Here is a 72,089-nt window from a genome sequence, read left to right on the forward strand (position 1 = left end):
CTCTTTGGGTATGAATCTCACAACTTTATAGTTTGCGATGTCTGCAAACCATGGTAATTCCTGAATGGCAAAGAGTTGCTCATTCGGAAAGGTTTCAGAGATCTCAGTAGGAGGGAGGGACGCCCCTGCTACTGGTTCTATCCGGGACAGGTGATCTGCTACCTGGTTCTCTGTCCCTTTTCTGTCTCTTATTTCTATATCAAACTCTTGCAGAACCAACACCCATCTAATGAGTCTGGGTTTTGAATCTTGCTTTGTGAGGAGATATTTTAGAGCAGCATGGTTAGTGTACACAATCACTTTTGACCCCACTAAATAAGATCTGAACTTGTCAATGGCATAAACCACTACAAGTAACTCCTTTTCTGTGGTTGTGTAATTCTTCTGCGCATCATTTAAAACACGGCTAGCGTAATAAATGACATACAGAAGCTTGTTATGCCTCTGTCCCAATACTGCACCAATGGCATGATCACTGGCATCACACATTAGTTCAAATGGTAATGTCAAGTCTGGTGCAGAAATGACTGGTGCTGTGACCAGCTTAGCTTTCAGAGTTTCAAACGCCTGGAAACACTCCGTGTCAAAGACAAATGGTATGTTAGCAGCTAGCAAATTGCTCAGAGGTTTTGCTATTTTTGAAAAATCCTTTATAAACCTCCTATAGAATCCTGCATGCCCCAGAAAGCTTCTGATTGTCCTAACATTGGTAGGTGGTGGTAATTTTTCAATAACCTCTACCTTAGCTTGATCCACTTCTATTCCCTTGTTCGAAATTTTGTGCCCAAGGATAATTCCTTCAGTCACCATAAAGTGACATTTTTCCTAGTTTGAAACCAGGTTAGTCTCTTGGCACCTTTTCAGAACAAGTGCTAGATGGTCAAGACAGGAGCTGAATGAATCTCCAAATACTAAGAAGTCATCCATGAAGACTTCTAGAAACTTCTCTACCATATCAGAGAAAATAGAGAGCATGCACCTCTGAAAGGTTGCAGGTGCATTGCACAGACCAAATAGCATTTTTCTGTAGGCAAATACTCCAGATGGACATGTGAATGCTGTTTTCTCTTGGTCCTGAGGATCTACTGCAATTTGGTTGTAACTTGAATAGCCATCCAAAAAGCAGTAGTATTCATGACCTGCTAGTCTTTCTAGCATCTGGTCTATGAATGGTACAGGAAAATGATCCTTTCTAGTGGCTGTATTGAGCCTTCTGTAGTCAATACACATACGCCACCCTGTAACTGTTCTTGTAGGAACCAGTTCATTCTTTTCATTATGAACCACTGTCATGCCTCCCTTTTTGGGAACAACTTGGATAGGGCTCACCCAGGGGCTATCAGAAATAGGATAAATAATCCCAGCCTCTAGTAACTTAGTGACCTCTTTCTGCACCATCTCCTTCATGGCTGGATTTAGCCGCCTCTATGGTTAAACCACTGGCTTAGCATCATCCTCCAATAGGATTTTGTGCATGCATCTTGCTGGGCTAATGCCCTTAAGATCACTTATAGACCACCCAAGAGCTGTCTTGTGTGTCCTTAGCACCTGAATTAGTGCCTTCTCTTCCTGTGGCTTTAAAGTAGAGCTTATGATCACTGAAAAAGTGTCATCTTCTCCCAGAAATGCATATTTCAGGGATAGTGGTAGTGGCTTGAGCTCAGGTTTAGGAGGCTTATCCTCTTCTTGAGGAGTTTTCAGAGGTTTTTCTGTTCTCTCTGGTTCCTCCAGGTCAGGCTGAACATCTTTAAAAATGTCATCTAGCTCTTATTCGAGACTCTCAGTCATATTGACCTCCTCCACCAAGGAGTCAATAATATCAGCGCTCAGGCAGTTTTTTGGTGTGTCTGGATGCTGCATAGCTTTGACAGCATTCAACTTAAACTCATCCTCATTGACTCTCAGGGTTATCTCCCCTTTTTGGACATCAATAAGGGTTCGTCCAGTTGCTAGGAAAGGTCTTCCTAGAATGAGAGTTGCACTCTTGTGCTCCTCTATTTCCAGCACTACAAAGTCAGTAGAAAAGGCAAACAGCCCAACCTTGACAATCATGTCCTCAATTATGCTTGATGAAATCTTAATGGAGCCATCAGCAAGTTGGAGGCATATCTGGGTTGGTTTAACTTCATCAGTCAAACCAAGCTTTTTGATGGTGGATGTAGGTATTAGGTTGATACTTGCTCCAAGATCACATAGAGCTGTCTTGGTACAAGAACCCTCTAATGTGCATGGTATCATAAAGCTTCCAGGGTCCTTAAGCTTCTCTGGTAAGCTTTTCAGAATGACTGCACTGCATTCTTCAGTGAGGTAAACTTTTTCAGTTTCTCTCCAATCCTTCTTATGACTTAAGATCTCTTTTATGAACTTAGCATAAAAGGGTATTTGCTCAAGTGCCTCTGCAAATAGAATCTTTATTTCAAGAGTCCTGAGATGGTCTGCAAAGCGGGCAAATTGTTTATCCTGTTCCGCTTGGCGGAGTTTCTGAGGATAAGGCATCTTGGCTTTGTATTCTTCAACCTTGGTTGCTGCAGGTTTATTTCCTACAGAAGTGGTTGGAGAAGCCTGCTTAAGGGGGTTGTTATCAGCACTTGCATGTGTCTGATCCCTTATTGGCGTTTGAAATAAAGATTGCTACCCTTTTCTAGCGTTTGGACGCCAGAACTGGCCATCCCTTGGGCGTTTAACGCCACTTTCTTACCCTTTTCTGGCGTTTGAATGCCAGAATCATTCCTCTCTGGGCTCTTACTGTCCTCAGAGGGATTTTGGGCAGTGGGTTGGTCATTTTCTGTTAGTTGTTCCTTTCTTGGCTTCCTACTGCTTTGAATTGAGACATTCAATGTCTTTCTACTCCTTAATTGAACAGCTTGGCATTCTTCTGTTATCTATTTAGATAGCTGATGTCTTGTCTGATTCAGGTGTTTTTCCATATTCTCATTAGCATCTTTGGTTTCTTGCAGCATTTCTTTAAATTCTGCTAACTGTTTTGTTATAATAAGCAATTGCTGATTGAGTTCAGCAACTTGTTCTTGAGGACTAAGTTCAGTGGATACTGCATTAGCTTCTTCTTTCATGGAGGACTCACTATTGAAGTATAGATATTGATTTCTTACAACTGTATCAATGAGCTCTTGAGCCTCTTCAATTGTCTTTCTCATATGTATAGATCCACTAGCTGAGTGGTCTAGAGACATTTGGGCCTTTTCTGTAAGCCCGTAGTAAAACATGTCTAACTGTACTCATTCTGAAAATATTTCAGAGGGGCATTTTCTTAGCATCTGATGCCAAGGCATCTTAGGCTAGTTTCACTAGCCTTTTTCTTTTATTTTTAGTTGTTTTATGCATTTTCTTGAGCCTTAAGTAATCATTTGGGCCAAATAGTCATGCTTGTCTTAAATCATTCAACATGAAGATTTTGATGCAAATTCCATGAGTTTTTAGTTATATTACTTGAATGCTATGAATGGAAGATTTCTCATGAAATTTTGCAAGACTTTGATGCAATTGTTTGGATGATTTCAGGGAAGAAGAGGCTAAGCAAGGAAGCAACAAAATCAATAAAGGAAGCTTGAATATCAAATGTGGAGTTTAAGTTCCAGTTTAAGCCTAAACTGGAGTTTAAACGCCAGAATCATGAAGGCTAAGAAATGCTAGAATTGAAGTTTAACCTCCAGTTTAACCTTAAACTGGAGGTTAAACGCCAGAATGAAAAGTCTCACCAAAGAAGCATTCCACGTTTAACCTCCAGTTTGACCTCAAACTGGAGGTTAAACGCCAGAATGATAATGCCACTCAGGAAGGAGTTCCACGTTTAACCTCCAGTTTAACCTTAAACTGGAGGTTAAACGCCAGAATGGGAAAAGCACCAGGGAGCCATTTCCACGTTTAAGCTCCAGTTTGACCTCAAACTGGAGCTTAAACGTGTTCGACCAAGTTTTCTCCTCCAGGGTTGCTCTCTCCATTTCCACGTTTAAGCTCCAGTTTGACCTCAAACTGGAGCTTAAACGTGTTCGACCTCCAGGGCTACCTTTTCCATTTCCACGTTTAAGCTTCAGTTTAACCTTAAACTGAAGCTTAAACGTGTTATATGGAACAGCTTGACCATGCCTTCTTCAAACATAAATAACTTGAGCTACAAAACTCCAAATGAGGTGATTCCAAATGCATTGGAAAGAAGACATCTAGAGCTTTCCAAGAATATATGGCATGCATGGTGGATACTAAAAATTGAGGGAGAAAATAGCCCCGTAATGTGCATAGAAGAGCATAGTACCAACATGCAATCAGGCTAGCTGACCTCTTCACCTTCCATGGAGTATAACTCGAGTTGTAGAGATCCAATTGAGGTGCTTCCAGTTGCGTTAGAAAGCTGACATCCATAGCTTTCCAACGAGGTATAATAGTCTATATTTGGCATCAAATTGGCAAGGTTGACAAGAGAACAAAGTGACGACTCAAGAAAGGGGGTGCAACATTTGAGTGTAGTTTAATGGATCATTATCCTTTTTGGATCAATTATGTCACTCAGCCCTTCAAGCAAGCAAGGCCCATCAACAACACCAAATCAAGGCCACAAGAATCATCTAGAATAGTTTATTTTCATTTGATTGTAATTTGCTTTGAATTTCATTTTCATTTTGTAATTTAGGGAGCCTATTTAAAGGCCTTAGTTTCTGCATTTGAAGGGGGGGGGATTGAAGGGGAATCCAGCCCCTGAGGGGGACGGACTTTTACTTTCACTTTTAGCTAGTTTTCCTTTTCTTTGTAATTGAATTCAGAGCTATGATTCACTAAACCCCCTTTCATTGGGTTAGGGAGCTCTATTGTAATTCAATGAATCAATAATAGTTTATCTTCTTCTTCAATCTTTTCTCTTGAATTTTGTTAGAAAGCTTCTCGATCTAATTCCATTGAGTAGTTGTCTTGGGAAAGAAACTACTCATACTTGGAATCCTTCGGAGCCTTGGGAAAGGAATGGAGGATTCATGCTAGAGAAGCTTTCTCACAGTGAATTGGATTGGGGTTTGGATGGATATTGTGACATGTAATCCTACCAAATTGTGGTTCATGAAATTGTGTGGTATAATCAGTGATCAAGCATCATCTCTTCTTATGAACATTTAAACCAAGGGATTGGGAATTTGTTCGTTTTTAGAGAGAATTGGTGAGCCAAGGGATTGGGATCCAATCATATAAGATTGCCAAGCAAAATTCAATGAACGCATTGGTTGAGGAAGAGATAAACATGTTTTGATTCGGAGATCTCAATATCTCCTATAACCCAATGAATTCCCCATTTCTGATTTCCACTTTCTCTTTACATTCTGCTACTCAATTCATGCAATCACCCCCATTCCCTTTTAATTTCAGCAATTTAGTTTCTGCTCTTTAATTCATGCAATTTAAGATTCCGCCATTTCAATTTCTTGTCATTTACTTTTCCCGCCAATTTTACATTCCGCAATACTCATCTCAATCTTGATTCCGCTCAACTAGAACACACTTCTAATCCGAATTGCTCACCCAACCAATCCTTGTGGGATTCGACCTCACTCTATTGTGAGTTTTTACTTGACGATAACCGGTGCACTTGCCGGAAGGAATTTTGCCGATCGTGCAATTTCCTAAATCATAGCATAACTAGTTTATGTGCATCAAGTTTATGGCGCCGTTGCCGGGGATTGGTTTTCGATTGACAATTCTCAAATTGGAAGTTAACTAGATTGAGAAATTTTTCTTTTCTTTTGTTAATAGTTTTTGTTTCAGTTTATTACTGCTAATTTCTGCAAATTTTAATTTGTTTTCTTTGCTTATTCACTTGTTAGCATACTAACCACTAGCTGTTTGTGATATTGCCTCACTATGGGATTTCCACTATCTTTGGATGAGTATTGTTTGAGACTGAGCACATTGCAAAAAAGAAAGAAGTATCCATCATCTTTTGGTCAATCAAAATTCATGAGAAACTCTCCACCACCACAGAATGATTCATGTTATTATGCTCATGGTGGGTGGGAGTATCAGGGACAGGAAACGGGGTACTTCCCAGAGCCACAAAATGGTCCATGTTTTGGTGAATTTGATCACTACTCAAGTTGTGGCTGGGAAGATCAAAACCAAAGAGATTTCACTTATTCACACCCCATTCATCAAGGGCCATCACCTCTGAATTATCCAACCTCACCTCCTAGTTTTACATATCCAAATTCTTCATCACTTGAGCATTTCTCAGCACAAAATTCCTTCTCAAATTCATACAATTCATTTCACTTTCCACAAGACTCATTCCACTACACACAAGAGTCATACCACTACCAACACTCCAACCAAAGACTCTATCAGCCCACACAAAACACATACTCCCAACCACCATATCACAGCCAAGATAATCAACCTCATCAACCCAATCCGAACCAACAATTTCAAGATCAATTAAACAGGATAGAAGGAATGCTTGCAACTATGGGCAGAGATGTGGCAGATTTGAAAGGCTTTAAGGAAGAATTGATATCCAACTTACAAAATCATGGTGCTGCCATTCAAAAGCTAGAAGCACAAATTGGATATCTATCAAAGCAAATCCCTACCCACAATTCTTCTAGTGATACCATGGCAAACCCAAGGGAGGAATCAGAAGAACAAGAAAGGGAGAAAGTCAATCAAGGGAGATCACACTCCAATGACACAGAAAGTTGCAAAGAGGAAGGGTTCATTGAACCACAAATTCAGGAAGCTTTTGATGAACAGGATACTCCAACTGTCCAACAACAACCAAGTTCTGAGATCAAGGATGTGAAGGCAGTAGAAACAAGCACCAAAATGAGGATTGTGACCGAGAAACAAAGGACCATATCCATGAAGAAGAGAAGGTCGAAGAACAATCCAACTCCTGAGCCAACAAGCAAGTTCACTCAAGCCAATCACAAGGGAAAGCTTGCTGGAAAGAAGCATTCACAACAAGGGGCACTAACTAGCTCCTTTACCCACTTGAAGTCATTCCTCTTAACAAACTGGAGGAAGAGGAAGAAAGTCAGGAACAGCATGTCAAGCTAATGACGTTAAAGAAGCGCTTGTTGGGAGGCAACCCAACCAAAGGTAGTTTTTCTTTTCTAGTTATTTCAATAAAAGAGTTAAGTAGATTATTCTGTATTGCAAGGAGCTAAGTTTGGTGTTGCACACCAAAACAATTCAAGGGTGAATGTGAGATTCTAAGTTTGGTGTTCCACCAAAAACTTCATTAAAAGCACATTTCTACCTCAGCATGACTAGTCACTAGCTCCAACCAATCAGGGAAACTACTTAAACAATAGTTTAATTTCTAGTTCATAGTTTCTTTTTCTAGTTCATAGTTATTTTCTTAATAAAAGCACATGAGGTTTTCTGCATATGATCCAAATTGCTGCATATGGCAAGGAACTAAGTTTGGTGTTCACACACCAATCTAAGTTCAGAGGCCTACAAACATACATGCATGCTAACCAATTCTCAAAGTGCTTGGGGAACAAGCAACTTCTAATAGCTTTGCAGGAAGACAATCAATCTCATGGAAGGAATATACATCATCATCAAAGAGAACACCAAGGCTAGGAAGGATGATGAACAACAAAGAAGATGCTAAAAGGTTGTATTGTCACTTAATTGCTTGTACTTTGAATTGCTGATATTGGAAGTTTGCATGCACCCCTGCTTTAAGTTTGAGTCATTGCAGTTTTTGTTTGTCTGTTTGTTTAATTTCCAAATAAGTGATAGTCTAAGTGTCTGGATAAACTTCACTTGCTTAAATGTATGCTTGCCATGCTTGTTCTGTTTCCATAAAATAAAAGAAATGTTTGAACAAAAGTAACTCAATTCCATTTGGTAAGAAATCAAATAAGATTAAGTGGTGGTATGCATGTTTGATTGAATAGTCAGCTCACTAAGAAATAAAGTTAGAATTGTCACTTTTAGTGGAAATTAGGATGCTGTCTATGGATCTTGATGAATAAATGTCTTTGGCCATGAAAAAGAAAGAAAAAGAAGAAGAAAAAGCCACTGAAAAAGGGCAACCAAAAAGCAAAAAATTGAGAAAATAAGCTAGGCACCAATGGTTTGAACTTCTAAGACAAATGCCTGTGGTGTTTATGTATTAAGGATATGCTTGGATGAATAGGTTCTGAGGAGTGTTTCAACACTTGGTAACTTGGGTTAACTAACCCGGGATTATCAACCAAAAGTCCATTATCAAGAGCAACCTAAATACAAAACATTTAGTCACACAAAGAGGTGCTGGGCACCAATGTCTCAAGAAGAAATGTGAACTAAAATGCCTGTAGTGGATATGTGTAGTGCACTAATAAGAAAAAGAAAATGCCAAAGGCTTGAGCAACACATGACACTGAGCAACAAGGAGCAAATAAGCTCAAAGAAAAAGAAAAACAAAGAAAAGAAACTTGCCAAGGATATGTGAATAACAAGAGGCCATAGCAGTGTTTTAGTGGAAACATAAAAAGTGACATTCTTACCTAAGAAACAATAAAGTGATGCTGCAACAACTTTCTGCATGAACACCCCATTAATCAATGTCAATTACTTACTGATATGGCTAATGAATTTACTTTCTGTTTCATTCTTTCTTCTCAATAATTCAGAACTTGCTTGGGGACAAGCAAGGATTAAGTTTGGTGTTGTGATGCCAAGGCATCTTAGGCTAGTTTCACTAGCCTTTTTCTTTTATTTTTAGTTGTTTTATGCATTTTCTTGAGCCTTAAGTAATCATTTGGGCCAAATAGTCATGCTTGTCTTAAATCATTCAACATGAAGATTTTGATGCAAATTCCATGAGTTTTTAGTTATATTACTTGAATGCTATGAATGGAAGATTTCTCATGAAATTTTGCAAGACTTTGATGCAATTGTTTGGATGATTTCAGGGAAGAAGAGGCTAAGCAAGGAAGCAACAAAATCAATAAAGGAAGCTTGAATATCAAATGTGGAGTTTAAGTTCCAGTTTAAGCCTAAACTGGAGTTTAAACGCCAGAATCATGAAGGCTAAGAAATGCTAGAATTGAAGTTTAACCTCCAGTTTAACCTTAAACTGGAGGTTAAACGCCAGAATGAAAAGTCTCACCAAAGAAGCATTCCACGTTTAACCTCCAGTTTGACCTCAAACTGGAGGTTAAACGCCAGAATGATAATGCCACTCAGGAAGGAGTTCCACGTTTAACCTCCAGTTTAACCTTAAACTGGAGGTTAAACGCCAGAATGAGAAAAGCACCAGGGAGCCATTTCCACGTTTAAGCTCCAGTTTGACCTCAAACTGGAGCTTAAACGTGTTCGACCAAGTTTTCTCCTCCAGGGTTGCTCTCTCCATTTCCACGTTTAAGCTCCAGTTTGACCTCAAACTGGAGCTTAAACGTGTTCGACCTCCAGGGCTACCTTTTCCATTTCCACGTTTAAGCTTCAGTTTAACCTTAAACTGAAGCTTAAACGTGTTATATGGAACAGCTTGACCATGCCTTCTTCAAACATAAATAACTTGAGCTACAAAACTCCAAATGAGGTGATTCCAAATGCATTGGAAAGAAGACATCTAGAGCTTTCCAAGCATATATGTCATGCATGGTGGATACTAAAAATTGAGGGAGAAAACAGCCCCGTAATGTGCATAGAAGAGCATAGTACCAACATGCAATCAGGCCAGCTGACCTCTTCACCTTCCATGGAGTATAACTCGAGTTGTAGAGATCCAATTGAGGTGCTTCCAGTTGCGTTAGAAAGCTGACATCCATAGCTTTCCAACGAGGTATAATAGTCTATATTTGGCATCAAATTGGCAAGGTTGACAAGAGAACAAAGTGACGACTCAAGAAAGGGGGTGCAACATTTGAGTGTAGTTTAATGGATCATTATCCTTTTTGGATCAATTATGTCACTCAGCCCTTCAAGCAAGCAAGGCCCATCAACAACACCAAATCAAGGCCACAAGAATCATCTAGAATAGTTTATTTTCATTTGATTGTAATTTGCTTTGAATTTCATTTTCATTTTGTAATTTAGGGAGCCTATTTAAAGGCCTTAGTTTCTGCATTTGAAGGGGGGGATTGAAGGGGAATCCAGCCCCTGAGGGGGACGGACTTTTACTTTCACTTTTAGCTAGTTTTCCTTTTCTTTGTAATTGAATTCAGAGCTATGATTCACTAAACCCCCTTTCATTGGGTTAGGGAGCTCTATTGTAATTCAATGAATCAATAATAGTTTATCTTCTTCTTCAATCTTTTCTCTTGAATTTTGTTAGAAAGCTTCTCGATCTAATTCCATTGAGTAGTTGTCTTGGGAAAGAAACTACTCATACTTGGAATCCTTCGGAGCCTTGGGAAAGGAATGGAGGATTCATGCTAGAGAAGCTTTCTCACAGTGAATTGGATTGGGGTTTGGATGGATATTGTGACATGTAATCCTACCAAATTGTGGTTCATGAAATTGTGTGGTATAATCAGTGATCAAGCATCATCTCTTCTTATGAACATTTAAACCAAGGGATTGGGAATTTGTTCGTTTTTAGAGAGAATTGGTGAGCCAAGGGATTGGGATCCAGTCATATAAGATTGCCAAGCAAAATTCAATGAACGCATTGGTTGAGGAAGAGATAAACATGTTTTGATTCGGAGATCTCAATATCTCCTATAACCCAATGAATTCCCCATTTCTGATTTCCACTTTCTCTTTACATTCTGCTACTCAATTCATGCAATCACCCCCATTCCCTTTTAATTTCAGCAATTTAGTTTCTGCTCTTTAATTCATGCAATTTAAGATTCCGCCATTTCAATTTCTTGTCATTTACTTTTCCCGCCAATTTTACATTCCGCAATACTCATCTCAATCTTGATTCCGCTCAACTAGAACACACTTCTAATCCGAATTGCTCACCCAACCAATCCTTGTGGGATTCGACCTCACTCTATTGTGAGTTTTTACTTGACGATAACCGGTGCACTTGCCGGAAGGAATTTTGCCGATCGTGCAATTTCCTAAATCATAGCATAACTAGTTTATGTGCATCAGCATCCCTCTGTACCTCTCCTAGGCATTATAAAGGGATTCATTATCCTCTTTTTTAAAGCCTTGGATGTCCAGTCTTAGCTGTGTCATCCTTTTTGAAGGGAAGTATTGATTCAGGAATTTGTCTGATAATTGTTTCCATGTTCTTATGCTTGCTGTGGGTTGGTTGTTTAACCACCTCTTAGCTTGATCTTTTATAGCAAATGGAAATAGTAATAATCTATAGACATCCTGATCTACTTCCTTATCATGTACTGTGTCAGCAATTTGTAAGAACTGTGCCAGAAACTCAGTAGGTTCTTCTTGTAGAAGACCGGAATACTGGCAATTTTGCTGCACCATGATAATGAGCTGGGGATTTAGCTCAAAACTGCTAGCTCTGATGGGAGGTATACAGATACTACTCCCATAGGAAGAATTAGTGGGGTTAGCATATGACCCCAGAGTCCTTCTGGACTGTTCATTTTCACTTAGGTCCATGATGGAGAAAGGGAGATGATATGGATTGTAAAATAGAAATAAAGTAAAAGAAAAATCAAAATATTTTTGTTTTTATTTTATTTAATTAAGGATAACCGAATTCAAAAGAAAAGAAAATAAAATAAAATAATTGGAACTAGAAAATAAGTTTTCGAAAACTAAAAGAAAATAAAATAAAATAGATTAAAATAAATAATAATAAAAAAATTTGAATACTAAAATGGCTAATCAATTAAAAAGATTTGAAAAATTTTGGATATGATTTTCGAAAATTGGAAACAGAGAAAGTGGTTAGGAAGTTTTGAAAAAGATATGTTTTTTTTTTTAATTTTAAGATTGAACTTTCTCAACAAGGAAACACCAAACTTAAAATTTCTCAATCAAAATAATAAAATAGTACAAGTAATTCGAAAATTATGAATAAGAAAAGAAAAAGATTTTGAAAAATTTTATAAAGAATTTTCGAAAATTATAAAAAAAATAGAATTGAAAAAGATTTAAAAAAAAGATAAATTTTAAAATTGAAATTCTAACTTGACTAACAAGAAACTACCAAATTTTAAAAATTTTGACTAAATCAACCTAGGTAATTTCGAAAATGATAAGTAAATAAAGGAAAAGATATTTTATTGAATTTTTGAATTTAATGCGGAAAGAGAAAAACAATAAATCGACACCAAACTTAGAATTTTTAGATTAAAACAAAAAAAGCAAACAAGAAAACTTTGAATGTCAAGATGAGCACCAAGAACACTTTGAAGATCAAGATGAACACCAAGAACAAATTTTTGAGATTTTTAAGAAAATAAAAACACAAAGGACACCAAACTTAAAAATTTTTATACTTTGGACACTAATAATTCGAAAATGCATAAGAAAAACAGGAAAAGATACAAAACAAGAAGAACTAAAGATCAAACAAGGAAAATAAACAAGAACTTGAAGATTAAGAAAGAACTAAGAACATATAATTCGAAAAATTGAAAGAAAAATAAAATCGTGCAATTGACACCAAACTTAAAACATGAAACTAAACTCAAACAGAAGACTAAATTGAGGTTATTGGTTTTTAAAAATTTTTGAAAATAATTTAGAAAAAGAAAATAAGGATTTTAAAATTTTAACTAAAAACAATAATAGAATACTCAATTTTAGTGACTCTAAACCAAAAAGATAAATTTTTCCTAATCTAAGCAACAAAATAAACCGTCAGTTGTCCAAACTCGAACAATCCCCGGCAACGGCACCAAAAACTTGGTGCACGAAATTGTGATTACACTTTTCACAACTCCGCACAACTAACCAGCAAGTGCACTGGGTCGTCCAAGTAATACCTTACGTGAGTAAGGGTCGATCCCACAGAGATTGTCAGCTTGAAGCAAGCTATGGTTATTTTGTAAATCTTAGTCAGGAGATTAATGATAAGAATGATTGTATTTATGAAAAATAAATAACATGAAATAAATAGTACTTGTGATTCAGTAATGAGAACATGTTGAGGTTCCGGAGATGCTCTATCCTCTGAATCTCTGCTTTCCTACTGCCTTCTTCTCCAAGCATGCATGGCTTCCTTCAACGGCAAGCTTTATGATCCTCTCGGATGAAAAATACCAGGTACGATCTCTGCACGGCTAATCATCTGTCGGTTCCCACTAGCGTCGGAATAGGACCCTTGTCCTTTTGCACACTGTCACTGCGCCCAACATTCGCAGGTTTGAAGCTCGTCACAGTCATCCTATCCTAGATCCTACTCAGAATACCACAGACAAGGTTTAGACTTTCCGGATCCCAGGAATGCGGCCAATTAGTTCTAGCCTATACCACGAAGGTTCTAACCTTCGGACTCGGTCCGTGGATCAGAAACCCAAGAGATACGCACTCAAGCTGTCGCCCAATGACTATGTTGAGCTCAGATAGAACGGCGTGGTTGTCAGGCACGCGTTCATAGGGTTGAGGATAATGATGAGTGTCACGGATCATCATATTCTCCATATTGAAGTACGAGTGAATATCTTAGAATAGAATCAAGCGTGATTGAATAGAAAACAGTAGTAATTACATGAATCCATTGAAACACAGCAGAGCTCCTCACCCCCACCTATGGGGTTTAGAGACTCATGTCATAGAAGATACAATATGAAGTGTAAAAAATGTCATAAGTTCTAAGCTGAATCTCTAAAAGTAGTTTTTATACTAAACTAGTAACTTAGATTTACAGAAAATGAGTAACTAAGTGCAGATAATGCAGAAATCCACTTCCAGGACCCACTTGGTGCATTTCTGGGCTGAGCTTTCAAGCTTTCACGTGCATATGCCCAAAGTTGGAGTTAAATACCACCCTGGGTGCCAAAATGGGCGTTTAACGACAAGAATCATGCCAGTTCAGGCGTTTTACGCCAGAAAGTTTTAGGCTGACTTTGGACGCCAGTTTGAGCCATCAAATCTCGGGCAAAGTATGGACTATTATATATTTCTGGAAAGCCCAAGATGTCTTCTTTCCAACGCAATTGAGAATGTGCCAATTGGGCTTCTGTAGCTCCAGAAAATCCAGTTTGAGTGGAGGAGGGTCAGAATCTAACAGCATCTGCAGTCCTTTTTCATCCTCTGAATCAGATTTTTGCTCAGGTCCCTCAATTTCAGCCATAAAATACCTGAAATTACAGAAAAATACACAAACTCATATTAAAGTCTAGAAATGTGATTTTTGAATAAAAACTAATAAAAATGTAATAAAAAGTGACTAAATCATACTAAAAACTATGTAAAAACAATGCCAAAAAGGGTATAAATAATCCGCTCATCACTTGACTAACAAGAAACTACTAAATTTTAAAAATCTTTGACTAAGTCAACCCAAAATTTTGAAATTTATGAGTAAAATAAGGGAAATATATTATTTTTTATTTTTTTGAATTAATGAAGAAAGAGAAAAACAACAAAATGACACAAGACATAAGAATTTAAAATAAAAACAAGTAATGCATGCAAGAACACTTTGAATGTCAAGATGAATACCAAGAACACTTTGAAGATCAAGATGAACATCAAGAACATATTTTTTGAAAAATTTTTAAGAAAAGAAAGATATGCAAGACATCAAACTTAGAAATTTTTAATGTTTAGACACTATGAATTCGAAAATGCATATGAAAAACAATAAAAAACACAAAACAAGAAAAATTAAAGATCAAACAAGGGAAATCATCAAGAACAACTTGAAGATCATGAAGAACACAATGCATATATTTTAGAAAATTCAAGAAAAATTAAAAACATGCAATTGACACCAAACTTAAAATTTGACACTAGACTCAAACAAGAAACACAAATTTTTTTGGTTTTATGATTTTATTAATTTTTTGTATTTTTTTCAAAATTATTTTGGAAAAAAAATAAAGAAATTCAAAATTTTTAATAAGAATTCCAGGATTCATGCAATGTTAGTCTAAAGTTTCGGTCCAAAAGAATTAGACATGGCCAAATGGCCAGCCAAGCTTTAGCACAGAATTTTAAATGAGAATCCAAAGGCTCATGCAATGTTATTCTAAAGCTTCGGTCCAAAAGAATTAGACATGGCCAAACAGCCAGCCAAGCTTTAACATAACACATACAAGCATGTCCTTTCTACAATGAAAAGTGGAAGCCTCAGTCCAAAAGATTAGATATGACTTAACAGCCAACCAGGCTTCAACATATCTCATGAAACTCTAGAATTCATTCTTAAAAATTTTGAATGATTTTTTTCAAAAACTAAATATTTATATATTTTTTTCGAAAATAAAAATAAAAAGCTTAAACATAAAATAAAATTACCCAATCTAAGCAACAAGCTGAACCGTCAGTTGTCCAAACTCGAACAATCCCTGGCAACGGTGCCAAAAACTTGGTGCACGAAATTGTGATCACACTTTTCACAACTCCGCACAACTAACCAGCAAGTGCACTGGGTCGTCCAAGTAATACCTTACGTGAGTAAGGGTCAATCCCACGGAGATTGTCGGCTTGAAGCAAGCTATGGTCATCTTGTAAATCTTAGTTAGGCGGATTCAAATGGTTATGAGGTTTTGATTAATAAAAGATAAATAAAACATAAAATAAAATAAAGATACTTATGTAATTCATTGGTGGGAATTTCAAATACGCGTTTGGAGATGCTTTGTTGCTTCTGAACCTCTGCTTTCTTATTGTCTTCTTCCAATCATGCGTGCTCCCTTCCATGGCAAGCTGTATGATCCTCTCGGATGAAAAATACCAGGTACGATTTCTGCACGGCTAATCAACTGTCAGATTTCTCGTCTCAGATGAAAAATACCAGGCACAGCTACCGCACAGCTAATCATCTGTCGGTTCTCACTAGCGTCGGAATAGGACCTCTCTATCCTTTTGCACACTGTCACTGTGCCCAACATTCGCAAGTTTGAAGCTTGTCACAGTCATCCCTTCCCAGATCCTACTCGGAATACCACAGACAAGGTTTAGACTTTTCAGATCTCAGGAATGTTGCCAATTGGTTCTAGCCTATACCACGAAGGTTCTAATCACAGATTTGGATGCTCTTTTGTTAGGAGAGACGATGCAAATCGTGGATTAGAGACCCAAGAGAATATACTCCGACTGTCATCCAATGACTACGTTGAACATCATGTAGACCGCTTGTGGTTGTCAAGCACGCGGATCTTGGCTAAGGGAGTAACGAAGATAGTGGGTGATTGTCACAGGTCACCCCTTCATTCTGACTTAACTGAATTAAGTACGAGAGTATATATTGGAGAAGAAGTAAGCGTGAATTGAAAGAAAAACAATAGTACTTGCATTAATTCATGAAGAACAGTAGAGCTCTGCACCTTAATCTATGAGGTGTAGAAACTCCACCGTAGAAAATACATAAGAGAAAAAGGTCTAGGCATGGCCGAATGGCTAGCCTCCCAATGAAAAATGGCATAAGCTTAAAAGTCCAAAGATTTTTAAATACAATAGTAAAAAGTGCTATTTATACTAAACTAGTTACTAGGATTTACAGAAAGTCAGTAACTAAGTGCAGATAGTGCATAAATCCACTCCTGGGGCCCACTTGGTGTGTGCTTGGGCTGATCATTGAAGCTTTCACGTGCATAGGTCATTCTTGGAGTTAAACGCCAGCTTGGGTGCCAGTTTGGGCATTTAACTCTAGTTTTGGAAAATGCTAGAAAGTTTTTGGCTGGTGTTTAACGCCAGTTTGGGCCATCAAATCTCAGGCAAAGTATAGACTATTATATATTGCTGGAAAGCCCAAGATGTCTACTTTCTAACGCAATTGAGAGCGCGCCAATTGGGCGTCTGTAGCTCTATAAAATATATTTCGAGTGCCGCAGGGTCAGAATCCAACAGCATCTGCAGTCCTTTCTCAGCCTCTGAATCAAATTTTTGCTCATGTCCCTCAATTTCAGCCAGAAAATACCTGAAATCACAGAAAAATATACAAACTCGTAGTAAAGTCCAGAAATGTGATTTTGCATAAAAACTAATAAAAATATAATAAAAAGTAACTAAAATATACTAAAAACTATAAAAACAATGCCAAAAAGGGTATAAATTATCCGCTCATCACAGCTCAACGTGAAGCACTCCCTGGAGGCATTGCAAGGGTGGCGCCTAACTTGGAATTTCCCAAGTTAGGCGCCAGTTCATTAGTACACCATGGTCCCCACGCCAAATCAAGGCATCAACGAAGATTTTATTTATTTTGATTAAAACTTTTATTTTATTCACAAATCGGAAAAGATATTATTTAGTTTTAGAAAATATATTTTTACATTAATTAGGATTAGATATAAAAGGAAAAAGAATAAGCCCTTCGGGCTCTCTCTTCTTTCTTACCTCATTCTGCAATTTACAGTTTTTCAGAATCCTTGTTTTTTCTCAGAACCATGAGCAACTAAACTTCCACTGTTAAGGTTAGGAGCTCTGTTTATTGTATGGATCGATACTATTATTCTTCTATTTTAATTAATGTTTTGATTTCAATTTCAAGAATTTTTTTTCGTTCTTCATCTTATGAATCTGGGTGGAACGGAAGTATGACCCTTATTCTAATTGAGTTCTTGTAAACCTTGGAAAAGCAATTTACTTGAACAACATCTTGAAAACAATTTCTCCTAAATTTCTAATTATCTGGACTTAATGGGATACGTGACATATAATCCTCTTATATTTGGATAATTAGGATTTTTGTGGCACATAATCTAGTTTTGAACTTAACCCTCTAATCGGAATCAGGTGACCAAGGAATTGGCGGTTGATGAAGGTTAGAGGAGACTAAAAAGGTCAAAGGAATTAGGGTTTAGTCACATATAGTTTGCCATGAATTGAATCTTGCATGATTAAAATAGTTGGTAAGAAAAATTAATCTGGAAAATAAACATCTCCGAAACCTTAACTGTTTTCTCATATATATTTCACAACCCATCTACTTCTTGCTTTCTAATTCTCTGAATTTACTGTTTAATGCTAGTGAACTCTCAAACACCATTTTCTATTTGTGTGACTAAGTAAATCACTCAATCATTATTGCTTGATTCATCAATCCTCGTGGGATCGACCCTCACTCACCGGAGGTATTACTTGGTAGTTGGTACGACCTGGTGCACTTGCCGGTTAGTTTGTGGGTTATAAATTCCGCACCAAGTTTATGGCACCGTTGCCGGGGATTAATTGTGATTAACAAACTACCGGTTAATTGATTACCTAGATTTGACATTTTTTTCTTTGTTTTAGTCATTTCTTTGTTTTTAATTATTTCTTTTATTGTGCCACTTAAGTGTTTATGTTATTGCCTCACTAAGAATCCCTTATTTGTGACAAGGGAAATTCCAATTTTTTTTGGTGATTGTTGTTTGAGATAGAGCATTTTGAAGAAGAATGGAGTTTTCATCACCTTTTGATCAAGCAAATTACATGGGATATTGCCCACCACCACAAAATGATTCATGTTACTATGATGATGGTGGTTGGGAATGTCAAGAGCAAGGAATGATGGGGTGCTACCCAGGGCCACAAAATGGTCTATATTTTGATGAAATTGATCACTACTCAAGTTATAGTTGGGAAGATCAAAATCAAGGAGATTTCACTCATTCATACCCCATTCATCAAGAGCTATCACCTCTTAATTCTCCAACCTCACCTCCTAGTTTTACATGTTCAAATTCTTTATCACTTGAGCATGCCTCAGCACAAAATTCCTTCCCAAATCCATACAATTCATTTCACCACCCACAAAATTCATTCCACTACACACAAAATTCTTTTCACAATCCATAAAACTTATTCCATTCCTGGGACAACATGCAATTCCATTCACAAGCTAACCCCAACCAACCATCACAACCTACACAACCCCTCTTAGATAGACTTGCTAGGATTGAACTCCTCCTTGAAGAACTCATAAAGGTCAAGGAAAGAGATAGAGAGAAAGAGAAAATAGCAAAAAGGGACCATAAAGAAAAAATAAGATAATTAGCACAACCCTATACTGGAGAATTAGCCGATCTCTTTCCTTGGCTAGGGAAAGAATACAATGTCATCATCTCAGGGAGTGAAGTAGTGCTTAGCAAGGAGGATGACGACCAAAGAGTGGGTGCAAGGGAGGAATTAGAAGAGCAAGAAAAAGAGGCATCCATACCAAGTGAGATTCCAATGAAGAAGGATGGGGTTGTGAGGGTATATAAGCCTAGGGCTCCATATCCACAGAGGCTACTCAAGGTTACAGGCAACATGCTAGCTTACTCCCAAAAGTCATGAACAACATGTCAAGCTAATGACATTAAAAGAGTGCTTGTTGGGAGGCAACCCAACCGTAGGTAACATTTTTTTTCTTTGCTTAGTTTACTTTCAATAAATTTGGCATATGATTGCATTCTAAGTTTGGTGTTGCCATGCAACAAATTGATTTTCAATCTTCACTGGGTACTTGCATCATTCTAAAATGAAAGCGTCACACTAAGTTTGGTGTTGCCACTTATTTTTCATGCAAAGTACCATGCATACACCACTTATTAATGCAATCACATTATCTCTGTTTTCTTTCTTGTGCCTTTATTGTGATCCTTAATTCTGCTTGGTTAAGCATATGCATTACTCACATTTCATTGTTTAAGACACTCATGACCCATCATAAATTTCAGCACCACTGTTTTATTTGTTGCTTGAGGATAAGTAATCATTCTAAGTTTGGTGTGGGAAGGGGAAGAATAGGAGGAAAATAACAACAACAATGAAGATGAACTACAAGGTGGTAAAGTTCCTTTTTCTCTTATTTGTTCCCTATACATTCAACTACATGATTTTCTTCTAATTTCTTTATATGCATGTGTGATTACTCCTTGTGAATAAGCATAGTTTGATATTTGATTTGTAACATGTTGCTATGACATTATAACTACCATCTTGAATTTTGCTTGCAACAGAGAATTATCCTTTTGAAAGAAAAATGTTGAAGAATTTTATAAATCTTGGGGCAAGCAAAAGATTAAGAGGAGTGGAGGTTCTAATTGTATGATTGTGTATTGAGGTTGCATGTTTGTGAAAACTTGCATGGGAGCTCATAGACAGGAAATAAAGTTTAGAAAAGTATTATAGAAATTCTCAAACATCTATTGATCCAAGAAGCAGTAATAAAAGAAAACAAAAGAAAAAGAAAAACAAAGAACAAGGTCTAAGGCTCTGAGCATCAATTACTAGGAAGAAAAAGAAAGAAACAAGAACTCAAAAGAGTTATTATCCTAGTTAAATGCTTTTGATGGATTTGTGTCAAAGAGAGAGGCTTGAGCAAGTAAATCCTAAAGGGTGCTTCAACACCTAATACCTTAGACCAACTGGTTTGGGAGTATTGATTGAAAGCTTATCTTAGATTTCTGCTTTGAGACATGACACCTAGAGTCGAGGCCAAGATACAAAAAGAAAAGAAAAATGCTAGAAAATAAGTGCTGCTTCAAAGATGACAATCTATAAAGAGACTTCCATAATATCATTTGAATGAAAGTCTTAAGATCTAAGACTTCCAAAATGTAAGGACTAATGAGCACTGGAATCCTTACATAAGCACATAAATTAGAGTTTACCCCACTGTCACTTAATCACTTCACCCACTAAGGCATCATAAGCAATTCTTCAATACATTCCAATTAAGAGAATCCTTTGTGCAAAGTTCTTTTCTTGCTTGGGGACAAGCAAGATTTAAGTTTGGTGTTGTGATGACTGCGCATCATGTTGTATTTTTCTATGCTTTTTCATATCAAAATTTAATTAATCATGCTTAATTATTGAGTATTTTTGTGCTTAAGTCATAGATTACTTTTATCTCTTTGAGTTGATATATTTTGTAGAAAATGGTGGAAAAAAAGTAAGAAGCACAAAACAAGCATGAAAAAAGAAAGGAGCTTAAAAGCTGAAGCAGAAAAGAGAAGAAACAAGGATAAGGTAGCATTAGTGGCACCAATACCAGCATCAACACCAATCAGGGTAGCGTTAGTGGCACTAACGCCAGTGCTAACGCCACAGGAGCAAGAATTTGTGGCGTTAGTGGCAGCGTTATCCACACTAACGCCAGCGATAACGCTGGCCAAGAAAGATTTATGGCGTTAGTGGCAGCGTTAGCCACACTAATGCCAGCGATAACGCTGAGCCAAGGATGAATTGTGGCGTTAGTGGCAGCGTTAGCAACACTAACGCCAACGCTAACGCTAACACCTGATAGCCTGACCGTGTCTTCTTCAAACAAAAATAACTTGAGCTACAAAGCTCTAAATGAGGTGATTCCAATGGCACTGGAAAGTAGGAATCTAGAGCTTTCCAAGAATATATGGCTCTACATGATGGACACTAAATTTGAGGGAGAAAACTTGCCCCGAAAGTGCAAAGATGAACATAGTATCAACCTGTAGTAAGGCCAACTGACCTCTTCACCTTCCATGGAGTATAACTCGGGCTGTAGAGCTTCAAATGATGCGCTTCCAAAAGTATTGGAAAGTAGACACATCAAGAGTTTTCCAATAATATATAACAGTATGGGGAGGACATTAATTTTGAGCTTCAAAATCTGGCGTTGTTAACGCCATTAACGCTGCCAACGCCAGCAATAACGCCTGCGACCTTGTCCCCTTCAAAGGAGCATAACTTGAGATACAGAGGTCCAATTGAGGTGCTTCTAGATGCGTTAAAAAGATGACATTTAGAGCTTTCCAACGATTTATAATAGTCTATAGTGGTCATGAAATTGAAGCACAAACAATAGGCATCTTTAAGCCCAAAAACATCAAGACCAAGTCAACCTGCAACGCCACCAATGCTGCCCAATAATGCCAAGTCAATCCAGAACCTCAATTTGGATCAAATATTTCACTCCAAGTCCACTTAAACTTCAAGCAAGCAAGCCCACAATTGTCAACCAATCAAGGCCACAAGAATCATCCAGAATTAGCTAATTTTCATTTGATTGTAATTTGTTTTCAATTTTATTTCAATTTGTAATTTAGGCTAGCTTATAAATAGGCCTTAGTTTCACACTTCACGGGGAGAGATACTACACCATTGGGAGGGGTCTTCAGACTCTCCCTTCCATACTTCTCTTCTCCTCCACTTTCTTTCATACCCACTTTTGTAAATATTTTAGTTATGAATTACTAACTCTTTTCATTAGGAAAGAGAGCTCTATTGCTATTTGATGGATTAAATTATTTTTATTCTTCTTCTTCTCTTTATCTCTCTTTGATTTACTAGAAAGATTTCGTTCTTCATTCAAGCATTCAATTGTCTTGGGAAAGAAATTGAATGCTTGAGTGAAGAACGAAATCTTTCTAGTAAATCAAAGAGAGATGAAGAGAAAAAGAAGAATAAAAATAATTTAATCCATCAAATAGCAATAGAGCTCTCTTTCCCAATGAAAAGGGTTAGTAATTCATAACTAAAATATTTACAAAAGTGGGTATGAAAGAAAGTGGAGGAGAAGAGAAGTATGGAAGGGAGAGTCCGAAGACCCCTCCCAATGGTGTAATATTTCCCCTCATGAAGTGTGAAACTAAGGTCTATTTATAAGCAAGCCTAAATTACAAATTGAAATGAAATTGAAAACAAATGAAAATTAGCTAATTCTAGATGATTCTTGTGGGCTTAATTGGTTGACAACTGTGGGCTTGCTTGCTTGAAGTTTAAGTGGACTTGGAGTGAAATATTTGATTCAAATTGAGGTTCTGGATTGACTTGGCATTATTGGGCAGCATTGGTGGTGTTGCCAACGCCCAAAAGAAAATTGCTTCCAGGTTGACTTGGTCTTGATGTTTTTGGGGCTTAAAGATGCCTATTATTTGTGCTACAATTTCATGCCCACTATAGACTATTATAAATCGTTGGAAAGCTCTAAATTTCATCTTTCTAACACAACTAGAAGTACCTCAATTGGACCTCTGTAACTCAAGTTATGCTCCTTTGAAGGGGACAAGGTCGCAGGCGTTATTGCTGACATTGGCAGCGTAAACGGCGTTAACAACGCCAGATTCTGAAGCTCAAAATTAATGTCCTCCCCATACTGTTATATATTGTTGGAAAGCTCTTGATGTCTACTTTCCAGTTCTTTTAAAAGTGCATCATTTGAAGCTCTACCGCCTGAGCTATACTCCATGGAAGGTGAAGAGGTCAGCTGGCCTTACTACAGGTTGATACTATGTTCATCTTTGCACTTTCGAGGCAAGTTTTCTCCCTCAAATTTAGTGTCCATCATGTAGTGCCATATATGCTTGGAAAGCTCTAGATTCCTACTTTACAATTTCATTAAAATCACCTCATTTAGAGCTTTTTAGCTCAAGTTATTCTTGTTTGAAGAAGACATGGTCAGGTTGCCTGGTGCTAGCATTAGCGCTAGCGTTAGTGTGGCTAACGTTGCCACTAACGCCACAATTCATCCTTGGATCAGCGTTATTACTGGCATTAGTGTGATTAACGCTTCCACTAATGCCACAAATCTTCCTTGGCCAACATTAGCGCTGGCGTTAGTGTGGTTAATGCTACCCCTAATGCCACAAATTTTCCTTGGCCAGCGTTATCGCTGGTGTTAGTATGGCTAACGCTGCCACTAACACCATAAATTCTTGCTCCTCTGGCGTTAGCACAGGCGTTACTACCACTAATGCTACCCTGATTGGCATTGATGCTGGCATTAGTGCCACTAACGCTGCCTTATCCTTGCTTATTCTCTTCTCTGCTTCACCTTCTAAGCTCCTTTCTTCTTTCATGCTTATTTTGTGCTTTTTACTTTGTTTTTTCACCATTTTCTATAAAATAGATCAACTCAAAATGATGAAAGTAATCTATGACTTAAGCACAAAAATACTCAATAATTAAGCATGATTAATTAAATTTTGATATGAAAAAGCATAGGAAAACACAACATAATGCGCAGTCATCACACGTGCTTGTACGCGCAAGTTCGAAATCCTTAAATCTTCAATTCTTCATGATTCTTCCACTTTTGCATGCTTCCATTCCATCTTCCAAGCCATCCTTGCCCTATTTAACCTGAAAGCACTCAACAAATGCATCACAGCATCGAATGGAAATAGAAGTGGATTAAAATTGATATTTTTAAGGCCTAAAAGCATGTTTTTAACTCTTAAGCATAATTTCAGAAGAAATTATAAAAGCATACAATTTTGGTGAATAAGTGAAAAATAAGTTAAAAAAATCCACTCATTTCAATCCAAAATAAATCATAGAATTGTGGTTTATCAATATTCTAATTAAAATTGAAACTAAACAAGTTCAGTGCCCTAAGTTCAGAATTTTATAAAATCCTAAGTTCAAAACAAGTTCAGTACCCTAAGTTCAGAACTAAATAAGGAACACAAATCAAAACACATTCTAACTAAAATTAGTACTAAATAATTTCAGTATGCTAAGTTTAGAATTTTAGAAAACCCTAAGTTCAAAACAAGATCAAAACCCTAAGTTCAGAACTAAATAATCGACCACAGAAGTCTCAGAACATCAAATAAGCCTTATAAATTATATCAAAAAATCAGAATTTTAGAAAATTCTAAGTTAAGAAGTATTACCTGAAGAAGAGCACCAGAGCTGAGAAGAAGCGGCATAGACGGCGGCATAAGTAGCGGCGTAGATGGCGATAGAAGCAGCGGTAGTAGCTCGTTCAGAATCTAGCAGCTACAACGGTGATAGAAAAATGATGAGGAGTGGCTCTCAGAGAAGATGGGGTAGAGAGAGAATGGGAAGCGAAAGGGTTAGAGAGAGAGAGAGACACACACACACACAAATTTGAATGAGGGGAAAGAAGGTTCACGCTTTAAATTTATGGCACAGTTATTGTCAGAAAATCCGATGATAAACCATTGCAGGTTGCTAAAATACAGCATTTTTACTAATTGGGTTTACCGGAAAATTTATTCGACGATAATTTTGATACTAACTTACGTGCCTATTTTTTTGTTTTTCTCCAATTATTACATGTGAATTTACCGTCAGAAACATAAATCCATTGGTAATAATTTGACCTGACGAATTCGACGCCTTCACTACCGATAAATCCACCAATAAATTTGCCGTTATTCTGCGACGCTGATCCGACGGTACTCAGTATTTTTCTTGTAGTGACTCCTTGCGAGATACCCTACTCATTCTTTTGTGTACTAAACACCTTGAGTCTCAACGTGTAAGTGTTATTAGAAATCAAACACATGAACTATGTATATGTTTACGAATTCAATGGATGGATGTTCCAATTAACTATCTAATTTGAAGATTTGAATGCATAATTTGGCTGCAATGACAAACTATAATCAGTTGCCAAGAAATTCACAAGACCAAGGTTCTTTGGTTACATATTAAAACAACTATGTCAGGAAGATAATTCAAAATTATTTGCTATGGAACAAGAATCACCTCATACGGAATGCGGAGGAAAAAGCATCAAAGTTGCATACCAAGCAACTATCACCTAAGAATTCTGACTCCACCTCAGCATCACTCTATCTACAATAAATTTCAACATCGAACGTAGTGTCAGCAAATAAACTTGAATACTCAGTTGCATCAGGGCCTTCATTTTTATTTGATGCCAAATCACCCTTGTTTGTCCAACTTACAATATCAATATCTGCATCCTCAATTACTTTTGAAGTGTTAATTTGTTCATCCAGAACTGGCTCAACCTTGATGATGGGCTTTTTCTCATCCATGTTAAACTCAAACCCTTTCTATTCCACCCTCTCCTCAAATTAATATCACTCTTATAGTAAATATTGGTTTAGCCTCTTTTTCGCCATTATCTATGAATAGATGACCAGGGCACTTCTTAACAAACATAGATCCGTTCGAACATTACCTGGTTAAATTGAGAATTGTTCTAACTTCTTTAAGAAATTCAACCAACTCCAAATCAATTCATTGAAGGAACAATATAGATATTGATTTCAATTCAAAGAACACAGAAATACCAAAGTCAAGTTGTACATATCGAAACTTTTATTCATTTGAAAATAACAAGTAGCTAACAGCCAATCACTCAAGAATTGAAATTTTAAATTATGATTCCAAAAGAAAATTAAACTACACAGTTGGCAGAGATAGCAATATTTTTTTCATCATCATCATCATCCAGCGAAATCGAAGTCAGTAACACTAGAAAAAACAGTTACAAAAAAATAGTAGTACAATTGCTAAGATTTTTCGTTACTACAAGCAAGTTCACTCATTATAAAGATAAACAAGTTAGAATGAAGTTTTGGAATAAGAAGAAAACCAAGGCAACGACTAAGTTAATTAAAGCACAAAAGTGTACGAGAAAGTAAAAAAGCAAAACAAAACAAAAAAATACGCGAGCATGCGTGATTCAACTAGCAGATAACAATACATTTAGCTAAGTGAGAATTAGTAGGATAGTGTGAAGTATGAGGATATGCAAAAGTGTGATATGAGAGAGAGACAGAGAGAGGGAGAGGGAAAGAGAGAGTGAGAAACTGAGAAAGAGAGAGAGAGGGGAGGGAGAGAGAGAGGGGGGAGAAGGAGAGAGAGATGGGGGGAGAGGAAGATGGAGAGGGAGAGAGAGAGAGGGGGAGAGAGAGAGAGAGAAAGAGAGAGGGAGAGAGAGAGTGAGGGAGAGAGGGAGGGAGAGAGAGGGGGTCGGAGTTGGCGGCGACGCGCGTGTGAAGTGTTTTAGTGTTAAGTGTTAGTAGAAGCAGAAGTAGGAGAAGAAAGAAAAGTTGGTTTAACGTTATAAACCTAAGACGGAGGGAGAAATGTGTGTTTTGTGTGTCTATGCTTATGCTTAATGCTCTTCTTTTTTTAACTTCCCACTTTCTTTGACACGTGTCCCTAATTACCCTAACTTCTATATTTGCCTCTAAGCCTCATTCGTTGTTTATCTATCATCTTTTCTTAATTTTCTTTGTTGAATCTTTAATTTCATATATACATATTAACATCTCAATTTCTCCATTTTAATTCCTCCTTTTTTGGAGAGAGGAAGAGATATAGTTAAAGAAAAATAAACTATAGATCAATTTTTTCTATTAATATTTTTTTCCTTTACATTTTTTCTTCTTCTTAATATTTTTTTATATATTATTTTATCAGTTGATTATTTGTTAAAGAAAAAAGTTTTATTACAGTAATAGGAGAAGCAGAAGAAGAAAGAAAAGTTGGTTTAACGCTATAAATCTAAGACGGGGGAGAAACGTGGGTCTTGTGTGTCTATGCTTATGCTTAATGCTCTTCTTTTTTTAACTTCCCGCTTTCTTTGACGCGTGTCCCTAATTACCCTAACTTCTATATTTGCCTCTAAGCCTCATTCGTTGTTTATCTATTATCTTTTTTAATTTTTTATTGAATATTTAATTTCATATATATATATATATATATATATATTAACTTCTCAATTTTTCCATTTTAGTTCCTCTTTTTTTGGAGAGAAAGAGATATAGTTAAAGAAAAATAAACTATAGATCAATTTTTTCCATTAGTATTCTTTTATCCTTTACATTTTTTCTTCCTCTTAATATTTTTTTATATATTATTTTATCAGTTGATTATTTGTTAAAGAAAAAAAGTTTTATTACGTAATATTATACCATTTGATTTATGATCTCATCTTATTTAACAATTTTTTTCTTACAAAACTGTTTAAAGTTAGACTTTTGTTTGTTAAAATATAGGGTAAAGTATTAAATTGGTCCCCTATATTTGGGTCTAATCCTGTAAGGTTTAAAGTGTCCTAATTGAATCCAAAAAAATTTCATTTCAATGTAGTCCTGCCGTAAAGTCAATGTTAAATAACTAATGAAACTCAGTTTTTAGATATAGAAAACTTATATAACCAAACTCTTCGGTTGCTGAAGAGAGTTTCTCCATGTGCTTGAACTAAGGCTAGTGGCTTGCGGTGATGCATCCGCTACTGATCCTGTGTCTCTCGAGTTTTTACCTCTTCTTCAGGGAATAACATTAAGGTTTGGTGGAACAGTGACATTAATTATTTAACATTGACTTCATTCATGGTAGGACTATATTAAAGCTAAATAAAATTTTTTTGGATTCAAATAGGACACGTTAAACCTTAGGAACCAAAATAGGATTAGACCCAAACGTAGGGGACAAATTTATTACTTCACCCTTAAAATATAAGAACATACACAAAAGTTTGTGAGAACAAAGACGAAGACAAAATTTTATAAGGATACAAAATTAACATGGATGGTACCATACAAAATTATTAAACATTTAATCAACTAACCCAAGGTCTACAAATTCTGTATGACTGCCACTATTGTTCCCCTAAAGGCACGTATGTGAAGTTTAATATAGGTACATCTATTTTCTGCATAAAATTACAATGTGCCAAAGTGTTGACATGAGTCTTTTTATATGTTTTAAATTTTTTTCTTTTCACACGGTAGCATTTGCCTACTCATATTTATAAACAAAATTCAAAGATATAAAATTAGTTAAATACTTTTTAGACCAAAAAATGTTATTTAAAGATAAGTGATCAGGGTTTAATGTTATAATATTGCACCAAATCATTATTAGAGCTAATGATGCAGTGGTTGAGTCAATTTACGGCATTACAAGAACAAAAAGAAAGAGGTAGAGATAAATATGTATAACTTTTGAAAAATCCTATGGAAAGATATGGTTTCTTCATAAATAGAATTATTGACTTGGTTTGTGATACTTGAGAAATTGAACACTAGAGAAAAAAATAAGTAAATGTGGTATCATTGGTTACTCTATAACAAATTATGTTCTGTGTGACTATAGTGTTGAGTCAATTCATCATCTATTTTCTATGTGTGGTGTATTATGAGAAATATGAAGTGTTTTGTTAAAGGATTACATTCAGATTGGGTGTGGAGAAGAGATGGTCGTTTATGCTATGAACTATAGATAGGAAGAATGCTGTCAAGGAGGTATAAAGAAATTTGAATTATATCCTTTTTTGTAGTGGTATGAACTTTGTGGAATGTTAGAAATAATAAAATTTTAGGAATGACGAGGTGAAAGTTGAAAGAATAGCGGAAGAGTTGCAGCATTATAGGTGACATGGGAGAGGAATAAATTGAAAGAAAGTGGAATTACAGTCTGAGACTATTGTCTTGTTTTGGAGTTGTTTTATAGTCTATTGATGTGGTCATCGTGTTTAACTTTTGTATTCTAATTCTTTGTTTTACTTGTTTGTATTCATATTGTATCGGTTTGAATTGTATTATTAGTGTATTTTGAACTTGGGTAGTATGATTGGTTGTTATATGGTGTAACTAGCTCAATACTTATTGATGTTTTGTGAGTGTGTACCTATCGAAAAAAAATGTATATATATTCGGAGCAAAATAGGATAGGACGCCATTACCCATACTCACCCCAAACCTAAATAAGCACAAGTATATTTTATCAAAACTCGCCAAAAATTCAGTCAATCTTTGAAAAACTTGATCCAAAATGAGATGGGATGAAGTGGAACAGGGCGGGTCAACCCGAATTGTGTTACCATCACTAAGAAACCAGTAGAAAGATAATTAACTTTATGTTATTACTTTGAAAAACTAAAAATAATATCTCCTTTCAAATTATTTATTGCCTTATTGGCTTCTAATGATATCTAATGATTTTTTATGGAGAGAATGTAACATCCTTACTAACAGAATTGCGCTTCCGGCTGCGTCACTCTAATAGCGAGGATATTATGATGAATTTTATATACTTAATAATAAAATAGGAGCCTTTTTAAAATGAAACTGTATCAATGTTTTTTTTGAAAAATCGGAATTTTTTTTTACTTTACAAACATGCATATACATATATACAAAATTTCTTACACATGCAACTTACAAATATTATATATATACATATCATTGTAACTCCTATCCCTCTTACAAATCATAATGACAAAGGTGAGGAAAAAAACTATGACTAATATATCCAAACAAAACATCATAGCTAAAAACTGAGTAAAAACTTCACACAGCTTCCTCGTCTGTCCTAAAAAGAGAAGTCTGTAGGGGGTGAGAACATCATCCTCGCAGGTTCTCAATAGAGGGTTTAAGAATTATCATAAGAGGATACGTATAAGAAGAAGAATGAATTTCAAAAGCAAAGATCATCGGTTGTCTTGTGAAGTGAACCATTTCAAAACCACGACATTTACTTATCCAAGATTCAAAGTTCTCTTCTTTAATATAAGAATTCCAAAGCTTAAATAATATCCTATAACATAATCAAGTAAGGCCTCCAATCTAACACAAAATGAAGTTACAGCCTCCGGCCCAACATACAAATGACTCTTGGCCTCCTGCCAACATATAAATGACACTCAGCCTCCGGCCCAACATACAAACAAATCTCCACTCTGTCTCAAAATAAAATCAATCACAGGCACACACAATACAAGGAAAACAGAATAAGAGAACAGTTATAGCAAGTACCACAATTAACAGTTAAACATGATTCATCAGATAGGCAAACCAAAACACTTAAGCACATCCAAACAATAGCAAACAAATGCAATATAATCCATGCCTGTCCTACTGGCCGTGAGCTCATGTATCAGTTACATTGCCAAGACTCAAACATTTTTTCTCTGAGGTTTTCTTGCATATATGTACACTATATGTCTCGCAGACTAAGTGCACTGTACTCCTCGCATGCAGAATTTCCTGTATATTCGTAGGGTGAGTGCATTGTACACCTCGCCATCTGAGAGACCCTCGCAGGGTTGAGTGCCCTGTGCACCTCACAGGGTTGAGTGTTCTGTGCACCTCGCAGGGTTGAGTACCATGTATATCTCTTTCAAAAACCCATTTTCACCCAATTGAATGTCTCAAATTAACTTCAATAATCCATCTCAAGTTTAAACATTTGAATTCAATTGTTTTTGAAGACCACTAAAAAACTTTCAAAGCCTTTTCCCAAGGTCCCAAAACATAATTCTTTTCTCAAAATCAATCCAAGCCAAAATAAATTATTAAATTAGATTAAATTACCTTAAATCAAAATTTATTAAATTAAATTCTATGAAAAAGTCTCTAAATCTTAGGAGAGAGACAACCAATCTCATTTTCTTTATAATGCAAATTTGAAATTCCTAAAACTATAACTCTTAAATCCGGTTTAATTGAATAGAACTCGCTTTCAATTTTAACTAAGTACCCAAGACCACCTTTATTTAAAACAAGTTACCAAAGACGATTTCAATTTCTTTTCTAAGTTTAAAATATTCCCTAAAGAATCAGAAATCATTTCGTTGCATCAAAAGTAAATTCAAATAAAATTATTCTTCAATCCAAATTTTCCAAATAATACTTTAAACCAAGTCTTCTAATCTCAACTTTAAAAACAACCTCTTTTAAAGACCTAAAAAGCATCCTATTTACAAACCAAAATATTAATTGAAACCATATAATCATTTTTATTTTAAACGATTTCCTTAAATTCGCAAGAACACTCCAAAAACGAAGTCTTTTCCATGGTTCGTAAAAATCAAGTAAAACTCTTTTTCATTCACCCAAGTTTCAAAAATAATCACGAACTTCATTTACTCCTAAATACCCATTTTCTTAATTAACCAAATTAAATTAAATATATTCTCATTTTTTTCATTATTCAATTTAATCCAAATTTATGAAAATTTCAGCAACACCTTGATAAACCCCGATTTCGTGATTTATCTTATGCTTATTTTGGGAGATTTTATCAACTTTTCTCACATTTATTCAATGAAATAGCATGGTTTTGCAATTCTCCCTGGAATTGTGCTTAATGTGAAAACATGCTTTTTAGGCCTTAAAATTGGTAATTTTAATTCACTTTAATTCCGTTCGATGCCTTGATGTGTTTGTTGAGTGATTCCAGGTTCATAGGGCAAGTATTGGATGGAAGAAGTGAGGAGAAAAGCATGCAAAGTGGGAGAACTCATGAAGAAATGAAGGAACCGTAAAGCTGTCAAGTCCGACCTCTTCGCATTCAATCGACCATAACTTGAGCTACAGAGGTCCAAATGAGGCGGTTCTAGTTGCGTTGGAAAGATAACACCTGGGGCTTCGAAATGATATAAAATATGATATATGTTACTTTGCGTTCAGGGGCGCGCACGCGCCATGTACGCGTGCACGCCGATTCTGCCGTGGCCCACTAAGGTGAAATCGCCCCCAGCGATTTCTGAAGCACTTTGTGCCCAACCCAACTCATTTCTAATGCTATTTCATGCAGAATTCAAGATTGGGCAAAGGGGGGGGGGAGCAATTGTTTGGTAGTATAGCATCATGTAGGTTAGTTTCTAGAGAGAGAAGCTCCCTCTTCTCTCTAGAATTAGGTTAGGTTAATCTCTCTTAGATTTAGGTTCAATTACATGTTTTCATCTTGTTTCTTTTATGAATTCTTGCTTCTACTCTTTCATTCTCATGATTTGTAATGTTAATTTCCCTTTTTGCTTTCTTTTATGTTCATGCACTCATGATGGATTTGGTTTACATTTAATGCAAATTTGATGTTGATGTTCTTTTAATGGTTGATTTAAGTTGTGAATTTACTTTTCTTGCAACTGGTAGTTGTTAGATTTACTTTCCTTGCTATTTTACTATGCTTTCATTGTATGCCTTCCAAGTGTTTGATAAAATACTTGGAAGGATGTTAGAGTAGAATTTTGAGCATTCTTGGCTTGGAAAGAGTAATTAGGCAATCTTGAGTCATGAAAACCCAACTCATGTTGGTGATCTAGAGTTGTTAGCTAATATTGTTTCCATTGACGCTAATCTTTTGCTAATTTAATTAGTGAGTTGATTAGGACTTTTGGAATATTGTTTCCATTGACGCTAATCTTTTGCTAATTTAATTAGTAAGTTGATTAGGACTTTTGGATTGAGATTAGCTAGTCTTATTAGACTTTCTCTCATGGAAGATAATATTATACCTTCTTCCAATGTTGGAGATGACGTAATAAGATAAATTCTTGTTATTATTGTGGTATGATTGATTAGTCTTGTTTGACTTTCTCCCTATTTGTTGGAGTTGACTAAATAAGATGAATTAATCATTGCATGACTAGGATAGAAAGCCTATGATCTCAATCTTTGCCATGAATGTCTCTCTTTATTATTTGTTTTCTTTAATTATTCTCTTTACTTTTCTCGTCATTTAATTTCTTGCCCCTCGTATAAACCAAAACCCCCTTGCATTTTCATAGCCAATAATTGACCACTTCATTGCAATTCCTTGTGAGACGACCCGGAGTCTAAATACTCCAGTTAATTTTTATTTGGGGTTTGTACATGTGACAACCAAATTTTTGCATGAAAGGACTATTGCTTGGTTTAGAAACTATACTTTATAACGAGAATTCATTAGTGGAATTCTAGACCACACAAAAGTTCGATCATCAAAATGGCGCCGTTGCTGGGGAGTTGCAATGGTGTTATGTTATTGGTTATTGTATATATGTGAATATTGTGAATAGCTTGATTTTTGGATTGCTTGTTAGTTTTTGCTAGTCTTAGGACTTTGTTTCATTATTTCTTGTTAGCTCTTGTTCTTATTTTTACTTGTCACTATGAATTCTCACTTTGGCTATGAGTGTGATTACAACTATGTTGTAGGAAATGGAAACTTCAATGAAGATGTGCATCAAGGATGGGATAACCAAAAGTGGGAGGAGCCATATGCATATGATCAATCCTCTTGGCAACAACCTCCACCAATGCACTATGAAGAAGAGCCATTTTATGATGCATACCAATCCAATGGTTATGGTGAATCCCCTTGTGACTTCCAAGAACCACTACCATATACCTATGAGCCATATCCTCAACATAGCCATCAACCATACTCACAAGCCACCTTTCACCAACCATCTTCATATGACCTGATGAGCGGATAATTTATACGCTTTTTGGCATTGTTTTTAGTGTGTTTTTAGTAGGATCTAGTTACTTTTAGGGATGTTTTCATTAGTTTTTATGTTAAATTCACATTTCTGGACTTTACTATGAGTTTGTGTATTTTTCTGTGATTTCAGGTATTTTCTGGCTGAAATTGAGGGACTTGAGCAAAAATCAGATTCAGAGGTTGAAGAAGGACTGCTGATGCTGTTGGATTCTGACCTCTCTGCACTCAAAGTGGATTTTCTGGAGCTACAGAACTCGAAATGGCGCGCTTCCAATTGCGTTGGAAAGTAGACATCCAGGGCTTTCCAGCAATATATAATAGTCCATACTTTGGCCAAGAATTGACGATGTAAACTGGCGTTCAATGCCAGCCTTCTGCCCAAATCTGGCGTCCAGCGCCAGAAAAGGATCCAAAACCAGAGTTGAACGCCCAAACTGGCACAGAAACTGGCGTTCAACTCCACAAATGGCCTCTGCACGTGCTACACTTAAGCTCAGCCCAAACACACACCAAGTGGGCCCCGGAAGTGGATTTATGCATCAATTACTTACTCATGTAAACCCTAGTGACTAGTTTATTATAAATAGGACCTTTTACTAGTCTTTTTGACCATCTTTGGTCTCAGTTTTAATCCATTGTTCATCTTAGGAGACTATTGATCTCGTTTAGGGGGCTGGCCATCTCGGCCATGCCTGGACCTTTCACTTATGTATTTTCAACGGTAGAGTTTCTACACTCCATAGATTAAGGTGTGGAGCTCTGCTGTTCCTCAAAGATTAATGCAAAGTACTACTGTTTTCTATTCAATTCTTCTTATTTCGCTTCTAAGATATCCATTCGCACCCAAGAACATGATGAAGGTGATGATTATGTGTGACGCTCATCACCATCTCCCCTATGAACGCGTGCCTGACAAACACTTCTGTTCTACATGAAATAAGCTAGAATGAATATCTCTTAGATCTCCTAACCGGAATCTTCGTGGCGTAAGCTAGAATGATGGCGGCATTCAAGAGAATCCGGAAAGTCTAAACCTTGTCTGTGGTATTCCGTGTAGGATTCAATGACTGAATGACTATGACGAGCTTCAAACTCGCGAGTGCTGGGCGTTAGTGACAGACGCAAAAGGAGGGTGAATCCTATTCCAGCATGATCGAGAATCGACAGATGATTGGCCGTGATGTGACAGAGCATGTGAGCATATCTTTCACTAAGAGGAGGGGATGTAGCCACTGACAACGGTGATGCCCTTGCATAAAGCCAGCCATGGAAAGGAGTAAGACAGATTGGATGAAGATAGCAGGAAAGCAGAGGTTCAGAGGAACGAAAGCATCTCCATTCGCTTATCTGAAATTCCTATCAATGAATTACATAAGTATCTCTATCCCTATTTATTATATAATATTCGAAAACACCATTATCACTTTATATCTGCCTGACTGAGATTTACAAGGTGACCATAGCTTGCTTCATGCCAACAATCTCCGTGGGTTCGACCCTTACTCACGTAAGGTATTACTTGGACGACCCAGTGCACTTGCTGGTTAGTTGTATCGAAGTTGTGACAAATTATGAATGTGACATCACAATTTCGTGCACCAAGTTTTTGGCGCCGTTGCCGGGGATTGTTTGAGTTTTCGGCAAGCTTTTGGTCCGGTAACATCAGTGCCAAGTCTGATCCGGCAACAACGCCAAGTTTTTGGCGCCGTTGCCGGGGATTGTTTGAGTTTGGACAACTGACGGTTCATCTTGTTGCTCAGATTAGGTAATTTTCTTTTTATTTTCTTTTCAAAAATAATTTCAAAAATCTCTCATCTGTTTTCGAAAAAAAAAATAAATAAAAATGTTTTCAAAAATAAAATTTTTATTCAAAATTTTTAAGAATGAATTCTAGTGTTTCATGAAGCATGTTGAAGCCTGGCTGGCTGTAAAGCCATGTCTAAATTCTTTTGGACTGAGGCTTGCAATTTGTTATCAAAGAGCAATATACTCTCGTGTTAAAGGCTAAGGCTTGGCTGGCCATTGGCCATGTTTAGTGTTTTGGACTGGAGCTTTCTTTGAAAGCTTGGCTGGCTAGTGAGCCATGTCTAATTCCTGGACTGAAGCTTTAGACTAAGAATGCAAGATTCCTGGAATTCATATTAAAAATTTTGGAATCCTTATTTTTTATTTTTCATATAATTTTCGAAAAAAATCTAAAAAAATTAGAAAATCATAAAAATCAAAAATATTTTTTCTGTTTCTTGTTTGAGTCTTGAGTCATATCATAAGTTTGGTGTCAATTGCATATACATCTTGCATTCTTCGAAAATTCATGCATTCATAGTGTTCTTCATGATCTTCAAGTTGTTCTTGGTAAGTCTTCTTGTTTGATCTTGATGATTTTTTGTTTTGTGTCTTTTCATGTTTATCATATGCATTTTTGAATTCTTAGTGCCTAAGCATTAAAGAATTCTAAGTTTGGTGTCTTGCATGTTTTCTTTGCATTAAAAGTTTTTCAAAATTGTGTTCTTGATGTTCATCATGATCTTCATAATGTTCTTGGTGTTCATCTTGACATTCATAGCATTATTGCATGCATTCATTGTTTTGATCTAAAAATTTCATGCATTGCATAATTTTCATGTTTTTCATAAAAATTTCAAAAATCAAAAAAATATCTTTCCCTTTTTCTCTCCTCAAATTCGAAAATTTGGATTGACTTTTTCAAAAATTTTTAAAATCAAGTTGTTTCTTATGAGTCAAATCAAATTTTCAATTTGAAAATCTTATCTTTTTCAAAATCTTTTTCAAAAATCAAATCTTTTTCAAAATTATTAGTTATTTTCGAAAATTCCAAAAATATTTTTCAAAAATCTTTTTCTTATTTTTATACCAAATTTTCGAAAATAACATAAACAATTAATGTTTTGATTCAAAAATTTGAAGTTTGTTACTTGCTTGCTAAGAAAGATTCAAACTTTAAGTTCTAGAATCATATCTTGGGATTTCTTGTGAATCAAGTCATTAATTGTGATTTTAAAAATCAAATCTTTTTCAAAAACTAATTTCAATCATATCTTTTCAAAAATATCTTCTTATCTTATCTTTTTCAAAAATATGATTTCAAAATATCTTCTCTAACTTCCTAACTCCTTATCTTTTCAAAATTGATTTTCAAATTTGTTTCAACTAACTAACTAACTTTTGTTTGTTTCTTAACTTTTTCAAAACTACCTAACTAACTTTCTCTTTCTAATTTTCGAAAATATCTCCCCCTTTTTCAAAAATTTCTTTTTAATTAACTAATTATTTTTATTTTTATTTAAAAAATTTTCGAAAAAAAATACTAAACATTTTTCAAAAACCTTTTTCAAAAATCACTAACTCTTTTTCAAAATAATTTTCGAAAATTATCACTCCCCCATCTCATTCTATTTATTCATTCATCTCATCTCACCTCTCTTCCATCCTCACAGTTGTGTTTCTTCCATTATATTACATTCTTTGTCTCCCCCTCTTCTTCCACTCACACAGGGATCCCTATACTGTGGTATAAAGGATCTCCATTATTATTATTATTTTTCTGTGCCTTCTTCTTTGTCATATGAGCAGGAGCAAGGATAAGAACATTCTTGTGGAAGCAGATCCAGAACCTGAAAGGACTCTGAAGAGAAAATTAAGAGAAGCTAAAATACAACAATCCAGAGAAAACCTTTCAGAAATTTTCGAACAGGAAGAGGAGATGGCAGCCGAAAATAATAATAATGTAAGGAAGATGCTTGGTGACTTTACTGCACCTAATTCCAATTTACATGGAAGAAGCATCTCCATTCCTGCCATTGGAGCAAACAACTTTGAGCTGAAACCTCAGTTAGTTTCTCTGATGCAGCAGAACTGCAAGTTTCATGGACTTCCATCTGAAGATCCTTTTCAGTTCTTAACTGAATTCTTGCAAATATGTGATACTGTTAAGACTAATGGAGTAGATCCTGAAGTCTACAGGCTCATGCTTTTCCCTTTTGCTGTAAGAGACAGAGCTAGATTATGGTTGGATTCTCAACCCAAAGACAGCCTGAACTCTTGGGATAAGCTGGTCACGGCTTTCTTAGCCAAGTACTTTCCTCCTCAAAAGCTGAGCAAGCTTAGAGCGGATGTCCAAACCTTCAGACAGAAAGAAGGTGAATCCCTCTATGAAGCTTGGGAAAGATACAAACAGTTGACCAAAAAGTGTCCTTCTGACATGCTTTCAGAATGGACCATCCTGGATATATTCTATGATGGTTTATCTGAGCTATCAAAGATGTCACTGGACACTTCTGCAGGTGGATCCATTCACCTAAAGAAAACGCCTGCAGAAGCTCAAGAACTCATTGACATGGTTGCTAATAACCAGTTCATGTACACTTCTGAAAGGAATCCTGTGAACAATGGGACGCCTATGAAGAAGGGAGTTCTTGAAGTTGATACTCTGAATGCCATATTGGCTCAGAATAAAATATTGACTCAGCAAGTCAATATGATCTCTCAGAGTCTGAATGGAATGCAAACTGCATCCAACAGTACTCAAGAGGCATCTTCTGAAGAAGAAGCCTATGATCATGAGAACCATGCAATAGCAGAGGTAAATTACTTAGGTGAACCTTATGGAAACACCTATAACTCAACATGGAGAAATCATCCAAATTTCTCATGGAAGGATCAAAAGCCTCAACAAGGCTTTAACAATGGTGGAAGAAACAGGTTTAGCAACAGCAAGCCTTTTCCATCATCAACTCAGCAACAGACAGAGAACTCTGAACAAAATGCTTCTAATTTAGCAAATCTAGTCTCTGATCTATCCAAGGCCACTGTGAGTTTCATGAATGAAACAAGATCTTCCATTAGAAATTTGGAAGCACAAGTGGTCCAGCTGAGTAAAAGGATCACTGAAATCCCTCCCAGTACTCTCCCAAGCAATACAGAAGAGAACCCAAAAGGAGAGTGCAAGGCCATTGACATAAGCACCATGGCCGAACCTACAAGTGGAGTGGAGGACGTGAATCCCAAGGAGGAAGACCTCCTGGGACGTCCAGTGATCAATAAGGAGCTTCCCTCTGAGAAACCAAAGGACTCTGAGGCCCATCTAGAGACCATAGAGATCCCATTGAACCTCCTTATGCCCTTCATGAGCTCTGATGAGTATTCCTCTTCTGAAGAGAATGAGGATGTTACTGAAGAGTAAACTGCCAAGTTTCTTGGTGCAATCATGAAGCTAAATGCCAAATTATTTGGCATTGATACTTGGGAAGTTGAACCTCCCTTGTTCATCAATGAACTAAGTGATCTGGATCAACTGACATTGCCTCAGAAGAGACAGGATCCTGGAAAGTTCATAATCCCTTGTACCATAGGCACCATGATCTTTAAGGCTCTGTGTGATCTTGGTTCAGGGATAAACCTCATGCCCCTCTCTGTAATAGAGAAACTGGAAATCTATGGGGTGCAAGCTGCTAAAATCTCACTAGAGATGGCAGACAGCTCAAGAAAACAGGCTTATGGACAAGTAGAAGATGTATTAGTAAAGGTTGAGGGCCTTTACATCCCTGCTAATTTCATAGTCCTGGATACTGGAAAGGAAGAGGATGAATCCATCATCCTAGGAAGACCTTTCCTGGCCACAGCAAGAGCTGTGATTGATGTTGACAGAGGTGAAATATTCCTTCAATGGAATGAAAACTCCCTTGTGTTTAAAACTCAAGGATCTCCCTCTGCAACCATGGAGAGGAAGCAGGAAAAGCTTCTCTCCAAGCAGAGTCAACCAGAGCCCCCACAGTCAAACTCTAAGTTTGGTGTTGGGAGGCCACAACCAAACTCTAAGTTTGGTGTTGAACTCCCATATCCAAACTCTAAGTTTGGTGTTGGAGAGTCTCAACAAAGCTCTGCACATCTGTGAGGCTCCATGAGAGCCCTCTGTCAAGCTATTGACATTAAAGAAGCGCTTGTTGGGAGGCAACCCAATGTTTATCTAATTCTTATTTTTATTGTTTTTCATGTTTTCTTAGGTTCATGATCATGTGGAGTCACAAAATAGACAAAAAAAATCAAAAACAGAATAAAAAACAGCAGAAGAAAAATCACAGCCTGGAGGAGCATCTGTCTGGCGTTCAAACGCCAGAACAGAGCATAGTTCTGGCGCTGAACGCCCAGAATGGGAGCATCCTGGCGCTGAACGCCCAGAACAAGCATGGTTCTGGCGTTCAACGCCAGAAATGGCACACAAATGGGCGTTGAACGCCCAAAATGGCCACCAACCTGGCGCTGAACGCCCAGAGTTGGATACAAAGGCATTTTTACATGCCTAAGGGGTGCAGGGATGTAAATTCTTGAAAACCTCAGGATCTGTGGACCCCACAGGATCCACTCAGGATCTGTGGACCCCACAGGATCCCCACCTACCTCCACTCACTTCTTCTCACCACTCTCTTTCACACAACCCCATAAACACTCTTCCCCAAAAACCCTTCACCAATCACCTCAATCTCTCTTCCCCATCACCTCTTCACCACTCACATCCATCCACTCTTCCCCATAAACCTACCTCATAAACCCCACCTACCTTCAAAATTCAAAACCAATTTCCCACCCAAACCCACCCATATGGCCGAACCAATACCCCCCTCCCTTCCCTATATAAAGACCTCCATTCTTCACCAAATTCACACAACACACCCCTCTACACTCTCCTTAGCCGAAACCACAACCACCTCTCCCTCCCCATATTTCTTCTTCTTCTTCTTCTATTCTTTTGTTTATTGCTCGAGGGCGAGCAATATTCTAAGTTTGGTGTGGTAAAAGCATAGCTTTTTTGTTTTTTTTCCATTACCATTGATGGCATCTAAGACTGGAGAATCCTCTAGAAGAGGGAAAGGGAAGACAAAAGCTTCCACATCCGAGTCATGGGAGATGGAAAGATTCATCTCCAAAGCCCATCAAGACCACTTCTATGATGTTGTGGCCAAGAAGAAGGTGATCCCTGAGGTCCCTTTTAAACTCAAAAGAAATGAGTATCCGGAGATCCGACATGAAATTCAAAGAAGAGGTTGGGAAGTTCTAACAAATCCCATCCAACAAGTCGGTATCCTAATGGTTCAAGAATTCTATGCCAATGCATGGATCACCAAGAACCATGATCAAAGTAAGAACCCGGATCCAAAGAACTATGTTACAATGGTTCGGGGGAAATACTTGGATTTTAGTCCGGAAAATGTGAGGTTGGCGTTCAACTTTCCATACATGGAAGAAAACGCATACCCCTACACAAGGAGAGTCAACTTTGATCAAAGGTTGGACCAAGTCCTTATGGACATATGTGTAGAAGGAGCTCAATGGAAGATTGACTCCAAAGGCAAGCCGGTTCAACTAAGAAGATTGGACCTCAAGCCTATAGCTAGAGGATGGTTGGAGTTTATTCAATGCTCAATCATTCCCACTAGCAACCGGTCTGAAGTTACTATAGACCGGGCCATCATGATCCATAGCATCATGATTGGAGAAGAGGTGGAGGTTCATGAGATCATACCTCAAGAACTCTACAAGGTGGCTGACAAGTCCTCCACCATGGCAAGGTTAGCCTTTCCTCACCTCATTTGCCATCTATGCAATTCAGCTGGGATTGACATAGAGGGAGATATCCTCATCAAAGAGGACAAGCCCATCACTAAGAAAAAGATGGAGCAAGCAAGAGAGCCCATTCATGGAGCTCAAGAGGCGCAAGAAGCTCATCACCATGGGATTCCGAAAATGCCTCAAATGCACTTTCCTCCACAAAACTATTGGGAGCACATCAACACCTCCCTAGAAGAATTGAGTTCCAATATGGGACAACTAAGGGTGGAACATCAAAGAGCACTCCATCATGCTTCATGAAATAAGAGAAGATCAAAAAGCAATGAGGGAGGAGCAACAAAGACAAGGAAGAGACATAGAAGAGCTCAAGGACATCATTGGTTCCTCAAGAAGGAAACGCCACCATCACTAAGGTGGATTCATTCCTTGTTCTTGCTTTCTCTGTTTTTAGTTTTCTATGTTATGTGCTTATCTATGTTTGTGTCTTCATTACATGATCATTAGTAGTTAGTAACTATGTCTTAAAGTTATGAATGTCCCATGAATCCATCACCTCTCTTAAATGAAAAATGTTTTAATTCAAAAGAACAAGAAGTACATGAGTTTTGAATTTATCCTTGAACTTAGTTTAAATATATTGATGTGGTAACAATGCTTCTTGTTTTCTGAATGTATGCTTGAACAGTGCATATGTCTTTTGAAGTTGTTGTTTAAGAATGTTAAATATGTTGGCTCTTGAAAGAATGATGACCAGGAGACATGTTATTTGATAATCTGAAAAATCATAAAAATGATTCTTGAAGCAAGAAAAAGCAGCAAAGAACAAAGCTTGCAGAAAAAAAATAAATAATATAGGCGAAAAAAAAAATAGAAAGAAAAAGAAAAAGCAAGCAGAAAAAGCCAATAACCCTTAAAACCAAAAGGCAAGGGCAAATAAAAAGGATCCCAAGGCTTTGAGCATCAGTGGATAGGAGGGCCTAAAGGAATAAAATCCTGGTCTAAGCGGCTAAACCAAGCTGTCCCTAACCATGTGCTTGTGGCGTGTAGGTGTCAAGTGAAAACTTGAGACTGAGCGGTTAAAGTCAAGGTCCAAAGCAAAAACAAAGAGTGTGCTTAAGAACCCTGGACACCTCTAATTGGGGACTTTAGCAAAGCTGAGTCACAATCTGAAAAGGTTCACCCAATTATGTGTCTGTGGCATTTATGTATCCGGTGGTAATACTGGAAAACAAAGTGCTTAGGGCCACGGCCAAGACTCATAAAGAAGCTGTGTTCAAGAATCATCATACTGAACTAGGAGAGTCAATAACACTATTCGAAATCTGAAGTTCCTATAGATACTAATCATTCTGAAACCTCAATGGATAAAGTGAGATGCCAAAACTATTCAAGAGGCAAAAAGCTATAAGTCCCGCTCATATGATTGAAGCTCTGTTTCATTGATAGTTTGGAATTTATAGTATATTCTCTTCTTTTTATCCTATTTGATTTTCAGTTGCTTGGGGACAAGCAACAATTTAAGTTTGGTGTTGTGATGAGCGGATAATTTATACGCTTTTTGGCATTGTTTTTAGTGTGTTTTTAGTAGGATCTAGTTACTTTTAGGGATGTTTTCATTAGTTTTTATGTTAAATTCACATTTCTGGACTTTACTATGAGTTTGTGTGTTTTTCTGTGATTTCAGGTATTTTCTGGCTGAAATTGAGGGACTTGAGCAAAAATCAGATTCAGAGGTTGAAGAAGGACTGCTGATGCTGTTGGATTCTGACCTCCCTGCACTCAAAGTGGCTTTTCTGGAGCTACAGAACTCGAAATGGTGCGCTTCCAATTGCGTTGGAAAGTAGACATCCAGGGCTTTCCATCAATATATAATAGTTTATACTTTGGCCAAGAATTGACGATGTAAACTGGCGTTCAACGCCAGCCTTCTGCCCAAATCTGGCGTCCAGCGCCAGAAAAGGATCCAAAACCAGAGTTGAACGCCCAAACTGGCACAGAAACTAGCGTTCAACTCCACAAATGGCCTCTGCACGTGCTACACTTAAGCTCAGCCCAAACACACACCAAGTGGGCCCCGGAAGTGGATTTATGCATCAATTACTTACTCATGTAAACCCTAGTGACTAGTTTATTATAAATAGGACCTTTTACTAGTCTTTTTGACCATCTTTGGTCTCAGTTTTAATCCATTGTTCATCTTAGGAGACTATTGATCTCGTTTAGGGGGCTGGCCATCTCGGCCATGCCTGGACCTTTCACTTATGTATTTTCAACGGTAGAGTTTCTACACTCCATAGATTAAGGTGTGGAGCTCTGCTGTTCCTCAAAGATTAATGCAAAGTACTACTGTTTTCTATTCAATTCTTCTTATTTCGCTTCTAAGATATCCATTCGCACCCAAGAACATGATGAAGGTGATGATTATGTGTGACGCTCATCACCATCTCCCCTATGAACGCGTGCCTGGCAAACACTTCTGTTCTACATGAAATAAGCTAGAATGAATATCTCTTAGATCTCCTAACCGGAATCTTCGTGGCGTAAGCTAGAATGATGGCGGCATTCAAGAGAATCCGGAAAGTCTAAACCTTGTCTGTGGTATTCCGAGTAGGATTCAATGACTGAATGACTGTGACGAGCTTCAAACTCGCGAGTGCTGGGCGTTAGTGACAGACGCAAAAGGAGGGTGAATCCTATTCCAGCATGATCGAGAACCGACAGATGATTGGCCGTGCTGTGACAGAGCATGTGAGCATATCTTTCACTGAGAGGAGGGGATGTAGCCACTGACAACGGTGATGCCCTTGCATAAAGCCAGCCATGGAAAGGAGTAAGACAGATTGGATGAAGATAGCAGGAAAGCAGAGGTTCAGAGGAACGAAAGCATCTCCATTCGCTTATCTGAAATTCCTATCAATGAATTACATAAGTATCTCTATCCCTATTTATTATATAATATTCGAAAACACCATTATCACTTTATATCTGCCTGACTGAGATTTACAAGGTGACCATAGCTTGCTTCATGCCAATAATCTCCGTGGGATTCGACCCTTACTCACGTAAGGTATTACTTGGACGACCCAGTGCACTTGCTGGTTAGTTGTATCGAAGTTGTGACAAATTATGAATGTGACATCACAATTTCGTGCACCATGACCCTAATCCATATCAATCCTACCAACAACCATATGAGCCATATGAACCATATATAGAGCCACCATTCCAACATCAACATTTTTAAGAACCACCCCCTCCGTACTATTACCAAGATGAACCACCTCCAATGCATGCAAACTTTCAACCACAAGATAAACTCTACTTTCCACCACAACCTCCTATGGAAGAATATTCATGCCCTTCAATCCAAGAGCCATATGATCCTACTCATGATATCCAAGAGGAGCAAGAGTCAAGGGGTCATTTCAAGGAAGCATTGGATCAATTTCAAGTAACCATGGAGTGTGTTGTGCAACAAATGGAAAGAAAGAAAAATATTGAACCACCACAACTCTACCCAAAGGAACCACCTTCTGACTATAGTACCTTTCTCTCAAACAATGAACCCTCTCTTCCACCATCACCCCACGATGAAGCCTCTATGCTAGAATTAAGGGATCTTGAATCTCACATCTTAAGGCAACACGAGGAGGATGAAAAGAAATTTGAGGAGTTAAGAGCAAAAATGGCTATCATGGTAGAAGCCATTGGCAACATAGTCTCATCCCGCCTAAGCCTATGCGATCAAGGCACTTCCATTGTGGAATGTGGAGAAGTAACCAAGAAGCTTAGTGTGGGAGTGAACTTGAAGCTCCAAGGTGAGGAAGAGGAGTTAAAGCAAGAAATGCAACAAGAGGAGGAGGTAGAGATTATTGAAGAAGAAGAAGAAGTCGTTGAAGACTTAGGAGATGCGGAACCACCTTGGGAGTCTAGGATTGAAGAAAACCTCTCCAAGATGATTGAATTTGATGCTAAGGAGGAATGTGCACAACCTCCAAGGCATATCCCTTATGAAGAATCGGATGGGATAGAGCAAGAATTGAGTTCCCTTGGTGATGGAGATCAAGCATCAAGTCTTAGTGGTGAAGAATCCTTTGAGCATGAAGAACTTTCTCCCAAAGAGATGGAAAGCAATGTGGAGGTAAATCTCTCTTGTCCTCCCATTTGTGATTTGAGTAAGGGAAAATGTTTAGATAAAATTGTTGAACAAAGGATTGAAATTAAGAGATCTTGTGGAGAGGTGGAAGTCCTTAGAAAAAGGAGGATGGGAATTGAATACGCCTTGTCAAGACCCTTAGAATCACTTTTGCCTAGGTTGCCATCTACACCTTCATTTGAGTGGATGAAACTCATTTCTATTATCTTTTTTATCCCACTTGAATATGGCTTGCTTGAAACGGATGGTCAACTTAGGATGCTTTGTGGGATGAAGCGTAAAAGAAAGATGTTTCGTGGTTGGCGTTGCAAATCAAGGCTCATTATGGTTGAAGCTTCAAGGAGTAAAGATTGGACTAGTGCTCAATTGGATGGGTCTAGGAGAATAGTTTGGTACTTCCATGAGAATTCATCTCTCTTGCCACCCGGAGGAAACCACTATGATCAACTCAAGGATGGGTGTGAAAACAAAGTGTGGGATCCTGGATCGCACAAGGAAGATCAACTTTGGGAGCCTATGGTTTGTGAAGAACTCCATCAAAGCTTGGAGTTATTAACTTTGAATGATGAAGCACAATGGAAGTCCAAGCATTGGTGGATGTTCAAGGATGGATTCAAGCACAAGCCACCTTGATGAAGAGCTCCCCATAAGTCCAACTTAAGGACAATAAACAAAAGTGCTAGGTGGGAGACACCCCACCATGGTAACATCTTTCCCTTTTCCTCTTTGTAAATATTGGTAATTTAGATTTAATTTCATGTTTTGTTTGATTAGTTGAGTTTAATTGGGAGTCTAGTAGGTCAAATAAGGTTTTGTGATGTTTCGGTAGTTGTTTGGAGGTTGGGAATGCTTGGTTTGATGCAAAGACATAAAAAAAAAATTTTGAAAAATAGAGCACCAACCCGCGCGTGCGCGCACCTGACGCGTACGTGCGCCTCAAGCATTTTCGACCATCCACGTGGACGCGCCATGTACGCGTATGCGTGGATTAAATTTTTCTAGCCCTCCATACATTCATCCGAGAGTTGTGCCTGAAGTGTGCCAACTTTGTGCCCAAAGGCACGCGAACGCGTACCTTGCGCGTCCGCACCGACTCTCTGCTTCGCCATGCACGCGTACGCGCACTGCACGCGTACACGTCGCTTCCATTTCATCAATCCACGCTTACGCGCACATGACGCGCACGCGTGGATTGCCCTGTTTCACTCACCTTCTTTTCTTCTCCTCTTTCCATTTCTTTCTTTCTTCTCTCTTCTCTTCTTTCCACCCTTCAAACATCATCCAACACTACCAAACATCATATAACACCATTTTTCTTAGTTAGTTAAGTTTAATTTTTGTTTTCCATTATAAGTGTTGATTACTAATCTTGTTTACTGTTTACTGCTGCTTATTACTAATAGGATGTTAGTTTAACATCATTGTTGTTATTGTCATTGTTGGATTCCTTTGTTGAGGTTGCAATTTATTACTTGGTTTGAAATTTTTCATGTTTAACATTTTTGAATACCAAGTACTTGTTACATTGCCTTCGTTTATCTTACCTCATTGAATTGCATGTTTTGGCTACCATGCATTCATCATCTATTGTTAGGCAATTGTATATTATCATTGCATTTTTTTAGGTGATGCTTGTTTATGGTTTACCCTTATTCACATCACTTATTTCATGCATTGAGATTGTAGAATTGTGAAATTGGATCAAAGCTTACCTAGTGACATATTTTTGAGCTTTCTAAGCTTTGTGGACCATGCTTGCTATGTGATTGATTTTTACTTCTATCTTCTTTTTCCTAAGTTCCATAGCATCCATGCGTTTCACCTCTATGTCACTTAGGTATTGCAACAACTTCAATATGTGTCATTGATTGTTGTGTGAGTTTTATATACCATTTTGTTCACTAAGTCTACCTACACATCAATCAATGTCCATGCATTATCCAATTTCACAATTGCTTGATTTTTGCTTGAATGCTTTTATGCTTCTTCACTACTTGTTTGGTTGCCTTAACCTACAAGTCTTTTAAAGTATCTCAAGCACACTAGAATGAGTGAAGTTCATGTTTTCTTTTGTGTAAATGTGACACAGCTTTTTATATTAGTATGTGTGTGTGTTCTAAACCGCGCGCAATTTTAGAACCCACACACCTATTTTTCATCAATGTCACACCAATTCACTCACTTATTTCTAGTGATTCACCTCATCCCAATAATTCACGCTTCCTTGCTTTTGTATTTTCTCATCTTACGGTGTTTGTTTTATTTTTCATGATTGATGCACCATAAGCCAAAATGGAAGCGGGAGGAAGAACACGCAGCATCGGTTGACCTACCAAATGAAGGTAGCAACTAGGAAAGTCGTTGTACCCCCTTGCTCATCTTTGGATGCACCAAGGACGGTGCAAACTTTTAAGTGTGGGGAGGTCGTCCGACCACTCGGCATTTTTGGTAACAAGTTTCTAATCCCAACACTTTTGCATTTCATTTTAGGATTCTTAGTTGCACTTTCTTATTTTGCATATGTATATAATAAGCTTAGTCAAAATCATGATATTTTCTAAGGATTTTATCCATAGGGCACCCCAATTGATTGAAAAAAAAATTTTTTTTTAGAACTTGCTTGAATTATATACTTTGTGGAACATGATTTTTGAGCTAAGAACACAAGCATGTGAGATTTGAGCTTAACTGTGTGGTTACATCATATATAACCACTTACTTTCATTCCTGTGTGCATTATTCTCTTCCTATGATTGTAATCTTTGATTTGTTTAATTCTATATGTCCATTACTTTGTGTATACATGCATTTATATGATTGAAGTCATTGTTCAAATAGCTCACTTACCCAAATAGCCTACCTTTTATCTTCCATTGTTAGCCAATTTTGAGCCTATGCTTAACTCATTTGTTCTTAAAGTAGCACATTACAAGCCTAAGTGAAAAACAATAAATATTCCTTAATTTGGATCTTTGATTAGCTTAGGCTAGTGAGAGTGTTTATCATTTGATTTTGGGAAAGTTGGGAACATTGGGTAGAGATAAAAGTGTGTTTACGTTTTTGTTGAAGAATCTTGGGAATTGGGTACATACTCATGTATTAATCATGTGTAAACCATATGCATTGATGTTCTTGTATATATTTTAGTTGAAAAAAAAATAATAAAAAAAATGAAAAAATGAGAAAAACAAAAAGAAAATTTTTTTTATATGTATAAGAAGAAAAAGAAAATATATAGAAAAAGAAAGAAAAAGAAAAACAATAAAAAGGGGACAAAATGCCCCAAAGCAAGGTTCAATAAAAGTTAATGCATATGGGTGGTGATCAAAAAGAAAATGCATGAGTGTGTGAAAAAGTGAAGAATGGGTAGTTAGGTTTGTTTAAAATTGTATAGGTTGTCATAGGTTAGGTGGAAAGTTTAAGTTAATCAAAGATTCGAATTTCAAGCTCACTTGACCATATGCATCCTACCTTGACCCTAGCCCCATTACAACCTATGGGAAAGTCCTCAGGATATTTGTATGCATGCATGAAATAATTGTTGATTGTTAGATGAAAAACAAATCTTGAAAAGCATGATTAGGGGAGAATTGAGTGAATCAACCCCATACACTTGAGTGCCTAGAGCGGATACACATCCGGTGAGGGTTCGATCGCTCAATTACATCACCCATGATCATCTCTTTTCTTGCAAGTTTGTAAAATCTTTTTAATAATTCAATTCAATTGTGGGTTGAGTGATTGCTATTGCCTTAGCCCTTGTGTCTGTATATGTATTCTTGGAAATTGATTTATTTTGACTAAGTGGATGCATTCATGTAGATAGATTGCATATTGGTAGGTTGCATTTAGTTAGTTTGCATTGAATAAATGTTGATGTCCTTTGCTTCTTTCTTGATTTTAGCATGAGGACATGCTTAGTTTAAGTGTGGAGAGATTTGATAAACCCCGATTTCGTGATTTATCTTATGCTTATTTTGGGGGATTTTATCAACTTTTCTCACATTTATTCAATGAAATAGCACGGTTTTGCAATTCTCCCTTGAATTGTGCTTAATGTGAAAACATGCTTTTTAGGCCCTAAAATTGGTAATTTTAATTCACTTTAATTCCGTTCGATGCCTTGATGTGTTTGTTGAGTGATTTCAGGTTCATAGGGCAAGTATTGGATGGAAGAAGTGAGGAGAAAAGCATGCAAAGTGGGAGAACTCATGAAGAAATGAAGGAACCGTAAAGTTGTCAAGTCCGACCTCTTCACATTCAATCGACCATAACTTGAGCTACAGAGGTCCAAATGAGGCGGTTCTAGTTGCGTTGGAAAGATAACATCCGGGGCTTCGAAATGATATAAAATATGTTATATGTTACTTCGCGTTCAGGGGCGCGCACGTGCCATGTACGCGTGCGTGCCGATTCTGCCGTGGCCCACTAAGGTGAAATTGCCCCCAACGATTTCTGAAGCACTTTGAGCCCAACCCAACTCATTTCTAATGCTATTTCATGCAGAATTCAAGCTTCGGCAAAGGGGGGGGAGCAATTGTTTGGTAGTATAGCATCATGTAGGTTAGTTTCTAGAGAGAGAAGCTCCCTCTTCTCTCTAGAATTAGGTTAGGTTAATCTCTCTTAGATTTAGGTTCAATTACATGTTTTCATCTTGTTTCTTTTATGAATTCTTGCTTCTACTCTTTCATTCTCATGATTTGTAATGTTAATTTCCCTTTTTGCTTTCTTTTATGTTCATGCACTCATGATGGATTTGGTTTACATTTAATGCAAATTTGATGTTGATGTTCTTTTAATGGTTGATTTAAGTTGTGAATTTACTTTTCTTGCAATTGGTAGTTGTTAGATTTACTTTCCTTGCTATTTTACTATGCTTTCATTGTATGCCTTCCAAGTGTTTGATAAAATACTTGGAAGGATGTTAGAGTAGAATTTTGAGCATTCTTGGCTTGGAAAGAGTAATTAGGCAATCTTGAGTCATGAAAACTCAATTCATGTTGGTGATCTAGAGTTGTTAGCTAATATTGTTTCCATTGACGCTAATCTTTTGCTAATTTAATTAGTGAGTTGATTAGGACTTTTTGAATATTGTTTCCATTGACGCTAATCTTTTGCTAATTTAATTAGTAAGTTGATTAGGACTTTTGGATTGAGATTAGCTAGTCTTATTAGACTTTCTCTCATGGAAGATAATATGATACCTTCTTCCAATGTTGGAGATGACGTAATAAGATAAATTCTTGTTATTATTGTGGTATGATTGATTAGTCTTGTTTGACTTTCTCCCTATTTATTGGAGTTGACTAAATAAGATGAATTAATCATTGCATGACTAGGATAGAAAGCCTATGATCTCAATCTTTTCCATGAATGTCTCTCTTTATTATTTGCTTTCTTTAATTACTCTCTTTACTTTTCTTGTCATTTAATTTCTTGCCCCTCGTATAAACCAAAACCCCTTGCATTTTCATAGCCAATAATTTACTACTTCATTGCAATTCCTTGTGAGATGAACCGGAGTCTAAATACTCCGGTTAATTTTCATTTGGGGTTTGTACATGTGACAACCAAATTTTTGCATGAAATGACTATTGTTTGGTTTAGAAACTATACTTTACAACGAGAATTCATTAGTGAAATTCTAGACCACACAAAAGTTCGTTCATCACACCTCCCCTAAAATTCGAATTTTTCCACCCTTTTCGGGTCCCATCCAAACCATTTTCTCAACCCTTTCTAACGGATTCAAAGCCAAATCATTTTCCAATAAAACACCATTCAGATTTCCAATTATCGAACCATTTCAAAGTCAAACCATTCCGAAATCAAACCAATTTCAATATCGAATCATTTTCCAACAGTTCAAGAAAACCAATTCACTCAACAACAATTCAATAAAATCAATCAACAACCAAAACATCCAACCCTCTTAATCAATCAATAAATTAGAATTCTCATTGACTCTAACCCAATTAAATACTCATTATATCTCGGTTCCACAACAAATACAGCGACATTTCAACTATAACTAATTAGCGACATTTCAACTATAACCCTCCTCGGGCGGATTCCTCCTTTTGCTCCTCAGCCTACGGGGTATTAGCAGCCGTTTCCAGCTGTTGTTCCCCTCCCAAATTCTAAATCAATTAAACAAATAATTATATCAATAAAAAATAATCCAATTCAATTCATAAGACTCACGTAATTATAACTACAAATATTTTCATTGATATCGACTTGTAATCATTCTTGTAATTAAAACGAGTTTTAAGAAAAATTCCCTACCTCGATGTCGAAACTCGATAATTATTAAACGAAGCAAATTCCTTTTCTCTCAACCCGCAACAGTGGTAGCCACAACCACAGCTCCGTCTTACTTTCGCAGCAATAGTGGCAGCTTTAATCGCAACATGCAATTATCGTAACTCAAACCTACGTTACCAAACCTCAAAACCTTAACAACCCATAACAGAATTCTAATTCTCAAGGGTTCAGAAATGAAAACGCTTACTGTAGCTAAGGGGGAATAACTGAACCGGATAGCAGTAGCCTTCGAGCAACTATGGTGAGCTTTGTCGGTGGCAAAAACCCCTCCTCCTCCTTCTGCAGTGACTCCTGTAGCAGCAACATCCAGGTTCTCTCTCCTATCGGTGCTCCTCTCCATGGCCACGGCGGACCTAGTGGCGGCAGCAGCGACGGGATGGCGATGATGCTCCACGTTGGCGACAGGCCTTTGGCAGTGGTGAGTGATGAGTGGATATTTTATACGCTTTTTGGCATCATTTTCGTATAGTTTTTAGCTTGTTTTGTTTAATTTTTATTAAGTTTTCATAGGTTTTGGTGTAAAATTCACATTTTTTTATTCTACTTTGAGTTTTTGTGTTTTTATGTAATTTTATATATTTTCTGGCTGAAATTGAGTAGTTGGAGCAAAAGTCTGATTTAGAGAGAGAGAAAGCACTGCAGATGTTGTCTGGATCTGACCTCCTTGCACTCGAAAGAGCTTTTCTGGAGCTACAAAAGTCCAAACGTAGCATTCTCAATGGCAATAGAAAGCTAACATCTAGAGCTTTCCAGTAATATATAATAGTTCATACTTTGCTTCAAAATTGAAGGCCCAAAACTGGCATTCAACGCCAGCCTCCTGCCCTATTCTGGCGTCCAACGCCCAAAGGAGAAGAGACCAACGTCCAACGCCCAAGAAGGATCCCCTAGCCAGCGTTCAATGCTCTAAAGGCCTCCTAGCACATGGATCTCAATTAAGCTCAGCCTAAACACTCACCAAGTGGGCCCCAGAAGTAGATTTTAGCACTAAAAGACTGTATTACCCTTCTTAATGTAATCCTTAGTCATTAGTTTAGTATTTAAAGACTTTTACACCTCTCATTAAAGGAGGGAGGACGCATACTTTACACATTTATCATTGTATTTTCTATAATTATGAGTTTCTAAACCTCCTAGGTTGAGGGGAGGAGCTCTGCTGAGTTTTATGGGTTAATAAAAGTATTACTGTTCTATTTCAATCCGTGTTTGATTCTCTATTCTAATATGTATCTTCGTTCTTCATTCTAAGACCGCATGCCTGACAACCACCCGTGTTCTTCTTGGGTTTGTATGACTACGTAACTGGAAAGCATTGAACCACTAGTTTGGTTATACATCTCTTAGACGGCCAATCCACGACTTCATTGGGGACTTCTCGAAACATCAGTTCAGCCGAGGTATGGGGAGATTAGAGTCTTTGTGGTAGAGGCTAGAACCCAAAGGCGTAGCATTCTCTGATCCAGAAGATTCGACCTTGTCTATGGCGTTTTGAGTAGGATCAGTACAGAGAATGGACTGCATGAGCTTCACCCTCAATCAGAATAGATCCACACTAACCCCGGGGTTCAGATCTGGAGGAGCATTGGTGACCTATCAACTGGCATTGATCACATACAGCCTTCCATAGAAGAAATCATTCACAGTTGAAGAAGACAGCAAGACCAGAATTAATCTAAAAGAACAAAGCATCTCCAAGCCTTAACCATATTCTTATCACTGATTATAATCAAACCTAGTAATTCCATCTTTATTCCTTTTATGCTTTTAACCAAATCCAATAACTCTTCTATCCGCCTGACTAAGATCTACAAGATAACCATAGCTTGCTTCAAATCACAATCCTCGTGGGATCGACCCTGACTCGCTCAGGTATTACTTGGACGACCCAGTGTACTTGCTAGTTCAGTGTATGAAGTATGGGGATTCGTGCGCACCAAGTTTTTGGTGCCGTTGCCAGAGATTGTTCGAGTTTGGACAACTGACGGATTATGTTGTTGCTTAGATTAGGTATTGTCTTTAATTTTGTTAGAGTATTTTATTTTATTTTATTTTATTTTATTTTATTTTTCTTTTTTTGAAAAATAAAAATAAATTTCAAAAAAGTTTTCAAAAAAACCTTTAGTTTTCTTTATTAATCTTTATTTTTTGTTTGAGTCTTTTGTTTTTGTTCTTGTTGAATTTTCGAATTTCTTTGAGTCTTTTTCCAAAAATTTTCAAAAATGGTATCTTTTTGTTTAAATCTTGTATCAATCTTTAAGTTTGGTGTCTTCTTGTGTCTTTTCTTTAGGATTTTCAAAAATTGTGTCTTTAGTTTTCAAAATTTTTAAGTTTGGTGTCTTTTGCATGTTCTTGCTTTCTTTGGATTCTTTGAATTTTGTTCTTGGTGTTCTTCTTGATCTTCAAAGTGTTCTTGTTTTTCTTCTTGTTTTGATCTTAAATTTTTTAAGTTTGGTGTCTTTAGGTGTTTTTCTTTATAATTTTCGCATACTACGTGTTCTTAGATCTAAAAATTTTAAGTTTAGTGTCTTTTGTGTGTTTTTCTCTTTCTTCATTAAATTCAAAAATAAAAAAATATTTTCTATCTTTATTTTAATTAATTTTCTAAAATTTCAAATAAAATTTCAGTTTTTAATTTCAAAATCTTTATCTTATCTTATCTTAGTTTTAAATTTCAAAATTCAAATCTTTTCAAAATCAAATCTTTTCAAAAATCATATCTTTTTCAAAATCTTATCTTATCCTTTTATCTTTTTTTAAAAATTCAAAAATATTATCTTAACTTATTTCAAATTCAAATTTTAAAATTCAATTTCAAAATTCAAAATTTAAATTTCAAATTTCAAAATAAAAAACCTTTTCAAAAATCAAATCTTTTCCAAATCTTTATCTTATCCTGTTTCAAATTCAAAATTCAAAATTTAAAATTTCAAGATTTAAAATTTAAAATTCAAATTTCAAAATTCAAAATTTAAAGTTCAAAATTCAAAATTTCAATTTAAATTTCAAATTTTAAATTCAAATCTTTTCTAATCTTCTATCTTATCTTGTATTCAAATCTTTTTTTAATTAGTTACTTATTTTCTCTCTCTTCTTTTTCAAAACTTCCTAACTAATTCTTCTCTCTCCTATTTTCAAAAATTCTCTTCTATCTCTCTCTTCTATTTTTGAAAATTCATCACTTTATTTCCAAATCTTTTTAATTAATTAGCTTCTATTTTTGAATTAAATAAATAAATAAAATAAAAACAAAAAATATTTTAATTCTTGTTTCTCCTTTTACTTCTAATTTTCAAATTCTTCTTCTCTCTTTTTCGAATTTTTCTTCTCCTTCTTCTTTCTTCATTCTTCTTTCCTTTTTTCTTCACATCTCATAGGGAGTCCTCTGTTCTGGAACATAGAGCTCACATTCTCCTTCTTTCTTGGTTTCTTTTTCTTGTTTATGACCAAGAACAGGGATAAAAAGCCTCTCTTTAATCTTAATCCTGAACCTAAGAGGACTTTAAGGAGGAGCTTACAACAAATTAAAGTACAACACTCTGGAAGAAACTTTTTAGAAAATTTCGAACAGGAAGGTGAAGACATGGCAGCCAAGCCTAATCATGAAGGAGAGGCAAGAAAGATTCTTGGTAACTTCACCATGCCTACCTCTAATTTTTATGGCAGAAGCATCTCTGTACCTGCCATTGGAGCTAACAATTTTGAGCTTAAGCCTCAGTTAGTCTCTCTTTTGCAACAGAATTGCAAGTTCCATGGACTTCCACTGGAAGATCAACATCAATTCCTATCTAAATTCTTGCAAATATGTGACACTGTTAAGACCAATGGAGTGAATCCTGAGGTCTACAGACTTATGCTCTTTCCCTTTGCTGTTAGAGACAAAGCTAAGATATGGTTGGATTCTCAACCTAAAGAGAGCCTAAACTCTTAGGAAAAGCTTGTCAATGCTTTCTTGGCTAAATTCTTTCCTCCTCAAAGGATGAGCAAAACCAGAGTGGAAATTCAAACCTTCAGACAAAAAGAAGGTGAATCCCTCTATGAAGCTTGGGAAAGATACAAGCAACTGATCATGAGGTGTCCTCTTGACATGCTCTCAGAATGGTCTATCTTAGAAATTTTCTATGATGGTCTGTCTGAGATGTCCAAAATATCATTGGACAGCTCTGTAGGTGGATCACTCCACTTGAAGAAAATGCCTGCAGAAGCAAGAGAACTCATTGATATGGTTGCAAACAACCAATTCATGTACACTTATGAGAGAAATCCTGTGAATGATGGGATCCCTCAGAAGAAAGGAGTTCTTGAAGTTGATACTCTGAATGCCATATTAGCTCAGAACAAGATTTTGACCCAGCAGGTCAATATAATCTCTCAACATTTGACTGGAATGCAAGCTGTAGCTGGCAGCACTCAGGAAGCTTCTTTTAAAGTAGAAGCTTATGATCCTGATCAACCCACCATGGAGGAGGTGAATTACATGGGAGAACCCTATGGAAACACCTACAATCCTTCATGGAGGAATCATCCTAACCTTTCATGGAAGGAACAATAGAAGCCTCAGCAAGGCTTCTATAATAATAAAGGTGGAAGGAACCAGAATAGGTTCAACAACAGGCCACCATTCCCATCTTCTCAAGGGAATATGGAGACTTCTAAGCAGAGCCTTTCTGACTTAGCCATTTTAGTCTCCAGCCTCTCTAAGACCACTCATAGTTTTATAACTGAAACACGATCCTCCATCAGAAATTTGGAGGTACAGATTGGTCAACTGAGCAAGAGAATCCCTGAGACTCCTCCTGACACTATTCCTAGTAACACTGAAGTAAACCCAAGAGAAGAGTGCAAGGCCAGCACCACTGAGAATGAGGCCAAATTTGGAGAGAATGGAATGGCATTGAACGCCAGTAAGGACAGCCCTGCTGGGTATTCAACGCCCTTGGTAAGAAACTTGGCGTTTAACGCTAGTGAAGGGGTGCATGATGGGCGTTCAATGCCCAAAGAGCCACAAGAGCTGGCATTGAACGCCAGTAATGGCACACCCTCTGAGTGCTCAATACCCACTCAAGAAATCCCTATCCAAGAACTAAAAGAAGCCAAGGCTCATATGGAGACCATAGAGGTTCCCTTGCATGCACTCCTATAGTGCATGAGTTTTGAGGAATACTCATCCTCTGATGAGGATGAGGACACTAGAGAAGATCAAGTTGCTCGGTACCTAGGAGTTCTTATGAAGCTGAATACCAGGTTATTTGGTACAAAGCCTTTGGAGGAAGAACCTCCAGTGCTTTCCAAAGAACTCAATGCTTTGGTTCAGTAGAAGCTACCTCAGAAGCTTCCAGATCCTGGACGCTTCCTAATTCCTTGCACCATAGGCACTATGACCTTTGAGAAGGCTCTGTGTGACCTAGGGTCAAGTATAAACCTCATGCCACTCTCTGTAATGGAAAAGCTGGAATCTTTGAGGTACAAGCTGCAATTATCGAATTAACATTGGCAAACAAATCAATGAAGAAAGCACATGGCTCAGTAGAGGATGTATTGGTCAAGGTTGAAGAGCTTTACATCCCTGCAAACTTCATTATCTTATATACTGGGGAAGATGAGGATGAATCCATCATGCTTGGAAGACCTTTCCTAGCCACTGCCAATGCTATCATTGATGTAGCTAAGGGAGAAATGATTCTACAACTAGGGTAGGATCACATCTTGTTCAAGATGCCTCACCCCAACTCTCCCTCTGAGAAAAGAGAGATAACTGTGCAACACTTAGTGTTCCAACCATCTCTTTCAGTGTAAAGCTTTACTAAGCCCCCAAACATCAATTCTAAGTTTGGTGTTGGGCAGCCATTAACAAACATTGAAAACAAAGGTACTCAGAAGAAAGTACCTAAAGGTTGGAGGGACAAGAAAGTCCCCACTAAAGGCCTCTCACCTGGCATGAGAGTTGTCTTCACCAAGAAACCAGTCATACCACATATAGTGAGTCATATCCTGTCTCTAGAGTATGTGGAGCTCATTCATGAGAAGACAGAGAGAAAGTTCACTGTAAGGGGCGAAATTCTGAGCCCATATCCATCTCCGTTAAGAGCTAACCGTCAAGCTAGTGACGTTAAAGGAGCGCTTGTTGGGAGGCAACACAACCCTAATTAATTATTTCTATTTTCCTTAATTTTTGTTTTTCTTTAAGTTATTTCTTTAGGTTCATGATCATGTGAAGCAGTCAGAACAGAGACAGAAAGTTTAGTAGTGAAAATAGAACACTCTGGATGGAGTGTTGCTGGCATTGAACGCCAGCCAGGGAGCACTGGCTGGGCGTTCAACGCCCCAGATGGCAGCAAAGCTGGCGTTGAACGCCAACTATGGGCATAGCCCTGGGCGTGCCCATGCTGAGGGCAGGGAATCTGAATTCCCTAGCCTCTAAGGACCAGTGGGTCCCACAACATCTTCACCTACCCCACTTACTTTCACACTTTTCCATACACTCTTTCCTATAAACCCTAGCCCAATCACATCCATATTGTAAGACCCAGAACTTTTAAAAAGTCTTATTATGATCAAGTCTCAAATCATATAGTTATTTATAGCCTTAATTTCAGAGATTATTTTATTAAAGATAATTAAGGCAAGTTTTTGATTTATTGAACTTGAGATAAGTTATGATTATTATCCAATTTTATAATTATTGGATTATTTTCTATATTTAAATTATACAGTTGATAGTTATGAAATAATAAGAATTTTCTATGATTTGGACTAAGTAATTAATATTTTAAATATTAATACTGCTATTTTGGAAAATGAAGAAATTAAGTATATTATTTCTAATTTTTAGATTTGGGCATTTTATTGAAAATAATTTGTGAAAATGATGAACAAATAGTATTTTCTACATACAATTAGTGTTGGATTTAATTTGGGTTTCAATTATTATATTATCCTCAATTTATGTGAAATTACAAAATTACCCCTAGACCTAATTTACCTAAACCCTAACCCGGTTACCACTCTCTCTAACCCTACAGCCGCAAAAAAAAAAACCCTCCCCAACACTCAGCAGTAGCAACGCTACAATGAGGGGGGAAAACACACACACAGCCTCCCTTCTTGAACCAAAGAAAAGAACGAAGCAGAGAGGGAAAGGGAGACTGAGTCGCAGCTGAGGAGAGGAGGAGGGAGCTTGCCGTCGTGCCACCATGCCACCACCTCACGCCTTGCCGCCGTGCCTCACACCTCACCGCCGCCATACGAGAGGCTCCATGGCCTTTGCTGTCGAGCTCGCGGGTGGGAGAAACAGAGAGACGCGATGGATGTGAGGAGGAGGAGCTAGCGTCGCTGTCGAACGGTGCTGAGCCACCGGAGCCGTCGCCTCGCCGTCGTGCCTTGCCCTAGTTGCCGCGCGAACAGAGGAGAATGGGGGACCTAGAGAGAAGGGGCGTCGAACAAAGCCATCGCTGGGACCTTGGCCGCTGCTGCCAGAGGCGTGGAGGAAGGGAGAGCAGTCGCGCATCCAGCTGAGTCACCACCGCGCCTTGCCTCGCCGCCGTTGACCTCTCTGCACTCCACTGCCGCCGGAGCTCCTTGCCGTCGCCGAACCTCCTTGCCGTCGCCACAAAAGCTGCCTTCGTCGGTGCCGTTGGAGGCACGAATGGGAGAAGAATGCGCACGAGGGAGCTTGCAGAGAGGGTGATGCGCGATGGTAGTAGGTTATTCCGCCGCCCTTGCTGCCGTCAGAAGCTGTCGCCACGGCCGTCGGCCTCCTAGCCACCGCTGTGGTTGGAGTCCGCTGTGTACGGTTGCTGGAGAAGTTGTTGTGGATGCTGAAACCACCACTAAAGCTCCAGGCTGAGCTTCTGCCACGTAAGACCTTGCTGCCGTCGCCGGAAAAGTATGCCGGTAAGGGTTTTATTTGAGGTTTCTGCCTTTTTGGATTTTGAGAAGGTTTTAACGCTACGCAGCTTTTATAGTTGATCCACCGGAGTTTCTGGCCGCTGCCGGAGCTGTTGCCGGGCCTGTTCGAAATCGCAACTGCTTCGTGTTGTTATTCCGGTAAGAAATTATGTTTCGAAAAGCCTCGCGTTAGTTTTCGGTTGTATTTGGTTAATAAATGAGTTTTGGTAACGAGGGGTCGAGTCCTGATTATTATATGTTGCGATTAGTGTTGCTATGGTTATTGCGAAAGTGGCTGGGAGCTGAGGTTTTGGTTGTCGGTGATTTCGAGTTGAGGCGGAAAGGACTCCGTGAGACGTTTGGGTTATGGTTTGCGTTTTGAGGTAGGGGCGCTTTCCAAAAACTATGTTTTAATTATTGGAATTATTACATATGGATACTGTTGTGAGATATTGTGTATTCGGTGATTGTATTTGCCTTATGTGTTATTTGATTGACTCGAGTGATTATGAATGTTGGTTTGGTTGAATTGTTCTGTGGCTTTGTGAAATGTAATGTTTTGAAGTGATTCTTTAAAGATTTAAAATCTGAGTTTAATCCATTGAGGATTGATTTGATTTGAGTCAATTATTTGATGATGTGAAAAGTCGAATGCACTTTTGAATTCAGCCTGGTTTACTTTAATTGACTGGATCTTGGACAAATGATTTGTTACTGAACCATTTCTTTAAAGCTTTGGAAATGAGTTAAATCGGTTGATATTGAGTTGATTTTGAAATGGTTTTCTTGAGATATGCCACTGAGGTGACGGTTGGATTTAGCTTGCTTTGAATCGATTTCTGGTTTTGAGCTGTTGAAAAGGAATGAGAAACGGTTTAGTTGGGACCCGAACCGGGTGGCAAAAGTCCAAGTTTTAGGGGAGGTGCTGCCGAAATTTCTACAAAATCCTAGTCTTGTTTAAAAAGTCATTTAAAAAGGATTGGGTTTGAGAAGTTGTATTATTTGATTTATTAAGAGAATATTTATATTTTCAAGCTTAATTTATTTAGTGAACTTTATGCCTTGAGTTTGACTTATTTAGAAATGAACTATTTTTACCGTTTGAATCATTGAAGGAAAGAATGATGCTCTAATATTGATTTCAATATAAAAAGGAGCTTTTAGTGATTTCAAAGGAATCTAGACTTTTGATTGAGTAATTAAGTTTGAGGCATTTTGGAGGAGTTAGAAAAATGGGTTCCAAAAAGAAACCTGAAAGTGGTTTGATACAAATGAACCGGTCCCTTTTCAAATGAGTTGATTTTTGGACTGGGTTGGAACTTGTGATTTTGTATGGTCGGTTTCATAATAAATTCAGTTTTATTTACTTGAACCGAGAATCCATGATTTTAAGAGTTTCAATGAATTTTAAGGAATTGATATGGGTTGACCTTCCCTAAGGACTTGGGACTCTGCCGAGAAACTTTTGTTATAAAATCCCATTGTTGGATGGGTGATTTTGAATGTCTCAAAGAGATTTTTAACTCGCCATGATTATGGAAGTTTTGGAAAGAGGGTGCTGAGAGTGGCATTGTTTTTAAAAAGGGGAATTTACCTTGAGTAAAAGTGGCTTATGAGCCTGAGATGATTTGAGAAATGAGACCTTTAAAGCCAAGGCTGAAAAGAGTTGAAATTTGATTTCAAAGTGAAATGAATTGAGGAAATGATTTATGGCTTAAATGCCGATTTCATGAATTTGATGATTTTGAATGTGGAAGTGCTGTTTTGTTGAGAGTCGGGATGGCTATGTATGATTATGAATAATGGCTAGTTCTGGATTGAACTGTGAGCCGGATGGCTGAGTTATTGCCGGGTTACGGCAAGGCCATTATGGATTATGGCTGAGTATAAATGCATATATGATAAATGAATGAATATGATAAATGAATAATGATGGAAAATGTTGAATGTAAGTATGCTTGTGTTTTCTCTCTGGTTGTAAGGGTGACAAGGCACCGATACCCTCTAATGGCGACAGGGCACAGATACCCTCTAATGGCGACAGGGCGCAGATACCCTCTAATGGTGACAGGGCACATATTCCCTCTAATGATATTAATGCGCAACAGAGAGACTGTGCCCGGATTAGCTACCGGACACGTCGGGTTGGCTTGATAACCGACAGATGATATCATCAGCCACTAGGGACAGGCATGCATCATATGCATTTATGTGACATTGGTTGGGTGTGCATATTATACTTGGTTTGCCTATGTGATTAATTGCTAACTGTTCTACTTGCAATAACTATTTGTTTGTGCTTGAATCTTCCTATTTGTGTTTGCTACTGGGACTCTGTTGGACTGTGGTGATTGGTTGTTGGTTGGATTTGTTTGGGCCTAGGGCCGTGGTTGGAATGAGATGAATCGATGGTTGATTTTGGTTGTGTTTCTGGTTTGGAATAAAATATGAAAGGTTATTTTGGTTTTGCATAGATAAACCGTTTTGAAAGGCTTTTGAGTTTTTGAGAATTGAACGGTTCTTCTTTCAAAAAGATTTTTAGACTTTACTTTTATTGTAAACCGTTGTTTTTGAAAAGAGGTATAAAACAGTTATTAATCACTGGTACGGTTTATCTTCACGTATCCTATTACAGTAATTCCTAAAAACCCTCTACTGAGAACCCTTTCGAGGATGATGTTCTCATCCCCCCTATATTTTTCCCCTTTCAGTATATGGGCGCTGAAGTCTCGAAGAGTTTAATTAGTTGTTGTTGTGATGCTCTGTATTGCTTTAGATTATTTATTGTACCCTCGCCTTTATCTTGATATATTCTGTGAGAGGGTTAGGAATTGTATTGGGTAATGCTTGTAATATTATTTATATATATGTGTATATATATATGGATGTACTCTTTATGAGTTTTGTAAGTTGCATGGTATCTATGGATGTATGTTATCGGATGAAAGTATTTTTGGGAGCGGTTTCGCGGTTTAAAGTTTTAAACAGGCTCATATTTTAGTATTAAATATTATAAGTGCCGTCGCAATGTCCGAGCTATCAGAGTAGCGCAGCCGGAAGCGTGAGCTTTGGTAGTTAGGGTGTTACATTATGGTATCAGAGCAGTTCTTCCTGTAGAGCCTGAGGAATGGACTGACTATGCTTCAATTGCATACTCTGATCGTTTGTCATGTATTAGGTCTTGTCGAATGACGAGAATTAGAGTTTTATGCACATGACGATCTAATGATTAATGGTGTTAGTCTTGCATTGCATAATTCTTGGTATTAAGTTTGGCCGGCTTAATACTAGTGAATTGTGTATATGAGAGCACTAATGGGTTGTCATAGATGATATGCGAGTTTTGAGTAAAGCGAATCGTGGGTTTTGGGAACGTTGGAAACTATTTCTCGAGGCTATTCATTTGTGTGTCTTGAAATTCTATTCGAGTCGACTTGTTCTTTCATATCCTAACTTGAAGTTCTTGTTTGCTACTCCTCTTGAAAAGTAATTGGATGTTTCCACTCTATTTCTCTATTCATATGTATTATTGTTTGATCTCAATTGCATATGCTTGTTTGGAATCCTTGTTGCATCTGTCTTTCTCTATTTGAGTTCTTCCTAATTCAAATATTCCTTGATATAGCTTTGAACTTATCTTAATGCGCTGTGCCTTTTAAATCTGGATTCCGAGTCCATTATTGAGAAATTATTGATTAAGTTTTTCTCTTGTTTGACAGTGATTACAGCCAATTTTGAGGTTTTATAAAAATTGCTGTTGATTAGATATATACTTATCTATATATGAAACTTTGAGATCTCTTATACAGTTTAACAACTATTTATCTCTAATACCTCGCCTGTACTTTTACTGGTTTACGAAATTGCACTTACTTTAAAAGTAAATTGACTTTCTAGTAATTTTACTATAGTTCCAATGCACATCTTCAATTGATTATGTATTTGGGGTATTTTTCCTAGAAAGAAAGGGAATTTCTTGCGGTTGAGTTTCATTTGATAAACCTTACTTAATTCATTTTGATTTGAGTCTGATTTAGCATACTACATGGTTTATGCCATTGTTGTTCTTTTGAAAATGTTGGACTCATAGCTTTCTTCTTATGAACGAACTCGTTCCTTCTTAAGCTTTTCACCTCTATGAATGTCATACGTGATTTTGTTTTTAACTAATCTTTTACATCTTGTGAACATTACCATTGATATTGGTTTGTCCTCTCTTGTGAATCTCATCCTTACGTGAGTCAGTTGGATTCGTTTCAAGTTAGTGCATTGTTTATTCTCTCATTATCTCTATAAGAGTTTTTAGTAAAAAAATTATCCTTGAGAAATTACAAATGATTGAGTTGTCTTTTCTATGACTTTTGTATTCTTTTGGATCAATTTAAAGCTTGTTTGATGTTTCATGCCTAGTGGATCTTGTTTGAACTATCTTAGTTTAAGATCCTTTCTTGCATGTCTTGATTCCTTTTTAGTACATCTTAAACTCCTTGAATATCCTTCTGAGATGGTGATTTCAAGAACACTTTTGGAGTCTTGTTTTGAACCTTTTAAAGAAGTTTTGAATTCTCTTGTAAGAAGTTTTAAACGGAATTTATTTTCTGTTGCTTGATTGAAATTGAAACCATTATTCAATTATGGCGAAGTCAATTTAAAGTTGGCATGCGCTATTCTAAATGAGGTTTTAGAAAGCTCCCTTGTTTAGTGGAAATTGGTTCGTTTGTAATGCACTACTTATTTCCTTTACCAAATTGTAAGCAAATTTTTATCTCGGAGTTTCTTTTCTAAAAAGAGTTTAACTCCCTCTTTCGCACTTGCTATGAATGTTATACACGCTTGTTTGAATATGAACTTTGAGAATTTTTGAACAAGCATTTGATTACTTTCGCATTTTTATGAATTTCTTTTGGATTGAGTAGGGCACCTAACTATCCTTCTGAAATATTTGAGGAAATATTTTAGCCTTTAGTCAAACCCGTGTGCACTTTGTTTTTAGAACTCTACAAAATCTACTTCAACATGAACTTGCATTAAAGCAAAGCCACGATTATGCTTTTGTTACTCTCTTGAAGGATGTTGTTACTTAACCTTTCTTTTAGACTGCGAAGTAGTTTTTCCGCAAGTTTCGGTTCCTTTATGAACAATGTATTCGGAAGTATTTTAATTATGCTCTCGAGTTCTGTGAGTTTTGTCTCGGGTCTGAGATATTCTTTTCTGTAAACCTCATACTTCTTCGACTCAGCTTGAAATTGTTTCAAACTAATGCGCTGATTTTCTGCTTATTGGTCTTATTGAATTTCTTTGATCCAAGGGTTATCTTTGAAGTTGTCAATTGATTTATTTCTAGCAAACTTCATTGCTTGAGCGTCTTTGTTTATCTGGAAATTGGATACATTCCCTCAAATCTATGAGTAGTATCCTTGACATTTGACTCTCCTTTCTAAATCTTGTATCCTTCTGAGTAGACTCGAGAATTGTTTTGATATCACGTGTGATCTGTAGACGTAGTAACGCGATGCGTTAGTTCTTTAAGATGTGATATGTGCATACGGAAGTTGAAACGGTAGGTGTGCAACGTTACGAGTTGTGGGTGTTTTGTTCGTTGTGAACGTATTTGCAGTTGTCAGGCTTATGATCGAATATGGGGGTTGTAAAGTGCTTGATGGAGTTGGAAAGTTGAAGCTTTGAGGTTGATATGAGATTAGTGTGCGGATGTTAAGCACGTCATTTTAACCCCATCCTGTTTTATAGCCTTTGATGCTTTGCCCTAATATCACATGATTGACCCATGTTATCTTTTGCATTGAGCCTACCTTGTAACGTTTGCTTTGCAATCACACTCTTACCATTGCACCCTTATGCATATGACGATCAAAGTATTTTTAAAATCGTATATATATGATTATATTTTGAGATATTTTTGCTTCTTCCTTAAATGTGTTCAAGGGTGAACTGTTATGGAATTTCTTTCATTTTGTATCAATTTTCGAGGGCGAAAATTTTTATAAGGTGGGTAGAATGTAAGACCCAGAACTTTTGAAAAGTCTTATTATGATCAAGTCTCAAATCATATAGTTATTTATAGCCTTAATTTCAGAGATTATTTTATTAAGGATAATTAAGGCAAGTTTTGATTTATTGAACTTGAGATAAGTTATGATTATTATCCAATTTTATAATTATTGGATTATTTTCCATATTTAAATTATACAGTTGATAGTTATGAAATAATAAGAATTTTATATGATTTGGACTAAGTAATTAATATTTTAAATATTAATACTGCTATTTTAGAAAATGAAGAAATTAAGTATATTATTTCTAATTTTTAGATTTGGGCATTTTATTGAAAATAATTTATGAAAATGATGAACAAATAGTATTTTCTACATAAAATTAGTGTTGGATTTAATTTGGGTTTCAATTATTATACTATCCTCAATTTATGTGAAATTACGAAATTACCCCTAGACCTAATTTACCTAAACCCTAACCCGGTTACCACTCTCTCTAACCCTACAGCCGCAAAAAAAAAAAATCCCTCCCCAACACTCAGCAGCAGCAACGCTGCAATGAGGGGGGGAAAACACACACACAGCCTCCCTTCTTGAACCAAAGAAAAGAACGAAGCAGAGAGGGAAAGGGAGACTGAGTCGCGGTGGAGGAGAGGAGGAGGGAGCTTGCCGTCGCGCCACCATGCCACCACCTCACGCCTTGCCCCCGTGCCTCACACCTCACCGCCACCATACGAGAGGCTCCATGGCCTTTGCTGTCGAGCTCGCGGGTGGGAGAAACAGAGAGACGCGATGGATGTGAGGAGGAGGAGCTAGCGTCGCTGTTGAACGGTGCTGAGCCACCGGAGCCGTTGCCTCGCCGTCGTGCCTTGCCCCTGTTGCCGCGCGAACAGAGGAGAATGGGGGACCTAGAGAGAAGGGGCGACGAACGAAGCCATCGCTGGGACCTTGGCCACCGCTGCCAGAGGCATGGAGGAAGGGAGAGCAGTGGTGCATTCAGCTGCGTCACCACCGCGCCTTACCTCGCCGCCGTTGACCTATCTGCAGTCCACTGCCGCCAGAGCTCCTTGGCCTCGCCACAGAAGCTGCCTTCGTCGGTACCGTTGGAGGCACGAATGGAAGAAGAACGCGCACGAGGGAGCTTGCAGAGAGGGTGATGCGCGATGGTAGTAGGTTATTCCGCCGCCCTTGCTGCCGTCAGAAGCTGTCGCCACGACCGTCGGCCTCCTAGCCGCCGCAGTGGTTGGAGTCCACTGTGTACGGTCGCCGGAGAAGTCGTTGTGGCTGCTGAAACCACCGCCAAAGCTCCAGGCTGAGCTTCTGCCACGTGAGACCTTGCTGCCGTCGCCGGAAAAGTATGCCGGTAAGGGTTTTATTTGAGGTTTCTGCCTTTTTGGATTTCGAGAAGGTTTTAACGCTGCACAGTTTTTATAGTTGATCCACCGGAGTTTTTGGCCGCCGCCAGAGCTGTTGCTGGGCCTGTTCGAAATCGCAACTGCTTCGTGTTGTTATTCCGGTAAGAAATTATGTTTCGAAAAGCATCGCATTAGTTTTCGGTTGTGTTTGGTTAATAAATGAGTTTTGGTAACGAGGGGTCGAGTCCTGATTATTATATGTTGCGATTATTGTTGCTATGGTTATTGCGAAAGTGGCTGGGAGCTGAGGTTTTGGTTGCCGGTGATTTCGAGTTGAGCGGAAAGGACTCCGTGAGACGTTTGGGTTATGGATTTGCGTTTTGAGGTAGGGGTGCTTTCCAAAAACTATGTTTTAAGTATTGGAATTATTACATATGGATACTGTTGTGAGATATTGTGTATTTGGTGATTGTATCTACCTTATGTGTTATTTGATTGACTCGAGTGATTATGAATGTTGGTTTGGTTGAATTGTTGTGTGGCTTTGTGAAATGTAATGTTTTGAAGTGATTCTTTAAAGATTTGAAATCTGAGTTTAATCCATTGAGGATTGATTTGATTTGAGTCAATTATTTGATGATGTGAAAAGTCGAATGCACTTTTGAATTCAGCATGGTTTACTTTAATTGACTGGATCTTGGACAAATGATTTGTTACTGAACCGTTTCTTTAAAGCTTTGGAAATGAGTTAAATCGGTTGCTATTGAGTTGATTTTGAAATGGTTTTCTTGAGATATGACACTGAGGCGACGGTTGGATTTAGCTTGCTTTGAATCGATTTCTGGTTTTGAGCTGTTGAAAAGGAATGAGAAACCGTTTAGTTGGGACCCGAACCGGGTGGCAAAAGTCCAAGTTTTAGGGGAGGTGCTGCCGAAATTTCTACAAAATCCTAGTCTTGTTTAAAAAGTCATTTAAAAAGGATTGGGTTTGAGAAGTTGTATTATTTGATTTATTAAGAGAATATTTATATTTTCAAGCTTAATTTATTTAGTGAACTTTATGCCTTGAGTTTGACTTATTTAGAAATGAACTATTTTTACCGTTTGAATCATTGAAGGAAAGAATGATGCTCTAATATTGATTTCAATATAAAAAGGAGATTTTAGTGATTTCAAAGGAATCTAGACTTTTGATTGAGTAATTAAGTTTGAGGCATTTTGGAGGAGTTAGAAAAATGGGTTCCAAAAAGAAACCTGAAAGTGGTTTGATTCAAATGAACCGGTCCCTTTTCAAATGAGTTGATTTTTGGACCGGGTTGGAACTTGTGATTTTGTATGGTCGGTTTCATAATAAATTCAGTTTTATTTACTTGAACCGAGAATCCATGATTTTAAGATTTTCAATGAATTTTAAGGAATTGATATGGGTTGACCTTCCCTAAGGACTTGGGACTATGCCAAGAAACTTTTGTTATAAAATCCCATTGTTGGATGGGTGATTTTGAATGTCTCAAAGAGATTTTTAACTCGCCATGATTATGGAAGTTTTGGAAAGAGGGTGCTGAGAGTGGCATTGTTTTTAAAAAGGGGAATTTACCTTGAGTAAAAGTGGCTTATGAGCCTGAGATGATTTGAGAAATGAGACCTTTAAAGCCAAGGCTGAAAAGAGTTGAAATTTGATTTCAAAGTGAAATGAATTGAGGAAATGATTTATGGCTTAAATGCCGATTTCATGAATTTGATGATTTTGAATGTGGAAGTGCTGTTTTGTTGAGAGCCGGGATGGCAGTGTATGATTATGAATAATGGCTAGTTCTGGATTGAACTGTTAGCCGGATGGCTGAGTTATTGCGAGTTACGGCAAGGCCATTATGGATTATGACTGAGTATAAATGCATATATGATAAATGAACGAATATGATAAATGAATAATGATGGAAAATGTTGAATGTAAGTATGCTTGTGTTTTCTCTCTGGTTGTAAGGGTGACAGGGCACCGATACCCTTTAATGGCGACAGGGCGCAGATACCCTCTAATGGCGACAGGGCGCAGATACCCTCTAATGGTGACAGGGCACATATTCCCTCTAATGATATTAATGCACAACAGAGAGACTGTGCCCGGATTAGCTACCGGACACGTCGGGTTGGCTTGATAACCGACAGATGATATCATCAGCCACTAGGGACAGGCATGCATCATATGCATTTATGTGACATTGGTTGGGTGTGCATATTATACTTGGTTTGCCTATGTGATTAATTGCTAACTGTTCTACTTGCAATAACTGTTTGTTTGTGCTTGCATCTTCCTATTTGTGTTTGCTACTAGGACTCTGTTGGACTGTGGTGATTGGTTGTTGGTTGGATTTGTTTGGGCCTAGGGCCGTGGTTGGAATGAGTTGAATCGATGGTTGATTTCGGTTGTGTTTCTGGTTTGGAATAAAATATGAAAGGCTATTTTGGTTTCGCATAGATAAACCGTTTTGAAAGGCTTTTGAGTTTTTGAGAATTGAACGGTTCTTCTTTCAAAAAGATTTTTAGACTTTACTTTTATTGTAAACCGTTATTTTTGAAAAGAGGTATAAAACAGTTATTAATCACTGGTACGGTTTATCTTCACGTATCTTATTACAGTAATTCCTAAAAACCCTCTACTGAGAACCCTTTCGAGGATGATGTTCTTACCCCCCTATATTTTTCCCCTTTCAGGATATGGGCGCTGAAGTCTCGAAGAGTTTAATTAGTTGTTGTTGTGATGCTCTGTATTGCTTTAGATTATTTATTGTACCCTCGCCTTTATCTTAATATATTCTATGAGAGGGTTAGGAATTGTATTGGGTAATGCTTGTAATATTATTTATATATATGTGTATATATATATATATGGATGTACTCTTTATGAGTTTTGTAAGTTGCATGGTATCTATGGATATATGTTATCGGATGAAAGTATTTTTGGGAGCGGTTTCGCGGTTTAAAGTTTTTAACATGCTCATATTTTAGTATTAAATATTATAAGTGCCATCGCAATGTCCGAGCTATCAGAGTAGCGCAGCCGGAAGCGTGAGCTTTGGTAGTTAGGGTGTTACACATATCACTTTCCCAAAACCATCCTCAATGAAATAAGGGAAGACCAAAGGGCTACGAGGGAAGAACAACAAAGACAAAGGAGTGACATTGAAGAGATCAAGCACTACATTAGGTCCTCAAGGAGGAGTACTAGCCGCCACCATTAAAGATGGATTTGTTCTCTTAATCTCCTTTTCTTATGTGATTTTTCTGCTTTCTGTTATGTTGTATTCTTTGTTCTCTTATTCTTATTGCATGATCATTTCCATCTATGTCTTTAAGCTATAAAATGTTCCACATGTCTCTCACCTTACTTAAAAGAAAATTTTAATTGAAAAGAATTGAGAGATACATAAATTTCAAGTTATATAATAAGAATAGTTCAATTATTTTGATGTGGTGGCATTGCTTTTGGTTTCTGAATGCATGAATAAACAGTGTATATTTGAAGTAAAATTAAGAATGTTGGCTCTTGAAAGAATGATTGATAAACCCCAATTTTGTGGTTTATCTTGTACTTAATTTGGAAGATTTTATCACCTTTTCCCACATTTATTCAATGAAATAGCATGGTTTTGCAATTCTCCCTTGATTTGTGCTTAAATGTGAAAACATGCTTTTTAGGCCTTAAAATAGCTAAATTTAATTCACTTTAATTCCATTCGATACCTTGATATGTTTGTTGATTAATTTCAGATTCATAAGGCAAGTATTGGATAGAAGAAGTGAGGAGAAAAGCATGCAAAGTGGGAGAACTCATGAAAAAATGAAGGAACTGTAAAGCTGTCAAGCCTGACCTCTTCGCACTCAATCGACCATAACTTGAGCTACAGAGGTCCAAATGAGGCGGTTCCAGTTGCGTTGGAAAGCTAACATCCGGGGCTTCGAAATGATATAAAATTTTTCATATGTTATTTCGAACTCAGGGGCGCGCACGCGCCATGTACGCGTGCGCGCCGATGCTGCCCGTGGCCCACTAAAGTGAAATCGGCCCCAGCGATTTCTGAAGCACTTTGGGCCCAACCCAACTCATTTCTAATGCTATTTCATGCAGAATTTAAGCTTGGACAAGGAGGGAGCAATTGTTTGTAGCATTAGCATTATCTAGGTTAGTTTCTAGAGAGAGAAGCTCCCTTTTCTCTCTAGAATTAGGTTAGGTTAATTTCCATCTTAGATCTAGATTTAATTACATGTTTTCATCTTATTTCTTTTATGATTTCTTACTTCTCTATTTCATTATCATGATTTGTAATGTAAATTTCTCTTTTATGTTCATGGATGCTCTTGTTGGATTTGATTTTATTTTAATGCAATTTAATGTTTGATGTTTCTTTATTGTTGAATTTAGTTGTTGATCTTGTTTCCTTGCAATTTGTAGTTGGTAGGTTTTACTATTCTTGCATATTTTACTATGCTTTCCATTTGTACCCACCAAGTGTTTGACAAAATACTTGGTTGGGCTTTAGAGTAGATTTTGAGCATTCTTGGCTTGGAAAGAGTAATTAGGTAATCTTGAGTCATGAAAACCCAACTCATGTTGGTGATCTAGAGTTGTTAGCTAATATGGTTTCCATTGACGCTAATCTTTTGCTAATTTAATTAGTAAGTTGATTAGGACTTTTGGATTGAGATTAGCTAGTCTTATTAGACTTTCTCTCATGGAAGATAATATGATACCTTCTTCCAATGTTGGAGATGACGTAATAAGATAAATTCTTATTTATATTTGTGACATGATTAATTAGTCTTGTTTGACTTTCTCCCTTTGTGT

The 72,089-nt window shown here is 37.3% G+C and overlaps 2 non-coding genes across 2 annotated transcripts; both read right to left on the reverse strand.

The window, feature by feature from the left end:
- Nucleotides 1-38,047: 38,047 nt before the first annotated feature.
- Nucleotides 38,048-38,155, reverse strand: LOC148544225 (small nucleolar RNA R71). Its single transcript, XR_015901434.1, has one exon. It is a non-coding gene; the product is annotated as a small nucleolar RNA R71 (small nucleolar RNA).
- Nucleotides 38,156-55,979: 17,824 nt separating this feature from the next.
- Nucleotides 55,980-56,088, reverse strand: LOC148544226 (small nucleolar RNA R71). Its single transcript, XR_015900564.1, has one exon. It is a non-coding gene; the product is annotated as a small nucleolar RNA R71 (small nucleolar RNA).
- Nucleotides 56,089-72,089: the final 16,001 nt, after the last annotated feature.

This window comes from Arachis ipaensis, chromosome B9 (assembly GCF_059453495.1).
Source record: "Arachis ipaensis isolate K30076 ecotype BB chromosome B9, ASM5945349v1, whole genome shotgun sequence".
NCBI lineage: Eukaryota > Viridiplantae > Streptophyta > Magnoliopsida > Fabales > Fabaceae > Arachis > Arachis ipaensis.